Source organism: Hetaerina americana, unplaced genomic scaffold (genome assembly GCF_022747635.1).
Source record: "Hetaerina americana unplaced genomic scaffold, ioHetAmer1.1.p SCAF_4, whole genome shotgun sequence".
NCBI lineage: Eukaryota > Metazoa > Arthropoda > Insecta > Odonata > Calopterygidae > Hetaerina > Hetaerina americana.
The window spans coordinates 10,611,345-10,681,130 of NW_027286985.1; the positions used below are offsets into that span (position 1 = coordinate 10,611,345).

General features: G+C 36.3%; 3 protein-coding genes across 4 annotated transcripts; 1 reads left to right on the forward strand and 2 right to left on the reverse strand.

Annotated features, from left to right (window-relative positions):
• Positions 1 to 5,313: 5,313 nt before the first annotated feature.
• On the reverse strand, positions 5,314 to 20,125 carry Hsepi (D-glucuronyl C5-epimerase). 2 transcript variants are annotated; one of them, XM_071590127.1, is made up of 8 exons: positions 19,912 to 20,125; positions 19,623 to 19,787; positions 19,379 to 19,543; positions 19,109 to 19,280; positions 18,661 to 18,891; positions 10,491 to 10,666; positions 9,505 to 9,915; positions 5,314 to 6,777 (listed from the first exon to the last, which is right to left on the reverse strand). In XM_071590127.1, the coding sequence occupies exons 2-8, from the start codon at positions 19,773 to 19,775 to the stop codon at positions 6,322 to 6,324; spliced, it is 1,764 nt and encodes a 587-aa protein (XP_071446228.1). In that variant the 5' UTR covers positions 19,776 to 19,787; positions 19,912 to 20,125; the 3' UTR covers positions 5,314 to 6,321. The 2 variants fall into 2 exon arrangements, with proteins under 2 accessions (XP_071446228.1, XP_071446227.1); XM_071590126.1 differs by having other exon boundaries at positions 19,379 to 19,552.
• Positions 20,126 to 20,250: 125 nt separating this feature from the next.
• Positions 20,251 to 41,626, forward strand: Mcm2 (DNA replication licensing factor Mcm2). The gene is made up of 14 exons (XM_071590041.1): positions 20,251 to 20,311; positions 21,878 to 22,077; positions 23,370 to 23,539; positions 23,663 to 23,745; positions 26,601 to 26,775; positions 26,895 to 27,114; positions 29,055 to 29,247; positions 29,675 to 30,110; positions 34,054 to 34,304; positions 36,006 to 36,170; positions 38,882 to 39,256; positions 40,554 to 40,736; positions 40,928 to 41,083; positions 41,420 to 41,626. Exons 1-14 carry the CDS (start codon positions 20,306 to 20,308, stop codon positions 41,543 to 41,545), a joined length of 2,739 nt encoding a protein of 912 aa, XP_071446142.1. The 5' UTR covers positions 20,251 to 20,305; the 3' UTR covers positions 41,546 to 41,626.
• Positions 41,627 to 45,074: 3,448 nt separating this feature from the next.
• Positions 45,075 to 55,438, reverse strand: LOC139692066 (uncharacterized). Its single transcript, XM_071590095.1, has 4 exons — positions 55,360 to 55,438; positions 54,025 to 54,230; positions 53,418 to 53,559; positions 45,075 to 45,327 (listed from the first exon to the last, which is right to left on the reverse strand). Exons 1-4 carry the CDS (start codon positions 55,436 to 55,438, stop codon positions 45,311 to 45,313), a joined length of 444 nt encoding a protein of 147 aa, XP_071446196.1. The 3' UTR covers positions 45,075 to 45,310.
• Positions 55,439 to 69,786: the final 14,348 nt, after the last annotated feature.

A 69,786-nucleotide genomic window follows, 5' to 3' on the forward strand; every position in this document is an offset into this window, starting at 1 on the left:
ATGACAAAAAGAAACACAACATACCCAGGGAGGACAATTATTGAGATACTTGTACTCGGAGACAAGGAAAATCTCTATGAAACGGTCAATGAAAGCAACACAAATAGAAGGTTAACAAAGGTCGTTGGGAAGAGTGTAATGACTGCAAAAGGAAGAAAACGAGGACTAGGCATGAGGAATACTGCATAATGAATCTCATTTGGCACATCCATAATACTAACATGAATTAACAAAGCAGAACAGCCAAAGAAATGAGGGGAAAATTGGAGAGAATCTGCTAGAAAACCAATTCATATTCAGAAAGAACAAAAGGATAGAGTTAATAATCTGTTAAAGGATATTGAGAGCAATAATAATATATACTAACATGGCACTGAAGATGGCAATCATTCATTTGGCAAAAACCTGTGACAATACCATGCAAGGCGAGATGTTCAAATTGCTGGAAACACGGCATGGATTGCAACGATAACAGAATAACCTATCAACCACACAACAACTAAGTTAATGAAATATGGAATAATGTAGAGAAGTAAAAAAAAACAACAAAAAGAGTACTATGCCAAGGATGCAATCTTTCACCTTAACTATTCAAGACATACTTGGATGAAGCGATACAAGAAGCTAAATGGTTTGACATAAAAGGAAATGAGGTGAATGGGGTAGAAACTGAAATGCTTTGTTTAATAAGTGGCAATTCACTAATGGCGGAGAATCCAGAAATCCTGCAGCATGGCCCATACAGAAAGGTGGCCAGGCCTACAGTCAAGGCTAAACACAATGAACTTAGTGCTTCATAGAGATATAATGTTCAAGTGAACATAAAAAAGAAAACTAAAACTCTTTATGAGCAGAGGATAAATGATGCAGGCAGATGACGCATTAAGAGGAAAGACATTAGAGTCAGTTGATTCTTTCAACTAATTCCGAAGTAACCACTAAGAAGGCATTTACCACAAAAAAACAACAATTATGCCCCAAAAGACCGATGGTTTGCAAACAAGGAAGCTCATGTGAAATCATTCATGTGAAGCATGACACTTGATGACATGACTATCATGCGTACGTATCAAAGGGAACAACACACATTTCCTTTGCAGTGCATTTCTTTCCCCCTCACCCTTAGCTCATATAGACTTGCTATTACACTACCACCTGTGTGAGCTTAGCACCAAGGTTTCTGTAAGAGCTGAAGCACTTGCACTGATGTTGAGCAATGTTTACTATTGCTAATCAACTCATGTCCATCATCTATGCGTTAACCAATTACTGAAATTAGGATTCAACAATATTAGTCCCAGAAACTTAATGACTATTTCATTAATACTTCAAGCCCGTGTATCTGGAAATTAACCTGTAATGGAATTGGCAATTCAGTTGCACTTGCAAATGTTGAAGCATGTTTTTTAACCCTTTCACTCTGTCACTCTCCAGAATCCTACTTCTCACATGATGTGGAAGGTGGTGTGTCTCTGCGACCTTTATTACTCCCGAAATAACAAAAATAATCTAAATAATAAAATCGTGGAAATAATAAAAATAATCTAGATTCACTGTATATTCAATGGAATTTTTTTCTAACTTGACAAACATAATTTTATCAAAATTTCAAAGTATGATGCCGCACGACAAGATAAGGTTAAACGGTACATTCACAGCAGCCTACCATGCGAACATACTAGGTATGTTCACAGCAGGGAAAGGGTTAACTCATAGATTTGAATACTTTGAAAACACAGTGCTCTCATAGGCCCTTTCATGTAACATGATAGGCAAGGAGATTAATTTCAAAAGACCATAGAGAAACAAAATTTAAGATTAGATTGAAAAACTTCTCCATAACAAGGACAAAGAACAACACTTTGTTAATTCTTCAATAAACATTTTGTTTCCAAGACCCAAGTTCCAACAGATTTCATTATCTTCACGTGAATATACAATTTTTCATTCCACGCATAAATATACACTTGTAGGGAGGGGTTGGAGGAGGGGATGGTGGGTGCACCAGTGGGAATTAGACGGCCAAATTCCACTGGCAATGAGCACCTACCCTCTCCTCCATCAACTCACTCCTTTTCGCAAACATATATTTACACATGAAATCAAAAATATCTATAGTCACCTGAAAATGACAAAAATTGTTGAAACATCAGTCAGAGAAACATAAAGTTTATTGTTGAATCGAGCCACTGTGTTCCATGCCTTCATTTGAAAGCATGGGTCAATAAAACGTGAATCCAGAGTATGGATTGCAACAGCTTAATTGTCCAAACTTCTCGTAACTCAGTCTTACTCCAAAACTGACTTTTGAATGACCAACTCCAGTATTCAACAAGTCAGCGTTTCTGAGGATGCAAAGAATTTACTTAACAGTGTGAAGCAGTTACATATTTACTCATCAGTTAACATCTGCGTGGAAGCGTTAGATACTGATTAGTGAGAGCACAACTCAGTCAAATTGAGCGCATCAAAGAAAATGAAATTGTAGTTCTACATTACACAACAAGAGCCCAATCCAACGCAATTGGGTCACTTACGCACAACAACGATCACTGCATGTAAACCATTTAAGAGATGAGAGGCATATATGCCACACGGCACACGAATTTCGATGGATTACAATCCATCTTTCTGAAAAAACCTTGCTGCTTTATACTTCATTCCATCCGCATTTGAAGTCATAAACAAATTTTTAATGAGCATATAACCCTGGAAAGCACTGCTAAAAGATGCAGTGAGCACATTACCAGATTGATGACCCTCTATGTATCATTTATATAACACCATTTGTCTTAAATTGAATCTCTTTGTTTTTAATTAATTTTTCTCATGATCAATGCTAATTACAATTAACAGCATTTAAAGTTACACAGATGCCAATCAACCCACACTAGAATATCAAACCCTCAAAAAAAGACATTAATGTTCCTTTAAATTGCGTCGAGTTTTATGGTTGATCCTTGAATCAGTGTTTTTTCGGAACTAACAAGCTAATCCCAACTCCCTGAATTAACTCATTCAAAAATAAACCCTATGGATGCATTGTAATACAGCCTGACAATATATAGCAAACACTAATTAGTGGAACTGTAATGCATTGTTTTTATTGAAGAGTGAACCGTAAGAGAAATATTAAAGGAGGAACAGTTTGTATGCTCTGTGTACTTGCATTTAATCTTTCATTGAATATCTATTAATTAATTAGTAACCAAGACTAAATATTTTTTCTTTGCTTCAATTAGAGTTAATTTATCATGGCTAAGCATTTTAGGTATCTTGTATCAACCCAGAAAATTATACAAAAAGAAGTATCATCCAGATTTGAGCCCAGGAGAATCAAATCAGTAGCTGACATTCAACCCTTCAAGACTGTCCTTTGAATTTGCTCTTAATAGTTGTAGTTAAATAAAACGCCGTTAATTTGGTAATCAAAATGATTTTTTAATCTGAAAATAGCACAAAAAACTCCCTGCACTCCTTGATATTCCAGTATTTTATCTCAGATGCCCCTCAATCTTACATGAAGATGGCAATTTTTTTATTAGTATGCATGTATGTATGTTTTATCAGTATGCATTCACCAGAAAATTCATTAGTTTCACAGTGAATTTGAAATATTCAAATGTTAAAAATGCTATTTTATGGCTTTTAAGATAACATCACTCTGCATGATGAAATTTACACCCTATTAATCAATAATAATAATCAAAGTGGAAATTTTAATTTTTTTGAATTGAGTCTGGTTAAAACCGACATGTACGGCAGTCATTGAAAAATGCATTACAATCGGAACCTTCCAAAAATCAAACTTTGGCGGCCACCACCTTTTTTTTTCATTTTGCTTACCAGCACAACATTTAATGCTAATTAACAAAACCCAGTATGTCAACATTCAAGACCTACATGAACTTCATTAAATCTTGCAAAAGATGTCAGAGTAATTTATTTTACATGTGTCAACTCCAAATTTTAAAATTTTTGTTTGTACAATAGCTTTGAAGCTTAGAAGTCAGAAAAACGTCATATTACTCTCTGGAAAAGAATTCAGATCAATATAGTATATGCTGCCAACTTGTATAGTTCCCATCGCTATTAAAATAGATAACCTACAGCGTTCACATTTCAGCAATGAGAAGTTTACTTCCATACAACATCATTTAATAACACAGCTTTCTAATGAGCACATTTTAAATGTATGACGTGGCATCTAATGAATGAATCATTTGCATGAGTAAATAAAAAAAACATTCAATTATTTTTTTGAAAATAAATAGTACTCTCTAAATGCTGCCAGTTACAATAATAATGATAATAATAATAATATAATCATTTAGTATAAAAATATACGCCGTCAACCATAAGTATCACAAATGAACTTTTGGGCTTTCAACTTAACCACATTACTTCCCAAATCCAATTCATTTGTCAATACAAGCTTGCTGCTCAGAAATAATCTCAGTGAATAAAAAAAATCAACCACCGCAACAGGAAGACAATGACACAAACACATATTAATTAAGAACATTAATCAATATGATGATGAATGCCAAGGACAGTGACACCAGGAATCTTAAGCACCTTGCACAACGATACTCTCACCACCCTAATCCCTGTTCTACAATATAAGTAACTTTCACTAATAGAAGTGAAACAATCAGATTTTTTTTTTTTAATACTCAACACTTCCAAATATCCTTTCTCACAGCCATTTATTAATTTATTCTAACATGTGTATATGCTTCAAAGGATCCAGACACAAATGTTGAATACTGGAGAATGACTTCACGCAACAGCATACGGGTGTTATTATTCCTCTGTTAAATGCCACGCTTCTATAAGACTTAATAATACCTGCACAACCTGGTCATTCACATATTCTCTAATATAATCATCGAAAAACATCCGACTCCATTATTCTCCATGGACACAGTCCCTCTGCTTAGCTAATGGGAATTCCATTTTAGGCAACCCTGCCACTTCAAAAGCTAACCATCAAAGGAACATGGAAGGAACAGATAAGCCGCATAGTTATTGAGGCAAGATTCATTTTTTGGTCTCACTTACTAAAGGAAGCCACTAAGGCATTATATAAACATTCAATGCATAATTAAATAAGCTTTACATCCTTCATTTATACAGTGCAAGTATCGGACAGGGTTTTACAACAAGGAACTGCAGAGCTAAACTCTTAAGCAACCACACTCCTAAATTTCCATACAATAACTTTAGTCTACAACCATTATTGTCAAGTACAGGCATACCAGATGCCAGAAATTGGAAGTATTCGACTCCCCCCACCCCCCCCCCACTCATTTGAAATAAAATTGTTTCAGAATAAAACAACAGAAAAGCATCATCAGTCATAGCACACATTCTTCAGCATCAAACCAATTAAGTGACCTAAAACAATGCACTTGCCTACTAATTATCATTCATAATGCCCGTAGTGGAACTAAGCTAGGGCAATGCCCTGGAATCAAGCCCTTTCATAAGAGAGATCATCTTTCTCACTTGAAACTCCTTGCCACACTTATAATGTGTCAACCAAATTTGCACATCATACAAACTACTGAGTTAAATCATGCTGAATAAAAAACCAACCGCTGTAATTTTATAATGACATTTTACAGATAAAAAAAAGATGTTGGATCAAAATAGGGCTTCAAGTTTTTCTTATATCCAAGTAATAATTAATCACTTGAATACGAAATTCTCTTTTGAGTTCCAATTTCTATCACACTGACATCTCAAAATATCAACTGAAAAATCAAAACAACGCAAAGAAGATTGCTTGCTTAAGGCTATAAAACTCAGTGGCTATGATTAAGCCTATTTGGGGCTGAGGAAAACCCAGGGTCTGTTGCCCACTTGTTCCACCACTATATTAGGTACCAGAGTGGAAAAGTATACTCAATCATTACATTGCTTTGTATACTTCATATATACTGTTTGAGTGATGAAGAGCCTTGACAAAAATTTATGTATATATTATATATATACACGCACACACTCACACCCAAAATATTGACATTTAAAAGACGATTCAAAGAATCAGTAGCACGTATTTCTCAAAAATGCCAAATTAAAATATGCAATACATCCTGAATGAGGACTGTATTCTAAAAAAATAATTATTCTATTTACCAAACAAAACTAATGAAAATGTATGATCACTTAAGTACTCGATCAAAACAAAAAATATATATTTATAATGAAAGAAAAATACAGACAACAAGTCTTGGGCAAGAATAAATAGGAAGTCTTCATGTACAATATAATAGATATTTTTTTCAAGGAAAAAACAACGCAATGAACGGCAAATTAATTGTGCGACGCCCTCTTCCCACTCATATATCCCACCCAGCGTTCCGCAGTCTTTGAAAGAATTGGGTCCGGATCTATGGTGGCAAGCAACAGCAACTGGTTCACATGGGTCGCATGATAATCCCAACGAGCCAGATTAGGTGCCTGACCCACGGTGAAGTGACGCAAGTCATACACCGAACCGGAACCCGTGTCAAACAGCATAAGGAGGGCTTTAAGAGATGCCATACCCTGAGACCAAAGTTTCCCAGCCTCTTCCGCTCCTTGACTTCCGGGAGGGGCAACTGTCTTCAGGTCATAGAGACCCAAGAGTGCATATATGAAGCCATTTAGGACAAAAGATGGTGGCTGTGTGGGGTACTCTTCATACCAAGGATGAACACCCATAAACTTAGCCAAAACTCCACCTTGTTCACTCAGGGTGTGAAACGGTCCAAGGCCCCTCAGTGCAGCCTGGCAAGATAAAAAAAAGCAGATACGAAAATATTTAAATGAATCCAAAGTTCCAGAGAAACTGCAGGAAATGCGGCAACAGTAACTTTTAACGGAGTCATCCGCTAATGGGCATTACAATGCAACAATTTCAGAGTGTAACAACCCAGTCAAGGCGAATGATTTTCACACTCTGAAATTGTTGCATTGGAATCCAAAGTTATTTACTATATACAGCATTTTACTTTATCACTCATATAAACGACACCACAGACTATTTTACACACATTGAGAAAAAATGTAGTTAAAAGCCAAAAGGTAAATAAACTTGTGTATTTCATTAAAAGTGACAGGTGAAAATAGTCAACGTTCTACTTGCATAGATTAAAATGAAAGCCACGTGCCAATTTTCACCATACATACCATTACTTTTAACATTTTAACTCATTATCAAGGTTAATAAAATCACATACTGAGTCCCATATTCACCCAAAGGAATGATAACAGTAAAGAGAAAGAATGGGTAAGGAGATTGCTGTCCTTTGATTACATAAGACTCTAGAGAGAGCACTCATTGAGATAAACAAATGTATCATACAGGGTACGGCGATTAAATCCAGACAAATGAAACTTTTGTTTGATAGCAAATGTATTTAAAAAAAACAAATGAAAATGAAAATCCTTGTACATACCAGTGGTGGTATCTGTCAAGAGTAACATAACTCAATGTAACCCCCTTTATCTGCAATGACCGCCTTCAATCTTGTCCTGAATCGATCGCACACATTCTTTAAAATAGCACTGCCCATATTCGCGAATGCTGCTACGATAGAGGAGCGTAGAGATATGACATTATGCTGCCTTGTCGTATTGGTAACTCTTCTGACTAAGCTCCAAACATAATAGTCGAGGAGGTTCAAGTCCGGGCTAGTATTTGGGGGCCAGAACTCCTTTGACCAGAACATGTCAATGCTATCTGAGAGCCAGTTTTGTACTAAATGACTCGTATGAGCTGGTGCACCGTCCTGTTGAAGGACATATTGTCTCCCCGAGGCCACAGATACCATTCATGGTTTCACGACATTCTACAAAATTTGCAGATGAACTTCTTTTGTGATAGTTTGCCCCTTTTCAAAGAAATGTGGTGGCATGATATCACCCTCACTGGACACAACACCTAGGACATGAACACTAGCCCGAAATTTTGTTCGAGCAACAATCGGGACGTCCTCTGGGTCGTGGGCAAGCCAGTGATCATTTCTCCAGTTGATCTTCATCAACCAGAGAAATGATCAACTTTGGATCAACAGTGAAATTTTTTCATCAGAAAAGAATCTGATTTCCACAGCTTCATTTTTTAGAGAACACAATAGCAGGTTGCAGTGAGCAATCTGCTTTGTTCTGGCAGCCTCAGACAGCATGTGTTGCAATTTCATTTGGTACGACTTACATTGTAGGTCCTCCTCTGCCATCTGATGCATTTTCTGCTTGCTAACATTCAATTATGATGCCAATTTCCTCAGTGATCGCCCCGGGTCCTCTGAAATCAGCACCTGAGCCTTCTCGACGACTGCCACAGTTCATGACATGCGTTTCCTCGAATGAGATTTCCTCGCCAGGTTAGCAGAACTTTTCCCAGACTTCTCTGAAGCATTATACTTAGCCACAATATCGTACACAGTTGATCTGGGATACCCGAAGAATCGAACTATTTCACTGGGCGAACGCTCAGCAGGAACACTAGTTAATAGCAGCTTTTCGATTGTACTCCGCACTTGTATCTAACATCTCGGCCATTTTGAGGTAATTACTGTTTACTAGATGCCTATAGCTTTCAAGAATGCTGATTGCAACCTCCAGTGGAACTACGATATGGCAGGAAATTCAAATTGATAATTTTCCAGAGATAATCATCACACCCTGTACATACTTTACACTTTCAGCCTTCACTTTGTGGAATTGTTTGATGTGTCCACATTAAATGAGTTTGTAATTTTCCACACACTTGTCTGTGAAATATTACAAACTCATTTAATATGGACACATCAAAAAATTCTACGAATGTATACGATTTCTAAGTACCACAAAAGTACAAAGTACTATTCCACGTCAAAATTCTAACAATTTGCTTCATGTTAGGAAACAAATACAAAGATTTCCTGGAAAGCATACGTTGCATAACTAGACAAAATAAATGAAACTCCATGGAGGTAGAGGCAATTGAAGCTTTCCCTTTTAATTGAAAAACTGATTACCTCTTTAAAATATTAAATGTCAAGTCTACAGTGAAACTCAAACTTTTTTCACAAATCTCGGGATCCGGAAATACGGGTGGGAACTATACCCAGAGAGACACAATATTTCCAGGCTCAAGCTGCCCTAATCAACTGTGCTATTACTACATTTATCACCATGGTGACAGAAATAGGGGAAGGGGGTGAAGCTATGGTATTATCATTGTCAGAGCTTCAAACAAAAAATGCACAAAAACAAAATTACTAGGTAAATAATGACTCATTCTTTATGCGAAACAACTTATGACAGATCTTTACAGAACCAAGCTTACTGAAAATTTGATAATACAAATGGTTTAGGAATTGTTTTTTTTTGTATCTACGTGTTTCTGAACATCCATCAGTTATTCATATGAATGTTGACATTGTACGGGTGACGTATATTTACCAATTCCCATTCAGCGTCTGAATAAAATTAGAATTGCTGCCATTTCAATAACAAAAAAAAACCAACCTCTAGATAGCGTGGATCAGAAGCGCCAGAATGATGGTGAGCCCTCGCAAGTACTGAAGCTGCGTGACCCTGTGCCATGGCTGAATACCAATCAGGAACAAGATCGGCCGCCTTGGCTGTGGCGCCCCTCCTGCGAACCGGAACAGGCCACCCCCCACCAATGTCTTGCCTCGACACAAACCACCGGGCAGCATCATAAAATTGAGCCATGTGCTCACTTGACGAAAGCGTGAGGTTGTCTAGGTACCCAGAGCCCCTGATTGTGAACCCAGTCACTTTGATCTTTGATCTTGACAGGGGACGCCTCTTGCGGCCCATGTGCAAGAATCCCTTCTGGAGGTCCACCAACAAGTCCCGAGTAAGGTGCCGCCACTCACCCCGACAACCCATGCCGTGATACACATGCCGCTCCTGACGTTTTCAAATGAGAAAAAGTTTTATTTTACATTAAGAAGACAGATTGATGGAAACATTGCAGAGCATGGGTTCAAATAGCCCTCGCTAGAAAAACAATACCTGAATTGACAAAGTTCTGCCAGATAGCAACCTTGTACACGCAAATGGTATCTCAAGGTGGAGACATTACATGCATAAAAAAGTTAACTGAACCCTTTTTGAGTATGAAGGTATCGATAACCAAATGTGCACGGAATAATAACAGATTACACTAATGGATCGCGACCACTGAAATGTATATTAATCTTTTATCAAAGATTGTGGGATTTTAGTTAAATCTCAATTGGTAGACAAATTCTTTATTAAGCATTCTCCACAAAGCACACGAGAGAGAATTAAAATAGAAGTTTTTATACTCAACCAAAGTGGCAGCCTTAGCATATATCTAGTAAAGCACACAGTAAAAATTCCATCCTTGATCTTAAAATCTGTCGACTTTTACTTTAATACTTAAGTGAATATAAAAATGCAAATGTTTCTTGCACTGAAATCTATTTCAAAAATGTCTCTCTCATTCTTAAAATACAAACCTCTGCAGAAATGAGTAGGTCTGAGCAAATATAATGTAAGTGAAAAACTTCTCTCTTCTCTCTGCTTTGTAGAGTAACTGTGAAGCTGCCATTTCCTTTCATTTTTAGATCAAGGCTGAGCACAAAATCCAGCACATGGTCTAACTTTAGGTTCACGCCTGCTGGAGATACAGCCTCTGTAATGAGCACATGAAACAGTACATAAAGTTTTATGACATGGAAAGTGGGCTTTTATCTCTATTAGTACACAATGCACACCATCAGCAAATTTAAAAGCCAAGCTAAATTGAGTGAACATTTAAAAATATTCATAAACTTTGCATAAATTTGAAATAAATATTACATACATCATAATGGATTCAAATCAATACATTAATTTGGAATGTAATCTTGCATTTTTTCGATTAATTTTAATGGAACTACAATTATATTGCTCGTGGTGAATTTTGATATTAATAGAATATCATACAAAACATTATAGCTATTATTTTAGAACTCCAAAATGGGAGGGTCAATTATCAACACTTTGCGATCAAATTAAAAACATAGTTGGCAATGTGGAGATAAAATATTTCATTCGATGAAAAAACAGATTTACACATATATTATTTTGATCTTTTGTTTCCATGCAATAGTCTCAAAATTTATTTGGAATTATTGTTGAACCACTTTGCGTCTTTCAACATTACAATTTGAATTATACAGTTAGTTAATCTCTCTTTAAAATAACTAAACTGTGCTTAATAATTTTACCTATAGACATAGCAATATTGTTGCATTTATGTAGAGCTTGACCTTCATTATACATTTTAGAGATGGGAAGTACAACCAGTCGAATGCTATGAATAATGCTGCACATATCCATAATATTTTGAATTCAAAGAAAAAGAGAACTTTGTCTTGAACACAGAATAAAAATGCTATAAGTTTTGCTTCAAGTTTATGAGTCCGCACGAGATACAGATACATACAAGAGGTGTGCCCTAAAAGAATCTGACCTACGTTTTTAATTATTTTTTTTTATTGTAAGGTGTTTTGCACTATGACTTTGCTCCTAGTGGTCCGACGATCAACAAAGAATACAACGTTGAAGTTCTGAAAAGACTGCGAGATGCCATAAGAGGAAAACGATCGCATCTCTGTGACTGGCTTCTTCACCACGATAAGGCGCCAGTGCATTCATCAAACCTTGTGCAGCAATTTTTGGCAAAACACAAAATTGTACAGCTTTGCCAGCCTCGATACAGTCCCCAAACATAGCTCTCTGCAACTTTTGGATGTTCCCAAAATTGAAAATGGTGCTCAAAGGAAAGCGGTTCGAAAACATAGAATAATGCGACGGGCGATCTGAACGCCATTCCAAAATCTGCATTCGAGGACTGCTTTGAGATGTGGAAGCACAGCTGGGAGCATGTGGCTCAATTAAATTAGGGATTACTTCGAAGGACGCCACGGCCTGGATGACGAAGGTTAGCACCAATTTTGAAATATAAATGCAAGTTAGATAGTTTTCACATACACCTAGAATAATAAATAACCATTTGCAGTGTATAAATTATCAATTATGAAGCAAACGAGTCAAACTTCTAACTTATCAAATCACACTAAAAATATTCACCAAATTAAGCTGTAGTTCCCTACCCTTGCATCCTATCTTCCATGGAGACTTAGAACACAATAAGAAAAATGATTTATTTTGCTAGTGTTTGCACAAAATATCAAACAAAAGAGAGTGGAACCTAAGAAATGCACGATCCTTGTCCATGCTCAGGCATTTAGAAACACATCAAGGTCAGAGTAAGCTAGGAGGAATTATCGTTCAAGGAGTGAGCTCAAGGAGCCAAAAGAACAGTAATCATATGTATATAATTATTTTTTCTAAAAAGAACAGCTCTAATGATTTTCAAAAAACTTTCAATCATTAGGTTTTTGGGCGTGGAAAGTCCCAGGCAGAGCTAGCTCTCACATTTCATAAATTAATTCAGTCAAAATTGTCATTGAGTCAAAATTGCATCAAAACAAAATACACAAAATGTATCATACAGGCAAAATCTGTATCTTAGCTAATTTCACCATAAGCATCCTGTCGAATGTGTTGAAATTTTAATTTTTGAGTATTGTCATCATACGGTTCTGAAAAAGAGTTATTAAATTGAGTATAAATTGGGTTGACTTGAAACATTTCAATTCAGGTTAGGTTTGTTTACCTATTTAAGGAAACTTTTGAATGAAAAATGTTTGGCATTAAATAAAAATAAAAGGTTAGCTAGTAAAAATAAATTATGCCAGACTAGAATATATATTTGCTGTGATATTTCTAGAAGATTATATCGTGAATATGGACCTAAAGATTTTGATGTCATGGGGTGAATCTAATTACTATTTTCGGATGTGGTACATCAATTTAGTCAGGATAGACTTTTGGCAAACATATTAATTGATTATGTCAGAAAATCATTGCAAGATTAGTTACATTCTGTTTAAGCCAAGTAGATAAGAGGAATTTAATTGTGGTCTACAGTGATGAGCTGCAATGTGATAACTTGAGGAATAAAATTATTAAAAACATATTTGGTAACAAGCAATTATAAACATCTGAGGCAAATATAACATTATCCAATTTGAGAGATAAATTCAGAAAGTTTTTCACTTTTTGAAAATACAAAGAAAAATGCTATCAACTCACCAAGAGGCTCATTGGATGTTGTCTTTGATTCATAAATGAACTGAAAAATGTCATTATTGTGAAGTGTTGTGAAGGCTAATCATAATAACAAAAGGACTGGAAAGTGAGTACAATTCTGTCTCCAGCAAGAAAAATTTCTTGGCTCATCGAATAACTCGCGATTGAAGAAACTCACTTTCACCCAAAAAGGGCTTGTCAGAATTTTCACATCCTTTCCCACATGAAAAAACACACAGTGGCAGGAGCATACATCTTTCACATGATCTTGAGGTCTATATTTCCAGGGTTAACACCCTCAATCTTTCACTGGATATCATAAGGTAATACAATGAGGATATCCGTAGAGATTGAAGTTTGGATTGGACAAAAGTGCAACCAGTCACCTGATGAAAGGAAAACACATGAATATTTTGACATTGTCCAGCATTGAATGCAAGAAATGAAATGCAGCATGGCATATTGGTGTCACTTTTGAGCAAGGTCTTTTCCTAAGAACTCACTTATTTGGAGTTTTAGAGCATAAGCCTTCAGCAACAGAATGGAAGCGTCAATTATTTTTCCATGGGGAGAGAGGCCAAGTTAAAGCTTTGTTCATCCACTGCCCACTTCTGCCATCCTGGAATGGAAACACCCCTGGTGCCTACACTGTGTGGTTTTCCACTATGCTGTCTCTGCCATGTAATAGAGCTTAGTGCTGCTCTCTTGGGAATAAACTCTTAACTCACCAGCCCTACATCACCTAGACTTCTACAAAGACATACTCGGGCAATGGAGAAGATTTTGGGTGAAGACTATGGTTAATGGTCACTAATTGCCCTTGTGCCCCTTACGAGGTTTTCCAACTCATTGATGTCCCGCTTAAATCATGTGAAAATGTAGAGCAGTGCCAGAGCCCACAAGTACATTCATAGCAGAACCAAGCTGTTTGCAGACAGCTCATCAGAAGTAGATGGAAGGACAGAGCACATCTTCCAGGTGAGACGCAAATGTTCCATGTAGTACAAGATATCTTGGTGGACTTCCATCATCTTCAACTTGGCAACGAATAGGTCAAGTGAAGCAGTAAATATCTTTCTGTGTTTCACCCATGCTGTTGATAGGTTGTACGAGGGCGGTTCAATAAGTACCCGTGTTAGAAATTAAGAAACCATTTTTTCAAAAACATTTTTTTTATTTTTCAACATAGTCCCCTTTTAGAAAGATACACTTCTCCCAATGTTCCGGCCATTTTTTTAACCCCTTCAAAAAATAGGATTTGTCAAACTCTCCAAAATACGCCTCTGCCTTGGCAATAACTTCCTTGTTTGAGCTAAATTTTTTTCCCGCGAGCCATTTCTTCATGTTAGGGAATAAGAAAAAGTCACAGGGAGCCAGATCGGGTGAATACGGGGGGTGCGGCAGCAATTCATAATGTAGTTCATGCAGTTTGGTCGCAAAAACTCCGGATCAGTTTTTTGTCCACCAAGAGCAATCTTGGTACCCATCGGGCCGACAATTTTTTCATTGCCAACTTATTATGTAAAATATTAATTGCCGTTCCGGTCGACACACCCACGGCCTCTGCTACTTTGCGCACTTTTATTTGTTGATCAGCGAGAATCATGGCATGGACTTTTTGAATGATTTCCTTGGTAACTAAGTCTGCTGGGTCCTGGTCCCTCCTCATCAAAAACAGATGTTCACCCACGTTTTAATTTGTTGAACCAATATCTAGCTGTGGTCATAGATGGCAAATTGTCCCCATAAAAAGCATCCAACTTTGCTTTTCTCTCCTTGCATTTCTTTCCATCCAAAAACAAAAAGCGAATTACCGAACGATACTGCTCTTTTTTCATCTTAGCAAAAATCACGAAACACGACTTACTCGAATGGCTGCCAAATCCAAACTAACCTTTAAATCAGTCTGACATTTGTTTCACCGTTGTTTGATAGATGGCAGCATATGATGATAACATAAACTTCCCTCAGGAACACCCTTTGTTGTCAAACACGGGTACTTATTAAACCGCCCTCGTACTTAGGATATCATTGTGCAGCATTCTGGTAAATACACCTATCATTGAGCGAATTTCGTATGCATCATTTTACGAGGGTCATCCGGAAAGTAGTACCCGTTCGTGAAATAAAGACACAAAAGTAAATATTAACAAACATAAAAAATTTTATTTGAAAGAGGATACTTTAAACTACTTCTCAACATAATCTCCAAGCAAATTAAGGCATTTGTCATAACGTATGACAAGTTTCTGTATTCCTGCTGCATAGTCCTTCGCCGCCAGCTCATTGAGATACGCGAGGGACCCATCTTGCACAAATTTTTGCATAATGCAGATGGTGTTTAACAATTTCATGAACAATTGTTCGAGAAACATTGGGAAAATGCTCACAGATGTCATCAATTGTGACGCGCCGATCGTTCCTCACGAATTCGTCAACTGAGCTCACCAGTTGGTCTGTAATGACAGACGGTCTCCCCGAACGCTCATCGTCGTGTGTGTTCCCCCTCCCCATGTTGAAGTTGCGACACCACCGCCGAACAGACGACTCGTCCATTACATTGTCTCCATACACCTCCTTTAATTGGCGATGAATATCACATGGGCGAACGTTTCTTGCATTGAGGAATTTAATCACTGCCCTCACTTCACAACTGGCGGCGTTCTCAATTTTTTTAAACATTGTAAACAATCACAGAAACAACACAGGCAATGCTAGCGTCACGCAACTTGGCTCAGAGAAGGCAGACAAGCCACTGAAGCTATCTGACCTCGTCCAGCGGCTACTCGCGTCGTCAGCACTTCATGCGGCACGAACGGGTACTACTTTCCGGATGACCCTCGTATGTCTCACTTTTAGTCCTCTTTTTTGTAAATCTCCTCGCTCCACCCAGAGGGCCCGGGTTCAAATCCCGGCGGTGTTGAATATTTTTCAGGGGTATCCTGATCCCTACTTGAGGTGCTTCATAGAGGGCACTTTTGGTGAGTACGCTATCTGTCGGATGGGATGCTAAACTGTGTGACCCCTTGATGCCTTTCGTTAACGGTAGTCTAATGCCGAAGCCGGGTTTCTCTCCACCCTTCATCCTTTCCTGTCCATCCCTAATGGCGCAAATGACCTCAGCTGTCAGTCGCCTCCCATAAACCCTAATACTACTATCTCCTCACTCACTATTTGAACATATTAGAGGATATTCAAAGAATTGGCTATTATTCTCTGGGATTTTGCAGCTTAGCATTCACAAATACAATATTGGGAAAATATTTCTGAGGTTAAATAGTCACCAGTTATACTACCAGGTGTGGATCATTGCAAGTCCTCCATTAGTGACAAGAACAACAGTCAAAGTGGACTAATGTAAGATAGAACCACTGAAAAGGAAAATGAAAGCCTTACATGTAACCAAGAATCTGTAAATTTTTGAGATAAAGGAGGATATATTTGGAGACACTAAAATAAAATTAATGGAGCAAAATGAGCTCTGGACAGCAGCGAGTGAATGTGCTATCAGATTTCTTGTCTACACCTCCACTTAAAATTGCCTAAGAATGAATGAATACAGAGGATGGTGCATGATGGAGTTGATGAGAAGACTACACATGTTACTGACATACTGAATAATAAAGAAATGAGGAAGAGGAGTGAAGGCATGTTAGGGAGGGGACCCTAATGCTCAAGGTCTACATCTGAGCACATGGACATGCTACACAATAAGCTAAAAAGGACAGGGGAGTATGTCAGTACTTTTAAAGGTTGCAATGGGACAGATTGGGTCACAAGTTCTAAAACTTGATATAGCATCTCCTAAAATAAGGCATACGCTTCTCTAAATAACTTAAATTTGACACATGACCTGGGATTCCTCACACTCAGAAAGTGGGTGCCTAATGGTCACCACTGAGCTACATTCATTGTAATGGAGGGAGGGGCAGGAGATTTTTTCTTGTCCAAATATGAATGAGGGTCAAAGATGTGTTAACTATTCACATAAGGGTGAGAAGGCCAAATTGAACTTTGTGCCCAATAGCATGGAATGGAGAATAGCCAGAGTTTGTGTCCAACACACTCATCGAATCAAAATAAATAAGAATGGAGCTGTCACTAAACTCAATTCCCAGTACATCCAATTTAGTGGCAAGCGGTTCTGCTGCTAAGACACCACACATGGAATTTCGGATAGCTGCGATTGGGCCATGGTTGGTCGAATTACCGAACATGCACGGGCAGGCTTCTAATTTGACCTATCCATATACACTAGGATGAAGTCTGTATGGTGGCCTAAAAATTCCAGAAAAGGCACTGGTAATTACTGGGGAACTATGCACATTTGCAAGGCTATAAGGTAAGGTAACCTCAAGCTGTGGATACATCCATACACCAGCAAGATGTTTGATTCCCTCAAATACTTCCCTTGTATCCCAGGAGAGATATTATCATTCATGGGACTAACTTAAGGGCTGAAATGTGGACTGCAATCCAGGATGCAGATACTATGTTAACTCTCTCCATAGCCTTTGACATTTTGTGAGTGATAATTAAAACATGAAACCTTGATGGAGGAAGACATTTTTTCATTTTTCAGAATTTCCTAAGAACCTTTGCCCTCGGTCATCTGAAGGCAAAAACATTCGACGGAGTGAGATATTTGAAAAAAATATGCAAACCCTTTTTGCATGCCTAAATGGCATTAGCACATTCTTCAATCCATTGGGGAACTGATGAGTGATAGAACTTTCCACATGATTTTGGGAGATTAACAAATTCAAATCCGGATTTAAAAACACAGTGGCAACGGAATTAGCTTTATAAAATCAATTTTGAAATTATTAAAGCTCCTTATGTTGTTTGTTAGAGTTCACATAAGTATTCTCTCCTTTGATATTATTAACATAGATCTGAAAGCATTGTAGAAAAGCCTCAGTTTATAAAAACATTTTTTAACATATTAAAATATCCTATGTTGCACTATACCAACAACCATAAATGATTCCAGATATTACCTGATGCACACCAATTCTTAAATGACCTCTTAACAAGTGGTAGATAGAACCCTGAGCAAGCATGATAGGATAATCACGAGCGTTTGATATTATTTATTGAAGAAACAGCCTTTCACGCTTCTTTTGTATTAAAATGAAGAAATTTCTGAGATTAAAAATCATTCACCTCAACCAGGATTCGAAATCGAATCCCAGTCAAGAGAAATGATTTTTATGCTTTAAAATTTCAGCATTTTAATGCATATCAGCGGGTGACTCTGTTAAAAGTTACAACCAAGCATCTCCAGCAGTTCCAATGGTGTGCTGTGCATTTCAGTAAACATAATTTAATTTATTTTATCAGTGCATGACACAAAGGTTTTTACATGCACATATTGAAGAATCGAAATTCTCTAAGCCATGATAAATAATTAAACCAGGACACCAAATGTAAATAAAGATTTTGGGTTGAAACCCATAGGTTTTACAAACATGAAACGCAACATACCTGCAGAGTTGAATTTCAGTACATAGGTATCAAGTGACTGGTCCAAGACACGAGTGAAAGAGGAAGAATGTTGAGTCTGCCACTGAGCTAATACTCTATTACCATCCTCCAAAGTCATCCTCCTTGGTTCAGGTTCAGTCAAGTTCTTACTATAGTGAGCCAAACCAAATTGTGCTATTTGTGTTGGGTAGTAATAACCTTGACTCTCCCATTGCGTTGATACAGGGACACCTAATATGCAGTAAGACAAAGTAAGCATGCTAATTATATCTTAATGGTAAATTAAGACAGAAATGAGCAGAAAAATAATCACTTTAATCAGTATTGCAATTCACCACACTACTTTCATAGCATTAAATGGTGTGGTATTTCATTTATGTCTTCTTGGTTCAACAATAAATCAAAAATGCTAACATAATACAAGAATGTTATGCTATCCCTTACTTACCATCAATTGCACTAACACACTTCACACGATCACGTACTTCCACATTGTAGTTTTCAAAATACATAAAAACTCCTTTTGGATCATATTTTCCCTTAGGTATATACACTTTTGAGTAGCTGTGCGACCATTCAAACCTTTCATAACCATCGTATGTTGCAAGTTTTCCATAAACCTGTGCATAAACATTTTGAAAAATTTCAATCATTAACCAACGCAAAACTTAATGCTTACTTGGAATATGCCATGAAAATACGCATAAGGTGACAATACCTCGAAATATTTATGCAAAAAGGAGAAAGGGACATAAATCTCTTCCCCTTCTTTGCGGCAGTTGACGCTATATTCTCCATTAATGTGACAATCTATTTCTTCGTAGCCTTGCAAATCATTATTTCCTCTATCAGCGGCCTCACCCACATAGGAGTCATCTTGTTCCTGTAATCTCTACAAAGTTATCATTTAATAATCCTTCTGTGGTTACATTTTGAAAGATATTCAGTCTTACGAAAATTACCTGTAAATTATGACTCTTTTTTCCATTCCAGCCTTGTGAATACAAATGCTTTCCGATCAGAGGTTCACCACATTTTGCCCAGAGAGACAACGTTATTAAAATTACGATGGCACATATTACGAGCAAAATTACTTTTAAATTTAAACGCATCATGATTTTATGTTCCTAAAATATGGAAAAAGTAAATTAATATCCTTCTGAATTGCGGCTAAGCTATAAGGCACAAACAACGCCCATATCCCATATACTCAAGCATTTTTATATGAGACGTAATAGTTTGACAACTCACCAAATAATTCCAAATTTAAAGAACTGGGTGAGGCCCGAACGACTGCTGAGGCCGTACGCCGACGAATTGGGTAGCTTCATAACCTCCTAGAGGATTACCTTTTGCTCTCAAGCAATCCATTCAGAATTCATAGGTACGCACACAGTTTCCCTTGAGTTTTTCACTGACAGAATAACGTGGATAGCAAAAGTGAGAACACCGAAGAGCCTAAACATCACACACACACAAGTTTACATTGATCAACCACAAACAGCTTGAAATCGGCTCTCAGTTGTTTAAATTTTCGTGTTGACGTTGTGATGAAGCGCTTTCAAGCGCAACAAACGATACGGAAGTAGATTTTCCCGCGGTTTTTACTCCATCGCGGGTGTTAACTTGGGCAGAAGTTGTCGCAATGTCGGTATGTGAATATTTGATCGTATTTTGTTGCTCGTATTATTTCTAGAGTTTAACTCATTTCGAGATATGAGGTTAGCCTTAACTGCGCCAGTTTCAGTTTTGTGCAAACTAATTTATTTGTGTGGTTAGCGGTTCATTACAAACGGTTCGGTACAAATGTCAGCTCTCTCTACGATAAGCATGAAATACTTAAAAAGAATTTCAATACTACGTGTAGTCGACTCCTTTTTAATTTATGCAGCTAATAGAGGGTTTTTACTTCAAAAAAAATGTTAGTGATTTTCTATGCTTCAAATTTTTTTTGTGTTCACCATGTTAAAAATGTGACTCCTAAATTATGCGATGAGACTGGCATGGGGAGCGTAATTTACTCGGCATTCTTTATAAGATGAAAATGCGGAATGTCGTTACGTTACGTCGAGTGTTTTTTTCAATGAGTTGTGTGTTTTGGTGCTTGCCTATTAACGCAATTATAATTCCGTTTTAAATGCCACAGGTATTTATTTCACAGAACATATTTATATCGTATTAAGAAAACCCACTATCTCCCTTAAGTTGTCATTTATTCTTATGAGTTGCGTTGCTCGATTTAAGTAAGTTCAGAAGGGAATTTGATGTGACCCCCTCGCAAGAGTTTGGGTTTTTGAGTTCACCATAGTGGGCCAATAAGACTTCTTGGAGGATCCGCGGTGACCTATGACGAGCATTCGATCGGCATAGTTAACTTTTAGAGGGATTATTCCCTGGAGTATTTGCGCTGTAAGCGACTAGCTTCAGAGCCTGTGAAGATATTTGTTTTTGAGAGCTATATAAATGGCTACATAGACGGTGTTAATGACTTACTTGAGAGCTGTGTATACAATTAAATATTTGTTTGAAGAAATTTGTTGTCTCAGGCGTAACTTTGTGGAATTTGCATAACATATTGAAATGTAATGAAATAATTGACTTTGTAATTCCACACACTTTATTTAAAAACACGACCAGGTTTCGACGTTGAACGTCATCATCAGGCTGATGATGACGTTCAACGTCGAAACCTGGTCGTGTTTTTAAATAAAGTGTGTGGAATTACAAAGTCAATTATTTCATTACATTTCAATTTGTTTGAAGGACCGTTTTAATGTTTTTGTTTGTGATTTGTGTGCAACTCAAATACGCCGCTTATAGAAAAATGAAGCTCAGCAAAAATTAGCAATATTCACTGTTGCACTTGTTCGAGAATTTCCACCTGACTCCTAAACTAGCCAGTCTTTCAAATTGTCTTAGGAGATTCCGGGATTAACATTTGAATGTTCTCACAGCTATCAGTTATAAGACTGCCTCATGAAATTGCACTCGTATTTTTAATTATGTAACATTATATCAAGGCAAATTATTCATGAAAATAACAGGTGTGAGTTGGAGGGTTTTCTGAATTTCCATACATTTAATGCTAATTTCTCTTGCCAGAATTCCAATACTGCTTGAATAAAAATCTATGAAAAATTTAAAAATATATAAGAAATTTTTGTTTCATTCTATATTTAATGGATTTAATTGAATTTGGTCTTTTTAATATTACCAGCAGCAAAATGGAAATGCATCGTCCCCTGCAGCATCGGAGGGAAACGAAATATATGCTGCCACATCACCCCCACGAGAAGACCTGGAGCCGTTTGAGGATGAAAGTGAATTAATTGGTGGAGGAGGAGGTGATGAGGACAGAGCCTTGCAGGAGGAAGAGGAGGAGGATGGCGAGGAGCTGTTTGGTGACAACATGGAAGCGTACGTTTCGATTGAAATTGCTTGAATGTGTTGAAAGCACTTTTGCCTTGGACAATGCATATACATTATTGGATTCATGAATGTATGGCAATGGAAGTATTATATGTAGATAGGTGCTAATTCAATGAAAATATATTTATTGTACTCCAGAACGAGCACATCCTCACTCTGAAGGCAGTCGAAAAAAACGACTATGTGCAATTGTGCAGAAAACAAAATTAGAATGAAAGTGGAATGATAGGTATCAATAATGGGATTGATCAAATAAACTGAAAACAATTTAAATCTTCAGTTCATAAAAAGAAAGTTGCCATGTGTAGGAAGGTTGGAGAATGTATTAGGATTTACATTATGTGCTTTCTTTTGAAAAGTTCACTTGCTGATTGGGCTGCTATTAATGATAATGCATTTATTTGTCATGAGATTTGTTGCATATTCACTCATACACAAATATAGGACACGTCAGATGGGAACTTCATAATTTTAGAAAAAATATTATGTAGTGATTATGATAATCGTGGTTGGACCTGTACTGAGGAATATTACCCTTTGCATGCAAGATGACAATACATATATATGTGCAAGGTACTGGTAATAAACCCAAGTCTTTTGAGGATAGGTTTACATGGTGCATCACAAGGAGCATTGCTCATAATACATATAATCCTCTTTTGAATATTGAAGATTATGCCTGCATGTAATGCAAAGCTTATGGTGGGTATTGGAGTGTAGATTTTTTGATTAGGTGTGCCATTACATCGTTTTTGAGACTGATATGAATTGGTAGTTTCCTTTTAAAGAGGAGATTCTTTTGAAGCCAAAGCTTGATGCTATTAACTTGCACTATTAAGCTATCGCCTTCATCATAGAACCAAAATAGTCCCTCAGTGTATTTTGTGTGCACATCCACTATAAATCATAGTTGTCTTGAGCGGAATTACATGGTTGAATAACTTTTGGGGCTTCATCATGCTTAAACTTTCCTCTTTATTTGGGGGATTAAAGCAATGGAACAAGTCATCCCAAAAGCTACCAACATAATCCTTTGAATGTTGGTCGTGGTTTATAGACTCTCTGCAATGAGCTTTTGCTGTTTGCAGTATTTGCAGATATTTATCAGTCTCTATTTGGGATCATAAAACCTTCTAATTGAATTATATATTTTGATAACATCATTGAAGTTACATTCATGATAGATTGCTTGTGTTCAAGTGCTGATTCCTTATGCAATAATGTGATCTATTTCAATTCTCTTTTTTTTAAACTGACTTGTGCTACAACCCTATTTCCAGTGATTATGCTGCGAGGCCATCCCTGGATCGTTATGAAGCAAGTGTGGTAGATGATGAGGATTATGATGTAATATCTCAAACAGATCGTGCTGCCGCTGAAATGGCTATGAGGAGGCGTGACCGTGATGCGGGTTTACTCATGAGGAGGGGAGACCGTGAGTTAATATATGGTAAGTACTGTTTGCAGAAGGCAACATCAGGTCTTGTTTAAGTTTAGAGTAATGTTTACGTTGTTTGCCATGGCTGGAAATTTCTCTGTCTAATGTATGATCTCTGTTTAATTGAATGTTTAGAGGATAGTGATGATGAGGATGCACCCCGCAGAAAGCGTCGTTTGCAGGATAAGACTGCTGCTGGGGAAGAGGATGAAGCTGAAGTAAGTACTATATCAAGGGAACTCCATCATTCCGTTCTCTAATTTATTTTGTAGATTATTTTCTTTTGATAATATTGAAATGAAAGGTGCAAGAATTACAGTTGTTTCAGGAAAAAAATAAGAAATTGGATGGGAGTAAGAAATTATGAAATCCAAAATTAATTTTCTGCAGTTTATCAGAAGTAATCCATTTATCACATTAAATCTCTTAATGCGTGCTCTCAGTCAGCTCCATTAAGTCCAGTTCATAAACATTCACTTAAAACTATTCTTATCTTTATTTTTATCTTTGGATTAACTTAAATTGTTTTTAACTAGATAGATGTCATATCTCTTTTAATGGCCTTAAAAGAATTAATGAATGAAGTGTGCTAAATGCATTTGTAAGTTTGATATTGAAGTAATTGTGTTCCTGGAATAACCTTGTAATGTGATTTGTGAGTTGCTGAAGCAGGTAAGCCATTAAAGAATTATTTAGTTCATTCTTAACACCAGTTGTCTCTATCATAGAATTTAATGAGTTATTCATCTTACATTTTAAGTAATTTGATGTCAGTTTTCGGTGTTCCCATAATACACCCAACTAAATTGATGCGTGTTTAATCAGAACATGATGTATCGCAAACGTTAGCCCTCTATCAATAGGGAATTAGATGTTGCAACCCCTCACTAATCCTGATTATATGGGGCTTTTGATTGTTTGGATGAAGTGAAATTAGGGCTGTATGGGGTTTGTACATTTTGACCCTATCAAAATTTCTCCCTCCAATCTTGTAAATCCTTGATCGCTGATAACTTCCAATGACTTATTTCAAGTGTAAGATGATTCTATTTAAGTATGAAATAAACTTATTTGAATAAAAAATGTGATAGATTTTCTCCAAAGAGTGTTGATGGTAATTCACAAGTACCGTTGATCAAAGCAATGTAATGCATACTCCATATTGTATTATGCCATTTATATTATCTATTTTCTTTCCTGGGATAACTCATAATTGATCACATTTTTATTTGTACAGATTAGAGTTCAACTTAAGAAGAATACCACTAATATTATTTTGTAATTTTCAGTCGTAATGACCAAACGCTTGTTTTCTACTGTTCTTTGGTGTACATAACGGTACCATCTGCCATAAAATGTGTTCACGCATAATTTGTTGATTTTGCTAAAATATTTAAGATTATTGCAGCTAATATTTTTGATTTTGCTACACAAAATGGTGTTTGGCCCTTTATTTCTATCGAATTTCAATGAAACTTGTTCAGGTGGTAGTAGTTAATGGAGTTAATCAGCTGTTGTTCCATAATTATCGTCATCGGAGAATTTGTTTGCATCTTTTGTAATTGATCATTTTTACAGAAATTAATAATTTGAGATATTTGTGTCTCTAGTGTTGGCTTATGAAAAAGCACTTTAATTTCCTCCTTAAGAATTCCAGGAACTTTTGTCACTTAGTGAAAAGGGGTTATGGAACTAGTCCATTGTGATAACTCCGACAAATCATAAATTTGCTGAGTTCTCTTAAGGTCTAGAGAGGGCATTCATTATCTTCCTCTTTGTATAGAGTTCTAGGTTGTCAATGTTATCCCATGGCAAAACTTGAGCTTGTGGCTATGATTAGCATTAGCACACAGAAGTATATGTATAGTCATTTTCTTTATAGATTTTTAATCAAGATAACTTCTATGAAATTCGTAAAGCTTACCTATTTTATTTCTAAGCTCTTTGGTACAGTCCCATTTGATATGCTTTATAAATCCTTAATTACTATGAATCATACACACTCAGCAGTGCTTGCAATTTTGCTCTATATTGTTCAATGGCATTACTCTCGGTACTCGTGAATCACTTTCATATAATTTAATAGATGCGATAATAAATATTATATCTCCTCCTAAAATACCATAGACAACCAATGCTAGCAGTAAAGTTCTCCATGTACAAGTATTTGGCAAGCATTTAATGCTGTATCATGTATGCAAGTGCCACGAATTTCTGCTCCCTGTGATTGTTTGCATACATCCTCTGGATGTATGCAAACAATCGCAAGGCCTCATCCAATGGCCTCTTGACCATTTTTCATCTTCCAATGGCTTGATTCTCATGATGTCCATTTCCATGTTTTGGAAATTTAATGTAAGAACAGACATGGGTATAGATGGGTCTTAGTCTTATTCATTTTCAGATTAAATAGTGTGCCAAGTGATACCAAACTCCGCACAGAAACTTTCCAATTTCTCAAGAAGCATCTGCTTGTTTGATCTTTACGGATGCATGATTTGTTTTAATGTATTCCTTTTTTGGTGCTGTTGTCAAAAGTAACTTCAGTTTTCATGTTAGAAGAGCCCATAATCATTTAGTACCTTGGTACATTTATGGAGGATCACAAAATTCTATGGTAGGAATTAGTCACTTGTGCCATTAAATAAATACATCTGTCAACCATATACCATTTATTGTACTCAATTGAGTTTGGTTTAGCAGTAACTGAAGGAAAGACATAGACAAACAGCAACTTAAACCTTGAGTAAAGGTTGTTGAAGCCATCATAAATATTTTGAGCATGGAGAATATCATTCCAGTCAATAGTCGTGTTGGTGTAAGTTTGCAGAGATATAGGAAAAATCTGTTAACTTGACTATAGGAACTTTTTTTCTTGGGCATGAGTGTAATAATGAAACAGTCAAAATACAATACTGAAGTTACAGGGGTCAGCAACTTTTATGAGGATGTATCGCCTTCAGAAGCAATAGCAACATTTCGTGGTGTGTGTTTACTTATTTCCAATTCAAAAGTTTATTCGTGAGGGTAAATTAATGTGGAATGTGACAATGATTATCATTTCTCTCAACAGATGATTGAATCCATTGAAAATCTGGAGGACACCAAAGGTTATTCAACCAAAGAGTGGGTTTCAATGTTGGGACCAAGAACTGAAATTGCTAATCGTTTCAAAAGTTTTCTGCGGACTTTTGTCAACCCAAAAGGCCATTATATTTACAAGGATCGAATCAGGCGAATGTGTGAAAGTAAGTGAAATCTGAGATGTATTATTTTAACAATTAATTGAGTTTGAGCGTTAATATTTGTTTTACTTTTTTCAAACAATTATCTGGCAATTTTTAGCATTTCTGATTCAATTTTACAGGTAACCAGTCCAGCTTTGTGGTTGAATTTCCAATTCTTGCATGCAAAGAGCAGATTCTAGCATATTTTTTGCCAGAGGCACCCTTAGAAATGCTGGCTATATTTGATGAAGTTGCCAAAGAACTTGTCTTAAACATATATCCCCAGTATGAGCGAGTGTCATCCGAAATACATGTACGGATATCTGAACTACCGCTTATTGAAGAACTAAGGACATTCAGGTAAATCAATAATCTTATAAAAATTATTTCACCTTTGGGTGAGTGATATTGTTCAGTCAGGCCATAATATTTTCATGTCAGCAAAATAGTGGCCTCAAGTTGAATAATTCTCTCGGAATTTTACGATGTTCAAGGAACACAAATGAGGGGATCGAGATGGTGCGGTGGCTAACGTACTGGCTTCCCACCCTGAGGGTGCGGGTTCAAATCCCGGCGGTGTTGAATATTTTTCAGAGGTATCTCGATCCCTACTTGAGGTGCTTCATAGAGGGCACTTTTGGTGAGTACACCGTCCATCGGATGGGACGTTAAACTGCGGACCCCTTGGCGCCTTTCGTAAAGAGTAGGCTAATGCCGACGCCGGGTTTCTCTCCACCCTTCATCCTTTCCTGTCCATCCCCTATGGCACAAATGACCTTAGCTGTCGGTTGCCTCCCCTCAAAACTACTACTACTACTAGGAACACAAATGAAAGAAAGTTAACTCTACTCCTGTAATTAATATCAATTTTGCATAAGAGCAAATAATCTTCTTAACAGTAGTAATCTATTAGTGTTGACAGGTATTTATTCTGAAAAAGTTGAATCTGATGCATAGAAATATTTTCATGAATCTATTTACAATATAATTTAATTAAGATGTTCTATTTCAATGCAATGTTATTGTTATCATACATGCCCATCTCTTTTTAACCTAATGACAAGGAAAGCCCAATGTTTGTCTAGTAGTTATGCTGTCTATTTCCATTCAGTGATGTTTGTATTTGTTTAGTGTTTTAATTTTCTATTACTTATTATTTGGATTCAGTGAAGAACTATATTCACAAAAATATAGAGCCATTATTGGGTATTTGTGAGTACCAGGAATATCAGGTCCCTAGTTACGGTGCATAATCTTTACGAATGAAATGATGAATGAAAGCTCCTCAAGGTTTAAATAAAATAAAGCCCAAGACAAAGTTTTAATGCAAAAATTCCTTGTATCATAAAATAATGTGGTATTGCTCCTTGGAACTATCTTGGTCATTTTCATTGAGCATGCCATAGATATATTTTTTTAAAGCCATATTCACATGTTATTTTAATTTGGTTATTTTTTTGGTCCTTTCCAATGATCCAATCAGCCATGATCTTTGTAAATGTAATAATAATACATTTATTTGTCCGAAGATTTGTTGCATATTCATACATACACAAATTCCAGGTATTCATTTACAGAATAGAACATATTATTTTTTAAAAGGTTGAACAGCTTTTTCTTGAAAACGGGTAGTTTTGTTTCATATTTGATTTCATGGGGAAGTTTATTGAATAACCTTAAGCCCATTGCTTTGGGTCCATGAGCAGTATTGTGTGTTCTGACAAATGGCTGGTGCTGGTCATTGCAGGTCCTTGCTGGACTTCTTTATATTGGGTTTTAGGAAGTTATGAAGACACCATTCATTGAAAATCTGAGCTACTTTAGCTGCTCTTTCTGTCAAACTGTCTACTGAGGAGGCTGACACTATGATATTTGTATCTTCAGCATACAGTAATGGGTCTATTCCCTTAATGAACTTAAGCTTATCTGGGAGATCATTGATATAAATTAAAAATAAAATAGGACCAAGTACAGAACCCTGGGGAACACCCAGTGTTACTTCTCTACGGGGGAAACAAATTTGAAGCCATTTCTTGAGAGCTCAACATACTGATGCCTTTCATTTAGATAAGATTCAATCGATTTGTAGGGTGTGCCTCTTATACCATATACCACTTATATAATATGGTCACTGTTCAGTTTTCAATCAACACGGATATTCCTCCCAAAGAATGAAGTGGAAATCCAAGAAAATGGATAGCTTTTTTTGCGTTCAAGCGTGCATTTCTAATTTATATCTGCTATTATCACATGGTAATTTATTTTTAAGTTAATTATGTGTCAATTCTTACTCTCCCCAGGAAAATTCACCTTAATCAGTTGGTGAGAACAGTGGGAGTTGTAACTGCCAGTACGGGAATTCTTCCCCAGCTCTCCATTGTCAAGTATGATTGTAACAAATGTGGTTATGTTCTTGGGCCATTTTCCCAAAGCCAAAGTAATGAAGTTAAGCCAGGATCTTGTCCAGAATGTCAGAGTACTGGTCCATTCATGGTAATTATTTTGTCCTACTTAAGTGAATGTTTGATATTGTAACAGCAAAACTAGGTCATGGGAATTTTTGGAAATGTGTATTAAGTTATTTTTGGAAGAGAATGTTGAAATAAATATTTGAGTAAATACCATCCATGCAACATGTGCTGTTATTATTTTTTTAATCTTGCTTAATGTGGCGAGTGAAAACATGTTCATCAGTTAAGTGAAATGTTTAAGGATTTAAATTGCATGGCAGACATGGATGTTTAATCATCTTGGAATTAATTGTATGTGGACATTACTTCTGGATTCCCTGAGTTTATCCTAAGAGTTTAATTATTTCTATGCATTAACTTACATTGTTATTGTAATATTTTGAGGTATTTTTAGTTCTTTTGATTGAACAATCTTCATGTACATTATTTTCGATTGGCAAAACTTTCAGGTCAATATGGAGCAAACATTGTATCGTAACTACCAGAAGATAACCCTCCAGGAGTGTCCTGGTCGCGTTCCAGCGGGTCGCATCCCAAGGTCTAAGGAATGTGTTCTCTTGGGTGACCTCTGTGACCGGTGCAAACCAGGGGATGAGGTGGACGTGACTGGCATTTACACTCACTCATATGATGGCTCCCTCAACACCGAGCATGGCTTCCCAGTATTCTCCACTGTCATTCTCGCGAATCACGTCGAAGCTCGCGATGCACGTGCTGCAGCCCAGGCCCTGACCGATGAAGATGTCGCTGCGGTCACGCGTTTGGCAAAGGATCGTAATGTTGGCGAAAGGATTGCTGCCAGCATTGCCCCATCGATTTATGGCCATGCATACATCAAGAAAGCCCTATCATTGTCATTATTTGGTGGAGAACCCAAGAATCCAGGTTTGTTTTTGTTTTCACTCTTTTGGGTGCCATTCAGGGATATGTAATCCTTAAGGAGATGGGTCATTTATGATTGCCCTTCTTTTAACCTAAGATAATGATAGGAGTATTTACAGGGTGCAGTGCCTAAAGCCAGACAAATTTCAATTTGAATTTCCCACCATATCCTATGTCACTGCAGGTCGTGATTGGTGGACTTGAAAGTTAGAGGCATCTAGTAAACAGTTATAACCTCAAAATGGCCGAGATGTTAGGTATGCGTTCAGAGTGCAATCGAAGAGCCGCTATTATCGAAAGTGTTCACCCAGTGATATAGTTAGATTCTTCTCGTTACCAGATCAACTGTTTACTATTATTGTGGCTAAGTATTATGCTTTGGAGAAGTCTGGTGAAGGTTTTGCTAACCTAGTGAGGAAACCTCATTTGTGGAAATGGATGCTTGTCCAGATTTAAGTGCTGCACCCTATATTCTCCTTAAGATGTAATCATGTGTCTGGTATAAGTGTCATATATTTTCACCTGGCAGTACTTGAACAATAAAATTGAGTAAATTGAGTTTTCATTCTAACAATTCATTTAGAGTTGCTGCTTGATTTAGAAGCCAAAGATCTTTCATACAAATCAACATATTTTGCTTGAGTTATCAATAATGTACAAAAACAGCAGAAAAAAATATAGAACATATCTACAGTAAAGTAGTAGTAGTATTTAGGGGAGGTCATTTGCACCATAGGGGATGGACAGGAAAGGATTAAGGGTGGAGAGAAACCTGGCGTCAGCATTAGCCTACTCTTTATGAAAGGCGCCAAGGGGTCCGCAGCTCAATGTCCCATGCGACAGACGGCATACTCACTCAAAGTGCCCTCCACAAAGCACCTCAAGTTGGGATCGAGATAACTCTGAAAAATATTCTACACCGCCAGGATATGAACCCGGGCTCTCTGGGTGGGAAGCCAGTACATTAGCCCCCGCACCATCGCTATCCCCTCTCTACAGTAAAGCCTTGTCATTTGAAAATTTAAGGGACCAAAAAAAAATGGAATGAGGTTACTTGAGGAAAAATTTATTACAGTTCTGTATTTTGTAAAGTACTGTAGTGGGCCAAGTGGATCATTTTGCTTCTTCAATTGCTGCAAGATACTCTTCCATTATCATTATCACTGGAGGAGACCCTTCAATTGCTCCTTTGATGCTTAGTTTCATTTTCTCTAAGTCCAAAGAGTGGCCAGTTCTTACCAAACATGTTCTGAGAGGGCAGAGAGACTGAGCTACTTATTCCCTTTGGCTCCGTAATTTTACCATAATCGGCATTGGATTGACCTTCCTGTCAGCCCAATGCATGATTTCCCCAGGGGCACCTTATCTGGTACATTCTCTCATGAAATGTGTGAGGAACTCTATCTTAGGGTTAAAGGAGACAGTTGTTTGTTTTTCTGTTGCAGGTGAATCATGACAATGTTGTGCTATTGCTACGTTTTGAATGGTTTACACTGCATATGACAAGTTCAACTAAGCATCAGGTTCTTCATCGTCTTGCTTAAAAAATCTCAATCTGGAATTGCCACTGCCTGATGTCAGGGTTTTCAGCAATCTAGTCTTGCATGGTGTTGGAAAGAAGCTTGCAGATAGGGCTGTCCAAGTGCATTTTCTTCCTATAGACAGAGTCCCCTGTAGCTGGCTAAGATGTCCATGAAAGGAAGTTGGCCATTCTTAGATATCTGTGGTGAATCTTGTGCGAAGTTGGATGTTATGAATTCATATAGATCTCTCAACCAGCCAGGGGTGCGAGGGGAAAAATTTCCCTGCGGAGTGGATGAGTGCTTTGTGTACAAACTCCTCCGTTTAAATGTAATAAGGAACACACGGTATTCGTCCACTGAATTTTATTAAGGTACAACTAGTTCTAGTGCTTCAGCATCTTCATCAGGTACAAGTTTAGCATGAGTAGGTATAGGTATAGTATGTACTCATTGTTGAGGGAAAGGGACGGTGGCGAAGGGGAAGGGTGAATTTGAAATTTTAGTGGTTTGGAATGGAGGGGAAAGATTTTCCTGGTAAGGAAACGATGGGAGGTACATAGCATGAAGTTACGTGTTTTCCATGAAAGAAAGGGAGGCTTATAGGTTTGTAGAGAGTTGTTCAAACAATATATTGTTGATTAAATATCCCTTTTAAAAATTTCTTCATATGTACCACAAATACTCATGTTAAAATTGTGCCGCATGATGACACTGAAGTGTTGAGACTAGTCGTATCTTGATAAAAATCCAGTGAACGAGGACAATATGTTCCTCATTTTTATGAAGGTGAACTTCCTCATAATTTAGCCTGAAATCATCAAATTCCTTCATGTAGATATTCGGGATGTATGATATTGGTGAGAGCAGAGATCCCAATACTTCTCATCTCAATGAAAAGGCAAAAAAAAGAATTGAAATTAGGTACAATGGCTGTTTATGATGAAATACATTTTCCTTCATTCTTAGTTATGTTCCATGAAATTTGGCAGTTGCAAATTATATCATGATTGCAATGGCTTGTTGGAAGAATAAGATTCTCATGGAATGAGCATCAATATTTGTACCAAAAATGAATGTTTAACTTTAACATTTAAACAGACAATAATAATTAGTTCATTCAAGACAAGCCACTTCATGGCTTTTGGTGGTTTAGTCAGTTATGTTCTTTGGTGACAACTTCAGTGTTTACATGTATTTCACCAAACGTGACATCTGAAGTCTCGCCTGGGATATAGATTTTTCTTGAATAAATATATTTTGTGACATGGCTTTGTTAGTCTTTGTGGTATAATGCAAATCAATAGGCAACTACTGGAATTCAAATTACTTACATTATGTATATTGCTTTCTGAAATATCTATGTTGTATCCCTCTGTAGCTCTTCTGGCAAGGGGACTCATGTTTTAACTTTCATTGACAAACATCAAAGAAGAGTAGTCATTGAGGTTTGGACAAATGTTATTGTGCTCCCGTAAATTTAGAAGAGAGCACAAGGGGAATCCTAATAAAAATATTGTTAACATATTCTGTTGGTATACTTGAAGCTTTCTGATTGGTATTTCAAAAGGGCTTCCAGTGGAGAGTGAGCACTTGACAATATGAACAGTATTCATTGTTTACTCCTGTTCCTTGAATTATTATAACTTTCATCTCTGACAACCATGGGAGGCCATAATTTCTGCCCCCAATATCCATGCTTTGCCTAAGTCCCAAATTTCAGCAGCATAGTACCATTGATTCCTCTTTCACCTGCGTAATTGATTGAATAAACAAAGCATTTTGGAAGAGAATAAATTCTTCGCACCCTCTCTCCGTAATCTCACTTCTTGAGGGATTAGCATTAAAGACCTGAAGTATAAATAAATTCATAATAGGTCTAGCAATTCATGGTTAAGGTGTTGCTCCCATTGGAATCACAACCGATATTTTTTTGCACTGTCTATTGGCTTATCAAAAGAAGTGCATTTTGGGGGTGGTGAATTATTTTGTGAGAAATTAATAACAGAAACATAGTTTTACACAAAACTCAGCAATGCACAAACTTTTTTTCAAGGATGTGCTATTTCATGAGGAAAATTTGTAAATAAATGGAATCTTGGAAGTCACAGCATCAGAACATGTCTCCTAATTCCATTATTTATGTATTTTGCTTTTTATTATAAAGTCAAAGTCCATAATTTTTTATTGGAACTGCTCTTAGCTTAAACTTGCCCATTTCATATTTTGAATTTAGTAGGATGAAAATAAAAAGGTTTTAGTGTAGCTAACTATTAAGGTGGTGATTGCTATTTCGAATTATTTCAATTACTGAGACATAATCTGTCATTTATTAAATCATTCTAATATAATTAATTTTAGAAATTGTATTTTTTTTAGACCTGGCAACGTGAATTTTGAAATTTAAACTTTATTAAATTTTGCAGGAATGAAGCATAAAGTCCGAGGTGATATAAATGTGCTCATTTGTGGAGATCCTGGTACTGCAAAATCTCAGTTTTTAAAATACGTGGAAGGAGTTGCACCAAGGGCAATTTTTGCGACTGGCCAAGGTGCTTCAGCTGTTGGTTTGACTGCGCATGTCCACCGTAATGTTGCCTCTCGAGAATGGACCCTGGAAGCTGGAGCTCTTGTGTTGGCTGACAGAGGTGTCTGCCTGATTGATGAGTTTGACAAGGTGCAGTATCATTATTATTCCATTGTCATCTCTCCGAAATTTTGTTTTATCCATCCATGTATGCCATTAGCAAGATACATGATTTTGGCAACTTACTATTTCACAACAATTTTCAATTAATACTAATAACAGTATAAAACATGTTGTTACACCATTGTCACATGAATTAAAACTAAACTTGAGTAACCACAGTTTACATGGTAAAAAAATAATTAATGCAACTAGTTTAGTCCATTAAAGCAATTGGAGATGGGTATAAATGACCTTTTCAAAGAAACTGCGGGAGATGCCGCAACAGTAACTTTTAACGGAGTCATCCGCTAATGTGCATTTCAATGCAACAATTTCAGAGTGTAAAAATCATTCGCCTTGACTGGGATTCGATCCCAGATCCCTCAATATCCGGTCGAGTGCTTTAGCCACTTAAGCTACCGAGGCATCCTCTTAAACTCTGAAATTTTTGGGGCTTTTAAAGGAACTAGATGTTGTGACGAAATACCGTACATTCAATGTCACAGGCATTCGTAGTCGTGCGCGAAGCACCACAGTCCACGAGGTTAAAGCCAACTTTAAACACTTATGGTGGCTAAAGCACTCCACTGGATATTGAGGGATCTGGGTTCGAATCGCAGTCAAGGCGAATGATTTTTACACTCTGAAATTGTTGCAAATAAATGACCTTGTTTGACAGAACATCATAAAATATCTCTTAAGCTTACTCAGATATAACAAGGTTCATTAGCTTTTATATTAAGAATATCCTAGAAAACCTTTTAATGCAAGGATAGGGAAGAGTGTGATCCATAGTAAAATGTGTTATTAATAAACATGAGTGCAATGGCTGTGACTTCATTTGCATTGGGCAAACAAAGAATAATTTGTAAGTGATAGCAAAAGAACATATTGACTGCCTTATTTGCACAAGCAGCCAGAATAATCCCATTTTATTCATCATTTAATTGGCCATGTTCAATGGAGTAAATGGTCTTTCATGCCTGCGTATGGGGGAAAACTTGCTCATCTTAGTGTAGATTAGAGTGACTGGAGAATGTCATGCATGGAAAGAAGCACCAAAATTTGACAAATGATTTCCTTTTCTCATCTCCATTTCTCCTCTCCTGAATTGCCTCTCCTGAATTGCCTCTCCTTCAGCTCCTACCACACCAACTCCTCCCCTCATCCTCCCTCCCATCCACCCTCCCATCCACCCCTACCATTATATAGTTGCTCAAAACTTTTTTTGTCTGATGCGGGGTAACTTGCAGACCCCATCAAGTTTATTTTTAATTTCGTAATGTCCCATATCTAAGAGGTTGCTGGAATAAATTTTAGTTTGTTGTATAATTTTAATTACTTTCTTAGCGAAATAAAATGATTAATCGTTCAAAAATTTGCTGCATTTGCCTTCATTTGTGAATTTATTGACTGGAACAGTTAATGGAAAATTTATTCGCACATGCTTACTTGCAACCAATCTCTTGAGAGGCTAATTATTGCCTTAAAATATGTGGAAATTAGGAGTTTCAAAGCATTCAGTTATTTTCTGAATTATCATTTTCACCTCTGTTATTTGCTGCTGATTGTTCAGGTTTATTTGTAGCTGCTATGCATGTATTATTGAATGTTTTGATGGAATTCATATTTGATGCTAAAAATTCTTTCAGCCAATATTTTTTATTACATTAAATGTTTCTTTGACAGATGAATGACCAAGATAGAACATCTATTCATGAAGCCATGGAACAGCAATCAATATCGATATCCAAGGCTGGAATTGTCACTTCCCTCCAAGCAAGGTGTTCTGTTATTGCTGCTGCTAATCCAATAGGAGGCAGATATGATGCATCGATGACCTTCTCTGAAAATGTAATTATTTCTCTACATTATGACTAAACTTAATATTGGGGAACTTCAGGGAAGTCTTCATGGGTTATTTTAACTGCTATTAATGCTTCTTATAGTCGTGTATTTAGAAAACAAATACAGTGGAACTTCGCTTAATACGCTCCTCGAGTAGCAAGTAATTTGCATAAGGAGTGATGAGGAGAGGGAGACTTCCCAGATTGGCTCGGAAGATAAGTCCTTAAGAAGAAAGTCATAGGAGAATTATTTATATACATGTATAAAAATAACGGAAATTAAAATAAAATCATTGAAAATCGGGAACAAGGTGTGAGCGTGGCTAATCTAGTATGCACATCAATTGGTTGGCATCAATGATTGGCCTTTTCTTCAAGAGCACGGACAAGACTAAGGAGATAAATGCTTCAAATAGAGTAACAAGAGTATCTAAACAATGTTAACGTATTCTCAACCATGTTGAAAGGTTGCTTCTCATATGCATAAATTTAAAGCAATAACATTGCTACACCAGTAACAAGAATATAATTTTTGAGAAGGAACAAGTGACTATGGCTGACCTCATTAATAAGATGTCAGGGTCATCTACTGCAGAGCGAGTATTTAAGGAGAGTCGTGCATAGTTCGAGAAGTTAATGAGAAGAACAGATGACATCTGCGGCATTGTAAGGCATGGTGAAGCAGCAAGCTCTGAGTCAAAGGCAGCAGAGAGCTTCATCAGTGACTCCAAGAATCTTGTAGATTTCACCTGCTGCAATAAGTTTATTACTATAATAATAGTGGCAAGACAGGTCTCTTCTGGAAAAATATTCTGAAGCAAACCTATATGGCAGCAGAGGAGAATGCATTGTCCGGCCATAAGCCATTGAAAGACCATCTCACCCTGTTATTTTGTGGCAATTTAAAAATTAAACCCATGCTTGTTTACCATTCAGAAACTCTACGAGCATTCAATAAGTGCTAAGTCCAGAAGAGCAGACTAAATTTGATGAGGATGTCCAACAACAAGGCTTGGGTGATACATGACCATTTTACTGACTGGATCAATGAAGTGTTTGGTCCTTCTGAGAAAAAGTATTTGCTTGAGATGAATCTGGCCACTCCATATCTTGCTTGTTATGGGCAATGCTCCTGCTCATCCACCTGGCCTGCAATATGACTTCCTTGAGGTATTTAAATTCATCAAGATCCAGTTTCTTCCTCCCAATACCACTCCATTACTCCAGCCTATGGACCTGCAGGTTATTTCTAACTTTGAGCTCTACAGTAAAGCACTTGTCGAGCATTGCTATGAGTTGACTGAAAGAACCAATCTCAATCTGAGAGAGTTTTGGAAAAATCATTTCAACATCATTGACTGCCTTAAGATGATCGCAAAGGCGTGGGAAGGGATTACCAAGAGAACTCTAACTTCTGCTTGGAAGAAGCTTTGGCCAGAGAGCATTGACGAAATTGACTTTAAGGTATTTGAGATGGCAGGTATAGGGACTGTAGTCAATGAGATTTTGTCTTTTACTAAGTTCCTGGAACTGGAGGTGGATAACAGTAATATTGACGAACTTGTAGAGGAGCACAGCCTGGATCTAACTACTGATGAGCTTAAGGAGTTGCATACTATTTCAGAGGAAGAAGTTGTTAAGGAGAGTTTGCCTGAGGAGGAGGAGGCAAACAGCAAAGCAACAATCATCTAGCGCAAAAGAGAAATGCTGAAAACATGGGAAACTGTTGCATCGTACATTAAGAGGCATCACCCTAATATGGCAGTAGTATGGTAGTTGGAGCGGAGTGGGAAATTCATTTGCATTTCTTTTGGAACGCACCTTGTATGATGATAACGCTGTGTTGCATTTTCACGACATTTTGAAGTCTGCAAGACCCAATGTATCTTAACAGTTTACTAGTAAAAAAGAATTAGGTATGTATCATAAATAATGGACTAATTAATTTATTTTTTTTCCACAAATCTAATTCCTTTTCCAATTTGGTTCATTTCACAATAGATAGATGGATAGAGGTCTTTATTTGGGCGAAATTGTGACCTAATGGTCCCTTCTTCCATTTAACCCATTGTCGTATGCAAATAGAGGAAGAGATAAAGACTCTAATTCTTGTTGCATTGTATATTGAGAAGCATCACCTTAATAAGACTGGCTATGCCTGCTAAAAATTAACTTAATGATAATACTATGTTGCATGTTCAAAAATATTGGAAGAGTTTGTAAAAACAAATGTCTCTCGATGGGTTTCTTGTAAAAATGAATTATGAATGTATTATAAATAGTAAATTGATGAAATTTAACCTCCATGATTATATTATTTTATGTGTAATTACCAACTAATAATAATTGAAAGTTTGAAGTCCATTGAGGTAATTTTTCATACCATTATGTCCATATACCTCAGAAGATGTCAAAATTTAATAATACAATTAACTCATTCTCAGAACTTTCTTTTCATTTCTTGTCCTCTTAAGTTAAACCTGCCTGAGAAACCCAGTTCACCAGCTTTCCATTCTACCCAAATGACTTGGGTTCAAATCTCACTTCTAAATGAACAACGTGTTAATATACATGTTGTTTAAGTTGTTGAGTTTGTTGCAACATAACCATATCTGTTGGAAAACCTTAAAAACCCATACAAATAGATCTAATCTATGGCATCTTGTTGAATTCTTGTTTTTGTCTCATTGCGCTCATCTTGGTGTAATTTCATTGCAGGTGAATTTGTCAGATCCAATTCTCTCTCGATTTGACATACTTTGTGTTGTTAGAGATGAGGTGGATCCAATGAGGGACCAGAGGTTGGCGCGTTTTGTGGTGAGATCTCACATTAAGCACCACCCTACTAAAAGCTCGGCGAATCCGACCTCCGCACCAACAACACCTGCTCCTCACAGAGATGGAGATGGTGAGACTTTGGAGGATGAAGCTCTGGCTGAAGATGCTGAAGTTCCTGTCAAACTGGAGGCCATTCCTCAAGAGCTTCTTAAAAAGTACCTGATTTACGCTCGTGAAAATGTGCACCCCAAGCTACAGAACATGGATCAAGACAAGGTTGCCCGAATGTACAGTGATCTACGACAAGAATCTTTGGTAATATTTGTTTTCATGTACAACTAGAATTGTAATATGTATAGTTTACTAAAATAAATGTCTCCACTCATTCAGAGAAATTTGGCAAAACTCTGGGAATTATGTGACTTGAGGGGAAAACTGGAGACATGGACATAAGGTGGTAATTTCCCTTCTGTGTTCAACACACTTTTAAGGATTTAAAGAGGGTGAACGCATCTTGCTTTGTATTTGCCCTCCCCTCCCCCATGGATATGTATTTGACACGGTGCTTGATTCCTTCTTTTCACATATTTGAGATTTCATTCATCACCTATCTATCCACCTACCTTACTGGCCAGATTATCCCTTTGTATCATTTACTGTCACTTGTGTGTCATATAAAATCACCAAATCACCCTAAATGCACGAGTTAGATAGGTATTGCCTCTATGTCATACAACAAAAATTTTGAAACTACACTAGTGGTGCTGGTTGGTTTTGTCCCGAGAACATTCTACTTTCATGAAGGGATAAAATGGGATTTTCCTGTCATATACATTTTTTTATTTCCATAAGAATCTGTGGAACTATATTATGCATGAATTGTTGATAATAGCCCTGAAACATATAAATAATAATGATGATTCGTCATTTAAAAGTTTTGCATAGTATGTGTTCTAATAAGATTTCAATTTACTCTGTCTGCTGGTGCAAATTTTTTAAGGTGATGAGGTGTAGGCACTTGCGTAGGATGGAAAAGCCAAGGGAAAAAAAGAGGACTCCGTGAAAAAGAGAATGGAAGATTAATTAAACAGGCAATAACCACACCCTGAAGCACTGACACCATGACCTAAAAATGGCACTACTTTACTCTTTTAAGTTTTAATGTTGATTTAGGTGATAAATAAACCCTACCATTGCAACCATTTATGGTGTTATCTTGTCTGTTAAATCTAAATTTGACTAGATGTTCTTTGAACCTGGTGATAAGTGGGTGTTTAATATGTTGGGCATGTTTACCTTATAATTTATCATGTAATATCATGATTGACCAAGAGGTCTCTCTTTGTATGTGGAAACTGAACTAAAATTTTGGTAATCAGAAACTTAAGTCACTGCAGGAACGTTTCATTCCATATAAGTCATGACTTCTTGGGGCTTTCTTTGAATACTTGATAAATATCATAGTGCTAAGTCATTGAACAGTCCAGTAAATCCTAACCTGACATTGTGAAAATATAATGCCTCACCTTAGTATGATTTGGTCTCTTAATTTAGAATAAAAATTTTTTGCCATATTTTTTTTTAATTAATTGGATTTCCTTTAAATTTTCAGATCACAGGAAGTTTGCCCATCACAGTCCGTCATATTGAGAGCATGATAAGAATGGCTGAAGCAAATGCTCGCATGCACCTTAGGGATTATGTGCAGGAAGATGATGTCAACATGGCCATACGAATGGTATTGGAGAGCTTTGTGGAAACACAGAAATACAGTGTCATGAGATCAATGAGAAACGTATGTAATTTTATTTATTTCTCTATTTTTCTCTAAAATGTTTTTAAAATGGAAACTCCATACTGCAATTACAATGCCTTATATGGTGGTTATCAATTTACCCACCTATTATTCATATTTCTAAGAAATTCGTTGGTCATATATTCCTGAGGAATAAAATTCAAGTCTCGTACATCATTTTGCAATTGCAGGCATTCCAGAAATATTTGTCATTTAAGAAAGATCACAGTGAGCTTCTATATTATATACTTCGTCAACTTACTCTGGATCAGATATCCTATTTAAGATGCTTCCAAGGCACAAATGCTACAGTAATTGAAGTTGGCGAAAAAGATCTGATTGATCGGGTAAGTAAAAGTTTCAAATCTATTGTTGTTGACCTGTTATTTTTGGGGCAAAATTGAGACTATGGTTGAGGAGAATTATGAAAAATCACAGTAATTTTTCATTCATTGAACAGTCTCTGACCAGCAAACCCATTGTCACTATTTTTCACGAGTTAATTTCATAATTTATGAAAATTATGAAAATTCAATTTATAATCCACTATTAAATAGCATGCATATTATAATAGTGGATTTATAGCTAACAGCTTGAAGCAGCTAGAGCTAATAGTCTAGAAGCTTTGATATCATATTTATTGCCATAATCTTGTATAATATATTTATTTTTTTGTCTTCTAGGCTCGTTTGATTAATATCTATGATGTCAAGCAGTTTTACGAGAGTAGAATCTTTAAGATGAACAATTTTTCATATGATGCCAAGAGAAAAGTTATTTTACAAGCAGTTCCAGAGGCTGCTGCATAATGCAGTACACCACAGAAGACTTGTATTCCATATGTATTGTGTAATAAGTTTTGTATTTTCTTACTTTCCTGTATTTTTATATTAAGTGATAATTATAAAGATGACTTTTAGTAATACTCCGTGGTTTTATTATGGCTTTTAGTAATACTCCGTGGTTTTATTATATATTTTATTATTAATCAAAATCCAACTATTAGAATAGAATTGTAGATATTGGTCATTATTCTGAAAATGGTGATGGAAACATGGCGATGGTGACCAGTAAACACTATTAGGAAAAATTTGTTGTGTCAGGCGTAAATTTGTGGAATTTGCATAACATTTCAACTATTAGGAAACATTGAGTGTATTTTTCAATATGAAACTAAATAGGTTTAGTGTAAACATCAATGAAACATGGTTTCAGATAGATTGTGACCAAGTCTATTCAGCCTGAGATACAGTGGACATTTTGAGAAATCATTTCCCTGACACTTTATGTTTTGCTATAGTGATATTCATTGGCTATTGATCTTAGATCACTAAGCTCTCAATTCTTTTTCTCTAGGTTTAAAAAAATGCACCATTAGTTAGCTGATTATGCTACACTCTAGAGAAATGTATTGTGCCACTACTATAAAATTGTGAATGTACTAATGCGGAAGAATATGTGGAAGGTCCACTTGCATTAGCTCCTATTGAATGAGTTTCTCATACAAAGGTATCAGCTGATATTTTATGCAGGTTTGCAGCAAAATTTCACTGCAGCATATTTATTGCTCATCATAAGCATACATCCATAGTTGCCATGGGTGAACTGAACATGGTTCAACTTACAAACAGCTACCGTTGATGCAATACTGGATTCAAGTCAATGAAACTTGTACCAAAAATTACTCTTAGATTAGTGTAACAATATATCGAAGATAGCTTTTGCATATTTTTTGTAGATAAAAATATATGGTCACTCTTTAATGAAGTCCTTCTTATACTCTCCTAGTGTGATGTTTAAATGTTCTGTTTTTTTTTAAATTGAGAATTCCGGTTTTTTATTCAAATTTTAGACTGAGATGTACTGAAAGATGAATATAATAAGTTTAATTTTTAGTCACATGTTGATTCATGGCCATAGGGCTGTTATTTCATATATTAATGGGTAAAAGAAAATGGTCATATATGGAAAAATTTTGTTATCCCCATTATTTTCCATTGAAAATTATAATCATTTCTGAGTTGAACCTGGGTCACCTTTTTGGAATTTTCAATATGATTCCATAGGAGGAATGTTTCCTGAAAATTTTTAGTCTTCAGCTCGAGCATAAGTTCTGTAGGCATGCAGTATATTTTTATGAAGGAAGCAAGAATCTCCCTAAGATTAAAAAAAAAAGTATCCCTACAGCAAAACAAACTGACATCCAGTTGACAGAAATGCAGATGAGGATTTATTGAGTCAATTCCCATAACTTGAGAATCCACATTGAGAAAATGAATTCTAAAAAAATAAGCATCCTTTAGATTGATAATTAGAGGAATATAATATCTCTATATCTGCATTGAACTTAACAAAACTTGAAAATTCGTAACAGTAACATTAGATCATTGCTAGAAAGTATTCAATACTTAATGAACGTAAACAGGATTCTCGATTATTTTTTACCGTATGAATGGGTATAATCTTTGCAGAGTTCTTAATAGTACAGATCAACTATTGTGCATGGCCAAAAAAACTACACTATGACTTTGCTTTATTGGTCTTCTTTTTGGCATTTCCTTTTTTTCCTTCTGTCTCTTCCTCTAATTTGATGATTTCATCCTTAGGTGCGCCTGTCAAAGCTCTTTCTTTCACTTTTTGTGGCTTCCCTTTCTTGTCCTTCATTCCTTTTTTTGCATTTTTACCTTTTAGTACCCTAATTATTTTCATATCCTCTTCTATTCTCTGTTTTCGAATAATTTCCATCTTCTTTTTGGCCCTCCTATATGCATCAAGTGGCTTCTCAGCTCCATTACATGCTTCTTCAGATGATCTCTGGAAAAAATTGGGCTGATCTACTTAATAATTGAGGGTAATAGCATCTAATTCTTTTGCCTGGTATTCTTAATGTAAGTGATTCAAGAGGACTTTCAGGAATGCAGAAATTGTTGAATGAAAACCTATTAGGTAACGAAAAACTGATTGTAGCACTTTTCCCCTTGATAAAATTTATTTACGACCGGGTTTTGATGTATTACATCATCATCAGGTGACAAAATGAAGTTGAGTGCCCTCTTATATACATTTAACATTTTGGAAGGAGGAGGGTCAATGTTTCGTTTGTAAATATTGACCACGTGTGACACACAACCGCCCCCTTCTCTTGTGTGTGTCCCCCCCAGTGCGAGAGTTAAGTGTGAGGTATTCAGCCGCCACCCTTCCAGAAGGGCCTAATCTCCTGGCCTGGCCTCAAACCCTCGACCTGCCTGCTGGCATTGGCTGCCGATGGGTTATTGTTGACTGCCACCATTCACCCAAGGGAACCACTTCACACTTAAAGACAATGTGTACTGTTTTTAACAAGGTCGAAGTGCTGTTTTTCCACTATCCTTCATAAATGTCTCCCTTCTCTTTCCTCCCCACTTTTCCCCCCTCCCTTCTTTCCCCCCTCTATCTCCCTCCCTCCCCTTGTTTCCTATCACATCCACTCCCCTCCTTCCGTAATGTTAAATATATATAAGACGGCACACTACTTCATTTTGTTACCTCAAGATAATGTAATGCATCAAAACCCGGTCATAAATGAATTTTATCAAGCGGAAAAGTGCTACAATCAGTGATTCATTATGTTCGACTTCCATCACATCACAACTGAAGCTGCTCTATTTGTACATTAGGTAACCTTCCAATTTTTTTAAGTGTAGCTGTGGAAGTGGCAATAAAACTTAACAATAATCAAATACATTTGACCAAAAAATGGTTTTAAACTGACATTTGTTTAATATATCAAGTAAACGTCTGTATGGTTGCACTGTTTGTAGCAATATGTTCTTTGTCTATGGTAATGATTACATTGAGGTGAGTCTACATATGCTATCTTAATAAACTTGATGATATCAAGCATGACCATGTGGACATTTATCTGGAAGAATGAAGACGACAAAATACTTCTCCACTCACTTTTATTTGAGGCACTACTAGTTTTAATGCATAGGCATCATTTTTAGGTACTCTGGTGTCATCTTTACTTGGAGATGAGGCCTATGCATCAAAACAAGTATTTGATTAAAGTATGGATAAATGCCTTGAAATCCTCATTCCTCTGCATATGCTTCTTTAAATCATAAAAATGTTTATAGCAAGGGGCTCTTTAACTAAGCATTCTTTGTAATAGCATAACACACTTTCCTTTATTTCAGTTTGTCCTTCACTGCATCAATAATACAATGGTTTTAGCAGAGTCGTGGTGGCAGATAGAATTAAAAGTTTTGTCATTGAATGAGGCATTGGATTAAAAAAGTGCATGAACACTACATATGTATGAATGAAAGTTCTCAATTGTAATTGTTTACCTTCCAAATTACTATAAAGTGTTGCGCAATTCATCTTTGGGTGTGCTTTTTGTAGGAACCGTTATGTCATTAGTTCCTCACAAGAAGTACCTTTGAATAATGCCCTTTTTTCTTACCCACACATTAGCCAAATACATGTTCCATTTTTCAAAATGATCTTCAAACGGTGCCCTCACCAGAGATTCCACTTCCTTGAATATCTTAAATAATTTCTTCTTGAAGCGTTCCTGTTTATGCACCAGTTTAGTCTGAATTTCCACCTGAAAAGGGTAATCATTCATTTAAATCTGTAAATAATAAGTATTTGATAACTACATTATTACATCAAAATCATTTGTCATAATATAATGCATTGGATAATTTATGGTTTAAGAAGATGTTATCCATTGAAAGTGCATATTCTAGCATTTCACAATCCTTAGCATATAATGTACTCAATGTTTTTTACTTCAGGTGCCACCTACAGTATGGCATTGTGAACCTTAAAAAATATTATTTTAGGTAGCCTTCGCATTGTTTATGGTTTGTTTGTCCTTGCTCAAAGAAAGTTATTCAGGGTCTATTTTGGGTGTTTTCCAGATTCTCATGATGTATTTCCAGTTCCGTTCAACATATTTAATGTGGAGTACAGTGATGTAGGTGGAAGGGGAAGTTTCCCCTCTCTGATAATCTTCGTCTCAGTCTGTTGCCTGGGAGTTGTTCAGCATCATTGGATGCCTTTCATTTATTGTTCCTGTTACCCTTGACTTTTTGGGAAATAGTTTAACTTTTTCAAAGTTTTCAACACATTTATTTCCCTCCTGTTTTTTTATGCATTTTAAATGCATTCTAATATAATTACATTGAAACTTTTGCATTCAGTGTAGGTATTTGGAAAAATGCCAAAGGAAGTACAGACCAAGTTGCGAGAGAGTATTTGTGAATCTTCATGTTATTTTAATCAAATGCATTTTATTGTATTATTCATTTTTGAGTAGTCGCAGTCCCTGCTGAATGCTTTCATGATGTTATCTCGATGTATTGGGATAGCATCATCTTACTCCTCACATTATGAATAAAGAATTCAAAGAGAATTGAAGGAATGCCCATTATCAGGAACTAGGAAGTAGATGATTATTTATTTCCCTGAAAACCCACCACTATGTCTAGGATGTTTGATCAATGATTTCAAACAGGCAGTCCTTACTTAACAAATGAGATATCTTCCTACAATCAACTTGAAGCAGAATTTGTTCATTACTAAGATCCCTGATGAACAGTGAGTAGGTGGTAGTGATCTTTGAGTGTCAAAGGAATGTGTGATGTCCAAAGAGATAAGATTACATTGTTTGAATGCAAAAGCTTGGGGACCATATTAGAATATTGCCATCAGGTTTACATAATATTAAAATTGAACCTTTTACTTGCATAAAAATGGTAAGGTATTTCCTCCTTGTTCGAAAATTAAAAAAAAGTATTCTTTTAATTGCAGCTTGTGAACAGGAATGAAGGTTTGTTTTGGTGAATTTCTTTGGTGAAAAACAATCTCATACTATATGCCATATATTTATATTGGTTACTATTTTCCTTCCAGTTTTCATTTGAATGGTTGTTGTCTGATTTTTATAGAGGTGATAGATTTTTCTTCTTCCATTTTCATCCATTTCAAGCACTTCTAGTATCTTGTATATGGCGTTCCATGTAAAATCATACAAGTTTTCAAATAAAATTTACATAATGGCTTGTTTATGTGTACCATTTTTTAGGCCAGTATCCTCAAGGCGAGGCTTGCCTATCTTACTCCTCAGATTTCCCTGAATTCAAATTGGTTTTCCCTGAGGTATTCTTTTTTCCTTTCCTTCTATCATTCAGCTAATTATGAGGGTATTTTCTTTGTGTGAGGCATCAGGCTCAATGTTCAGTGTTCTTCTCATTTATCTATTCTTGGTTTCTTTGGTCCTGCACACTCTTTGGTTCTTCACACTATCACACTCTTCTCAAAGGCCTTTTGTTGTTTTCCAATGTTGTATAAATCTTTGATTATCCCACAGAGTATCCTTCACTTTGACCCCCAAGTGTCTTCATTATATCTACATTTATTTTGTCAGCTCCAGGTTTCTTTTGCTTGTTCAGGTCTTTCATAGCTATGTTGAATTCAATTCTCAGAATCTCAGGACAGCTTTCATCTTCTTCTATCACAATTCCTTCTTTAATCAGGTCATCTTTAAGTGGTTTGAGCCCTTGGTAGATTTCTTCAATGTGTTCCTTCCAACTCTTCCCAATATCTTCATCTTCTATTAATATCTTTGCGAGAGCATCTTGGATGTTGTGGGATTTTGTTTTATTCTATGAATTGTCTGCACAAGTTCATTAGCCATTTCACTATTTCCCTTCTTTATGTTGTCATTAATTTTCTTATAGCAGCCTCATATCGACTCTTCCTTGACCCTCTTGAACTCTTGTATGAATAGGCTTCATTTCTTGGATTCTTGTCTTTTCATTTTACCTCCATAGTTCACTTCTTCGACCTGTTTTCCTTGGACAGGTAGGTTTTGCTGCCATACTCACAAGTTATTCATCTGCTGGTTTGGCTATCTTTATTGCCTTCTATTCTCCTTCTATACTAGTCTCATTTATTGTGTTATATATTATCTCATTTTATGTATTTTCATATATAACTTGAATAGTTCATATGGCCTTGTATTTCAATACTTAAGTAATATTTTTATAAACACATAAATTCATATTGCAAGTGTTGCCCAAGTGGGTGTGTCAAAAATTTTCATTAATTTTTGAGTGGACTGTTTGGAAACCTTGGTGTAAGTTCAAAATATTCCAGAATTGTATGCTTATTTGATAAGTATTATATTTTTAAAGGATGCTCTGCCAAAAAATTTAGTCTTTAGAATTACAATAAAAGGAAATGTTGGGTGGCAGATGAGTTAGGAGCAGCCAGCATTAAGTTCAGGGGCTTGCATGCATTGAAAATATAGCAGAACGATCCAGATTTCATGGATTTATTTCAACTTACAAGTATCTTCTTCTCGCAGCAAGGAAATCATTCTTGAGAGACTAAACCTTCAATCTGGCAATGTAACCAAAATATCATGGAATGTAGTGAATAGTGTGAACTTGGAAAATGTGAAAAATGGAGAAAATTGAATTTTAATAATTAAAGATAGGATTATTACATTTGATCCTGAGCGAATTGCAGATTTTGCAAGCAAGTAGGTAGCACATAGCTCGACCCTAGGCAAGTAGTTATCATTGTGTGTGTGGATTTAGAAAAAAAAATAGTAAGTAATTACAGATTTATCAAACAGCACTATCAGCATCTACACTCATATAAGGTCCTTTTTCCTGTAACAGAGGACAGTGTCTTAGTGTTTAGGATCACTGAAATGCTAAATATCATCAAGAATGCATAAATTCAAAACAGTAAGAATGCACATATTATATGCCCATTGTGATTTCAATCCAATTAATAAACCCTTTACATCCATTTTAAAGGAGTTCTTTTAAAACGATGAGTTTCTATCTGAAAATTGCTAACCAAAAAAAGGGGATGTGAACAATATAAAAAATTACTGCCCATTTATTGGTTTACATCGGTAAAAATCATATATAAGTGAAATGAGGCAGATGATGGCCATCAATGGTATAGGAAAAATCACAGGTACATCATGACTAGCTAGCTACATTATGGCATAAATTTGATAATTAAGTCTTGTTATTAATTGCCAGTTTACTTACCCAGTCATTGATGGTCATCACTTTCATTTTACAATGGCTTAGATGATCCGATTCATCACTGGAAGTGGAAGAAGTGATATCAGCACAGTTGATGTAGTAACTTCTGTAGTAGTCCTCTTGACTCTCCTCGTCCTTATTTTCATTCATCTGGAAAATGGTTTCAACTACTTCTTTACCTTCAGTTGTCTCTCCTATATTGAGGGATAGCTGGTGAATTTCACTTGATGTACTTGGTCTCTCCATCAATTTCCTCTCGTTACCACCAACATCATTAACAAAGGAATCATTCTTATTTGTTAAATACCCTTGTATCAAATCATATTCACTTTCATCCTGATAGACTTCATCATACAGTGATAATTCTGAAGAATTTTTCTTGGACTCCTTTTCTTGGAATTCATTTTCAAATCTTGGATGAATGAAATCAAAATTTAGGGCCTTTGTATCATCCAATATTGCATGATATCCAGCAATATCATTTGTGCTAATGTCACAGTGATGGCCAATAAAATGTTCTAGTTGCAAATCCATTTGATTTTTACTGTCAGAACTTTCTGATGACTCTTCCTGACCATTTTCTTCTGCATCTTCATCAGTTGTATTTTCTTTTTCAGGGAGGGTGGCATTTGCAGTAACTGTAGAAAAAGTTTTGTCATCCTCTGGCATACCATCAGTTTCCTTGCCTTTCTTTCTTGACCTTGCAGATTTCTTTTGTCCTGGGCTTACTTTCGTCTCTTGTGTACTTGGTTTTATTTCATGATCGTTCTCATCTTCACTTTCTTTCTCTTGAAATTCTTCAAAATATGGCAGTTCACCCTTAAACTTTGTGGGCAGTTTCTTGGAGAATTCTACACAAAATTAATGACCTGTTATTTTTTTCAATATTGGTATCAATGAATTCATCAAACATGAATGAAAACTGTATTACCCTCAACTTTAGAACCAAAATACAATTGTTATGTTCCATGTGGGAATTACATTGGATTAGGTACTAATTGCCGTATGTATCCCTAGTCCAAATGGAATTACTTCAATTTCCATTCATGTGTGGCCATTGCATTTCCATGAAAACCTGATATTTCCCTGTTGTGAAGCTGTACTTATCCGACTGGAGTTTGAGCATATACTATAATGAATTGAAAAACAAATACTCTCTTTTTGAGTATTTATAGGGGTATTCAGATGCACTTTCAACTATGCGACCATGTGAGTTGCTGGCCTCTGTGGCAGCAGGGTAACGTCCTCGCCTACCAACCCAGAGGTCAAGGGTTCCATTCCCGCCTAGGTGGATTTTCATCCATCTAGGGCTTGGTTGTATGTAATTGTCTTCAAAGTAATGTAAGGGATAGGTGGAAGTTATTACCATTATAATGCCAGTTATAAATTGCATTGGTTTTTATCAAAATAGTATCCCAGAAAATGTCTCTGTACATTTATTCAGACCATAAATAAAACTAGGCTTAGATAATCTCAACTCCCTCCATATCACAGAGGTAACTGGGCTGAATTTTTAAGTGTAACCCCTTGTCCAGTTATAATTTGAGTATAATTATTCCCAGCGGTACACTTTGGAAATGTATGCATAATAATGAAGGGTATACCACTATGTCTACCACTATGACTACATATACAGTAAAACCTCCATGTTCTAATTTAGCTGCTAGCAAATAAAGAGGTGTTCTTTGTTCAGAGGTTCTCAGTAAGGAGTTTTTTTGTGGATTGGGTCCCCTCAAAGGCAGCCCAGCCATACACAAGAAATTCATATTTATCAGGCTCATGTTTAAACACACTCAGGAAAGCAATTCAATTTTCATTGTGCAAATTACCTTTCACTCCCAGGCAAATCTCGCTGCTGCTATGCATCCCAAGGTCAACCAAAATGGACAAAAGGACGAATATTCCTATGGCCACGCCGAGTTTAAGTCAAAGTTAGAAACAATAAATAAAACCATGGTGAGTTTCCAAGAAGAGCTTGGAATTGCAAGAAAGGACGGCTCTGATGAAAAGAAGTTGAAAATTACATCGCTCGAAGAAGATTCGTCAAATTCCAAAATGAAATCAACAGAGACCTGCAGCATCTTTCTTAAAGGTTGAAGGACATTGAGGAGCATGCCTCAAAGTTTGATTACCACCTCAATGATCTTGAACAGTACTCGAGAGGAAATCGTCTCCTTCTGCATGGGGTCAAAGAAGAAAAATGTGAGAACTGCTTGCATGTAGCTGCAGATATCTCCGTTGGTAAATTAAAGGTAAGCATGAACTCCATGTCCCTTGACCAAGACCACAGAATAAGTCCATTCAAGGAATCGAACAAATATCCTCAACCCATCATGGTCAAGTTCATTTCATATCACGTCAGAGATCAAATTTGTAGGGCAAAAAGCAACCTAAAGGCAAGCGGATTTATCAAAATGGATTCACTCATAGCTACCAGGAAGCATCTACTACTAAGCCAAAGATCTCGCCAGGCCAAATAATGTTTGGACCCAAGATGGGAAGATAACTATCTTAAAACCAAATGGCTCTAGGATTTTTGTTTCAAATGAAGGAGACTTGCAGCAAACGAGTACTGATTATAACTCTCACAATATTTGATCACGGAGCAGACATTGCTAACCTATTGGGTAAATTGCCTTCCTTGCCGACCACAAGCATTTTTGACCAACTGCTTGTATATAGCATTAAATAATTAAATACCATGATTTGTGACTGCCTGTGCCCTATTTACTGTAGCAAAAACATCACTCTCTCATAGTACCTTACCGTGCTGCACTCTTACCTATCTGTGCCTCTTGCTGCTAGAAATTCCTAGTTTCCATGCTTTGTACCCCTACTTTTTCTATGTACTACTCCTATAGTGTAATTTAACCTTTCAATATTCCTTTTTTTGAGATGTTCCCACCTTTGTTCTTTATGTACCTCCCTATCTTCCCTCATACATTTTTAGACTGCCTCCAAATATTCCTTTCTTATTTCAAGTTAAGCTTCTACATTCTATTGCTTCATCAATCTTTCCGGTTTTATCTTTATGGAACTAACATTACACTTGTTAGCACAAAATTATGATATGAATCTGCATCAGCTTCCAGAAAACTATGCAAATTTGTCACTGTTCCAAAATCTGAACCTAACCATAGTATAGTCTATTATATTTTTGAAGCCCTAGGAATGTTCCATGCATGCCTACATCTGTTTTAGCATTCAAACCAAGTGCTTGTAATGGTTAGACCATCCCTCTTTTAGTTAGAACTCTTCTTCTTTCTACCCATAGTAAATTTATTCCTAAACTGGATACCCCTTCTCCCCCACCATCTCTCTCTCTCTTTTTTCACCCATTACTAGGTTCCAATCACTCATTATTATTTAATGTTTAACGGCATAATAAAAGGGAAAGAATGTCATGGCCAGGGATTAATCCTGAAAAAAGATCAACTTGAATTAACCACTACGGCCAAATGCACTACTCACTCAACCTCCAAGAAGGCCGAGTAATAATCATTCACCATAAATAATAATAAGTCATTGTCATCCATAAAACCTGAGAGATATATAAACTGCCATAGTTCACTGCATATATTTTACTTCACAATGGAACCTTTTAAGGAATAATTAGAAGCATACAGTCAGTTCTTTTCCCATTTGGCTGTTTCCAAAAGGATTCCACCGATCAATTACACTGAAAAAGCCAAATAAGGCAGTTTGCCATCTCATTGCATGTATGGGCCAAAATCAACTGGAATTTGAAAACTCACAGGTCTGTTGATTTGGAGGAAGAGGGAAAAAGCAGTTTTAAATTTACTCTGGTCTGTGTTAAAACGAAAACAATATTATGGCATTGTGGTCCAAGAGAAGTGAATGTTTCTGATTTATTTTTGAGGAAATGTCACCGAGAAAAAGCCATTTTCATGTCACAATCCACATTTAGATTCCAATGCAACAATTTCAGAGTGTAAAAATCATTCGCCTTGACTGGGATTCGAACCCAGATCCCTCAATATCCGGTCGAGTGCTTTAGCCACTTAAGCTACCGAGGCGTCCTCTTAAACTCTGAAATTTTGGGGCTTTTTTGGGGGAACCCCATGCTTTTTTGGGGAAATTTTGGGGCTCCGTTAAAAGTTACTGTTGCGGCATCTCCCTCAGTTTTCTTTGGAATTTGTCACATTTAGATTTCCTATTTTAAAGTTAAATATATTCACTGCATGGAAGTTTTTTAAATGTGATGTGGTCAGGATCAGAACAAGTTCATTCTATTGAGGTCCTTATCGCACAGAAGTTCAATAAATAGAGGTTTAATGAAATTAAGAATACAAAGTAACTTTCCACTGTCCTTTATTAGCGTACAACCGGTTTCAACGCTCAAGCGTCATCATCAGGTACAAAATAAATCAGTCGCAGTTGCTGAGCGTTGAGCTTGATGACGCTTGAGCGTTGAAACCGGTTGTACGCTAATAAAGGACAGTGGAAAGTTACTTTGTATTCTTAATTTCATTCAAATGAATTTCCTCAAGGTTGAGCCAGGAACAATTGAACATTTAAATAGAGGTTTCACTGTATACTCATATAGTAATGCTAGTTCACTCAATAGTTCATTTGCAATGGAGTCAAATTTGTTACCTACGTAAGCATTCTGTAAAGCCATTGCTCTTACACATATTGTAAAGTTTGGCATTTTTCTCTAATACCCCAGGATCTGCCTCTTCCCACTCTTTCTTCATATTTCGTAAGTTTTCTCCTTGCTTCATTTCTTCTAGCAAAACTTCCTAGAAGAAAGCAAAATACCCTCAGGTTCAACAGTTCACTTCCCAACTTGGACAACAAATCACATCATGTGTGTATTTCATTTATCAATATTGTTTTTAGACTTCTTTTCCTCATGCCATTTCCTTTGAAAATGTTACAATGAGCTTGATTATTTTCCATACATACTTGTTGCACACTAATGTTCACATTTCCACACAAAATAATCTTAGCTGAAATATAGACTGATTGTCGCAGCAAAGTAAACAGAGCATTAAAGGAAGTCTTTTTTACAAAATTTCATTCAGAGAAGATTTTAATTGCGTGAGGGCACTTATTAGTAATACACAGCAGCATTTTAATAATTACTTAATAGCTGACGCTTCCTTGCCAAACAATCAGTTCAGTTAATACCCGGTTACCATACCCATGAATTATACACCACAGGTGCACAACCTAATCTGGAATCGGACGTGGGAATCACTTACCTGTGGTGAATCAAGAAGGACTTCCAGCCTCCATGTTGCAGGTTGAGATTCAGTGGGAACTACTGGTTCAATAAAGGGGTCGCCTAACTTAAGTTTTGACTCCATCAATGATTTCCTGGGTGATTTAATTTGCATTACCCCACTCACTGAACCTGATTGTCTCCCAGAAATCCTGGGTGTGACAGGCAAAAGTGATGGAGCTGAATCTGAAAGTTGAAAAAAAATCTATGGTCATTTGTCCCTGCTGTCTCTTTACTAAGCCCATTCAAAAGATGCTGATGTTCAAATAAAAGTAATACAATAATGGATGGTTAATATAAGTGAATAAAAGTTTAATTCCTCTAAGTTTGCATATTTCCAGTAGGTGTATTGCATTAATTTTACTGTGATTTACTGCAGAGTTTTTGAGCGATGAAGGTTTCACAGACCCAAATAAATACATACATATATCGGCATTGGCTTATCTATTTTAATAATCCAAAAAATTTCAAACAAACACACCCACCAAATTCTTTTAGATCAAATTTCTTTCAAGTTAGAGTTTTGGAATACTGAATATAGAACTTTCGGTTTTTGTGAAATCATGGGATTTAGGACTCCTGACTCTCAAAGGTTCATTCATTCATCATTGCCGATAGCCATTTCCAACTAAAATAATGTCTCTTATCATGTTTTCAATCACATATAAATGAAATTCATATTTTTTTAATATTCCATTTTTTCCTCAAAAAGCAAACCCATAAGAGACTGAGTATGACTGACCTCCTATTTTACATTACACATGACAATTTCCAGTTATATTACATGCCGACCAGGGAGAGCTTGGACAGCAAGACTTCTGACTCCAGACATCAAGGTCAAGGTGGTGAATAATGCCAAATAAATAAACTAGTGGAGATGGACAATTAGTCTTTGCACCTAGGTTCCAGAAAGGATCACTCCTTAACTGGAATCTCTAAATGTTTATTGATATTATGAAGGCCATGCCTAAAAGAAGAAAGGCTTTTCAGCTACATTAAAGGTGATGGGTAACTTGGTGTGGAAGGAAGATAGGCCAACTGCTACACTCAATTTCACTGACTCTCAACTAGCCTTTGCAAATTTTCATAATTACTTAACTTAAATAATCTTCATTGAGATAAGCTAATGACTTATAATGTTCTTACTGTACCATTATATAATATTTTCCAAATCACAGCCTACCTACATTTCATGTTGTACCATAAAGAAAAGTGAGGTTTGTTTGAGAATTCATTGTTTCTCTGTTTGCTTCCAAGGCCATATTGCAAGAAATACAATTAGTTGAGACAAGAAGAAACAATTAGTAATATTTACCTTGAAAGTATGCAACATCTTTAATCCAATGACTTTCAGCAAACTTCTTTTGGTAATCAGAAAGTGGCCATGAGTTCATTAAAGTCACTTCTCCAGTGTAAATTTTATAATCTGCATTTTCTTCTTCATGTTTAATTATTGGAAAAATTAATAATTATTTGTGACAAATTGGAAATTAACACTTTCATATTATATTTATTGTTTTTCAAAAACATTTTACCTATGAAAAAATTATTTGCTGAAAATTCATGGCAATACTTATATACAACACATTCAGCATATGACTCCATCAAAAGTTACTGTCACCACATCCCCCGCAGTTTCTTGGAATTTTTAAACATATATATACACAAAAACATATATACAGGGTGCGGAGCTTAAATCCGAACAAGCATGCGTTTCCTTGAATAAGATTTCCTCAACAGGTTAGCGAAACCCTCCTCAGACTTAGCCAAAGCATTATACTTAGCCACAATATCGTTAAGTTGATCTGGGGTACAAGAAGAATCAAACTATTTCTAAATATAACGCCCAGCACAAACACTTTCAATAACAGCGGCTCTTCGATTGTACTCCCCACTTGTATGTAATATCTCGGCCATTTTGAGGTTATGACTGTTTACTAGATGCCTATAGCTTTCAAGACCATCAATCGCGACCTCCAGTGGAAGTACGATATGGCGGGAAATTCAAACTGAAGTTTGTCCAGCATCCCACCCGGTATATACACACACACACACAAATATATGAATATATATTCCATGTTGCAGGTATTATAGTAGCTATATTGCATATTTTTACGTTGAATTATCAAGGTAGTATATTAACAGTCAATAAATTACCTGGTCCATCAAGAAACATGATTGGGATCACTAAAAATCCTTCTTTTTCCCTTTCAATTATTGTTTCCATTTTTTCATCTATTAGCATAAATTTAAATTCCACATTTGAGTTTGACGTGTTGAAGTAGAGAGATATTGGGCAGCGCTCCTTGACTTTCAAAAGAAAGCTGAAAATACAGTTCACAAAGGAGAATTAAAAATGACAGCTATTTGCTATGTAGTTGATTAAGTACATTCTTAAGTAAAATCAAGCTCAAATGTTTTCATGCCCAATTCAAATGGTTTTATATATTTTTAGCTTACTTTTCAAGATTATGCTTGGTCATTGGCTCATGTCAACCAGGATAGCCATGGAAGAATTTTACCTAACTACCCCCACTACAAGTTAACACCTTTGAAGATGGAGTAGGTGGGGGTTTGAAAATAATAACATTGTAAACAAACCCATGTTAATGTCATTTAGAAGCACAACAATAATAATCAGCCGTGCAATGGGATATCACTTTAGCTTCACACAGCTCTCAACAAATCACTTCCCATTTAGAAAAGCTGGAGAAGTGGACCTCATTTGAGAAGTTTTCACTTCAAAAACCGCTACTGGATTCATTGGGAATATTACCTTGTCCCATTGACCCTTTTTTTCCGGGTTAATAGCACTCAGGAACATAAACCAAAGATTACCAGCCCTTATCAATGATATCAGGTTTCCAGGATTTTTAAATATATTACAAGTGTCTAATAGCATGAGTATTTGGTTTGGTTTCACACTATGATTTCAATGCATGTAATTCCAAAATAAGTACTTCCAAAATGACTCATTAATGATTCAATTTCACACTTTATCGTTTAAATCATTAGAAAAACTCTTACATTTAATAATCATAGGCTGATTTAAATCTAACATTAAAGTAAATTCTGTCACTTATTTTGGGCAACCATATCAAGGAAGAAAGTTCCATAGGCAACAATTTCATAGTAAAGCATGCCAATGATTTACTCTGATAATGTTTATCCCTTTAGGGAAATATTTTCAAGAAGACAATGCTCATATCTATTTCTATCAGCAGTGTGTGATGGTAGTGAAGTTATCACTTGAATAAATACACTGAATTTGCAAGTTGTACTTGTACGTGTGTAATGTGTCTGGTTTTTCATCAAATCAAGGCTTCAATTTATTTGTTAGACATTATTACTTCTTACAAGTAGTTTTGGGATTCATTTTATTTCTTATGAAGTTGGCTTGGCCAGAAGATATCATGGATTGAGAAAAATAACAGCCATTGTACTTTCATGTAATACTGGACTGAAAAAACTTCTTTTTTTTTAACTTTCTCTTCCTGACTTAGAACTCAATGTGACCACCCTGAGATTGCTGGCAGGGCCATCAAGTTCCCTTTTAAACAACAAACCTGTGTGAGCCAGGGTTATCTGTACTTATTTTCATAAAGAATAATACAGGAGCACGTTTTACGATATATGGAGGTCAACCCAAGACTAACACTGAGATATAACCAACCAGATAACAAAGAACTATGATCAAAAATACAAACTCATGCATTCCATTAATACAGGGTCGCACCCAAAAGTGGTAGGACTGATTTTCTCTGGTGCGAACGGAGCGGTGGAGGGGGGTCTGTCTGGCAGGGTAAGGTGGAGGGGGCTCTTAGCAACAGACCGACACCAACCTCAGTCACCTGCGGGCTGTCGTTGAGTGAGGACACCGTTTTTAGTGAAGCAAGTTTTTTGTCCGCGTCGAAAAACAAAATGAATCTGAATTTAGAGCAACGTCATTCCGTGAAGTTTTGTGCGAAACTCGGGAAGACGGCAACTGAGACCCTCGATATGATCAAGCTGGCTTATGGGGACACTGCCTTGAGCCGTTTCACAGTAATAGAGTGGCACAAGTTGTTTAAAGAGGGTAGGGAGCTCGTTGAAGACGACCATCGCTCCGGACGGCTGTCGACAGCAAGAACCGACACGAATGTGGACAGATTGAGGACACTGCTGAACACAGACCGACACTTAACCAGTGAAGAAATTGCAGACCAGTTGGGTCTGTCTGCATCCAACGTCCAACGCATTATTTCACAGGATTTGGCCATGCGCAAAGTGTGTGCCAAGATGGTGCCGAAAATTCTGCCATGGCACGCTCGTCGTCAGACAGCTCCTGGCCAAATACGGCGTTGCCACGTTGCCACACCCGCCCTATTCTCCCGATCTGGCACCACCGGACTTCTTCTTCTTCCCCCTGATGAAAAGACAGTTCAAGGGACGACGTTTTGACTTGATAAAGGCCGTTCAAGAGGCTTCGACGAGGGTCATCAACGGCATCCCCAAAGAAAATTTCCAGCGGGCACACGGGGAATGGGAGCAACGTTATACTAAGTGTGTAGCAGCTCAAGGAGCATACTTTGAAGATTAATAAGTCGATGTAAGTATAGCGTCAATAAAATTCTTGTAAAAAAATCAGTCCAACCACTTTTGGGTGCAACCCTGTAATATAGTTCATCCTTTATCCATGTTGGCATTTCATCTAAATGCATTGACATATTTTCATATGTAACTATGATTTAGGAAAGTTTTCCTTACTCACAATGTGCTTCATAATTGTAACTACTCATTGTTCTTGAAATTGTTACAGCATATGAAGAGGTATTTCATGAAACAATGGGTGGAAAACAATGCGTCACACTCTTTTACTTTGTGGCAATCGTACTCAAATAGTAGTAAGCACAGAAACTGAGATCAGGAAACAAGGTGGAGGGAACAGCCATTCTCTTCGCTGCAGTCAGCTTAGGAAATGGCTGATTATACTCTAACATTAGGCAGCAGATACCTCCTGGTTATTAGGTCTAGACGCATTTAGTACTGCTGTTTTAATTCAAATTTCATTCATTTCTGCACTTATGCTAGTGGCGCTGTGCTTCACTTTCTTCATTGGAGTGCACAACACTGGATTTCTTAACGTTCTTACTCAAGCCATCGCTATAATACTGAACTGTACACCATCTTGAAATTATATCACCTTGCAACTTAAGCAATAGGCATTCCTAACCAGTTAAGAAGCATGTTAAAACTATACTTCTAAGTGTTGCAAACACCAAGATCAGAAATTCCTATTAAAGCTTTGTGTCTCCTACTCTACAAAGTTGTTGCCATATTGCGCATTTTTTGGCTACGCATTCAATGAGTGTCCCAGCTCAAGGATTTTCTATTGATGTCAGTGCACCAAATGGTATTTAAATATTTTCCCCAATTTTGAATTTTTAAATGGAACTCATGCTTATTTGTGTGCTTCATAATTTCATCATATTTATGAGTTTTAAATATTTTATGAAAACCACCTGCAAATTCTTCTTTTTAAATTTGGTACGTAATAGCCAATCAGTGTATCAGCCCTCAGCTTAGGAATTTTTTCAACCTCAGAAGACATCATCCCATTGTGGTATATTTGAAGAGGTGAACTTGATTTAGGCACAACTTGACTAACTTTCCAAGGTACAGTTGACCACCACTGCAGACCATCCAAGCCATAAGCAAACACAGTATATCCATTCTGTAAAGAAATAATCATTAAAATTGTCACTGCTAGTAACTTATTATAAGCCAGTAGTGACCATTTGGTGGAAGATTGCACAAAGAGGCCAACAGTCCTAGAATTCCCAACAGCTGAGACAAGCAAATTTCTTGACAAAAATAAGAAAAAACCTTAATGAGCTACAAAACCTATAGTTACTGAGAGGTAATGTATTGTACTGGAAAAATAATCTACTGTAGAGGAAAAACAATATTTATTTAGTTTTTCCTCAGGAAATCCTGCATAACAATGTCACTCTCAGGATAAACTTAGCCATTGAAAAGTTAACTTTGTGAAATTCCATCTTAGTCATCAATCACCATTCCTTCCAGGAGAAAGCAATGTTTTACATCCAGATTCACCATCTTTTATTCCTCCTACTCTTATCTCTATCCTTCAATACAGAACTGAACATCTTTGAACAGAGCAGCAGCTATCAATGGTTGTATAGCACTTTCATTATTAATCGTAAACTGGGAAAGAAACACATTATCCCAGTAATCAAGCATCAGGTTAGTCTAATAGGTGAGGGTAGAGCTCAGCCAATACAAGGGTAAGTCAATAAATAACTCACAAACCTGAATAGAGGCTGAGACAATAATGATCAAAGTAGCTTCCGAAACATTAAATGGAGAACACATTGTATTTTTCCTTTGTTCTTAATTTTGGTACTACTAGTTTCAATGCCTAGGCATCATCATCAGGTATAAATTAGTCAAGTTGCAGTCCATTTACATACCATTCATTGTGGATGAAGTGGTGGGTGAGAGAAGGGGAAGGAGGGGGGGGGAAGGAGGGGGGGGGAAGCAGAGGGATTGTGATTGGCATTGATGGGAAGGAGGAGAGGGGTGTCATCTGTCAGGTAAGGCGACACTACATAGAAAATGTTCCTTTAGAGCAAACAATCTTTTCTTTAAACCAGTTAATATGGATGTAAAAGATTACAAATGGTGGAGACTCCCTCATTATGGATTGATTTCATATAAGATAGCCAACCTCTTCCCTAGAGAAAAATTTCAGATAGCTTTTTGCCATGCGAACAACTTAAAATCATTCATGAATTCTATGAAAGACAAAGTGGAAAAACAGAATAAAAGTGGCATTTATAAGTTAACTTGTAAGGAATGTAGTGCTATCTACATAGGCCAAATGGGGAAATCATTGAAAATGCACGCAGAGGAACATAAACGCTGTTTTAGGAAATTGTGACGTCGCGAAATCTCACTACGCCAAGAATCTGTGGGAAGAAAATCAAGGGAGCGATTACAACCTGGAACTGATACACCGAATGGACAAAGGAGGGAGGATGGACAAATAGGAAGAGCTGGAAATCAGAAAGAATTTTAAAAAGAATCATTTGGCAAACGAATTCATTGTTTGAATACCTCTTCCCAATCCTGAAAGAATCCCTTTCCTTCACAGAAAGACCCAACAACCCCCAGCCTCCCCCCTCCCCCATGTGAACCCACCAATCACCTCTCCTGACACTAAACATCCCTCTCCCCCTTCCCATCTACACCAATCATAACCCCCACCTCTTTCCCTTCCCTTCCCCCCTCTCTCTCCAACATGAATGGTTTATAAATAGACTGCAACTTGTACCTTGCACTTTAATTTGTAGCCGATGATGACGGCTAAGCGTTGAAACTAATAGTACCAAAATAAAGAACAGTTGAAAAATAAATTTGCTCTTCATTCAATGAACATGAACTTCCACAAAGTTGAGCCGGGAACAATTGAATAGCTACCTGAAATTTAATTCACTTTTCTACATATTGACCCTGTACATGTCGACACTTATCCTATTTCTTTATGGGTCCTTGACAACTGGCAGTAAAGAAGTCTTTTATTTTCTGTCACAGCTAACGAGTAACGTCTTTGACTAAAGCCCCCCAAATGATTATTAAGGGGCCCAAATAAATGAAAATCACAGGGGGAGAAGTTGGAAATGTATGATGGATGTTCTAAGCATTCCCAATTAAATGTTCATAACAGATTTTCTTCTCGAGTACACTCATGCAACACACCCACTGCATCTGGCACTGGCTGCCAATGACTGACCACAAGATGTCACACAGCCTCTATGACAAGCAGATATCCACTAGCAAAATATGCACGCGTAATTTGAACATGGTCTAATGTAATCTAATGTTTGCGACTTACTTATTGACTTAACCTCCTAAGGGTACCCTTACTCCTCCTGCTATGACCTACATAGTGAGTAGAATTCATTCATCAGGATTATATAAGCCAGTTCCTTTCTCTGTGTCACCTGTTATTTCCCAGGAGTTGGTGCCCAAAAAATCACACAGCTTGAGTAAAGCTATGGATGCCCAGAGGCATCACTCTGAATTGAACCTGGGTAGTCTGTTGAGTAGCCCAGTGCTGCACTCCCTGGACCACCATACTCCTGGAAACAGCTGACAAGGAGAAAACAAATGGCATATCTTACACACTGAGAGACATAGAGGATACCACACACTGGTACAAGTATTAGGTCAAAAATAATGAACCGCTGAACCATTTTGAGTTAATGCCACTCTTTTTCCTGCAAAATAGCCTATACACGACCATTATTCTTAGACAAGAAAGAGTGGTATACAATGCTTAGAGGCTCATTGCTTGGTAAGAACTCTGAAGATATTTTCATGAAGTAAAAATATTAGTTATAAATCCAGAGTCCAGGACTAAATGAAAGGTAGAAGTGGAAAATGCATAGTAAGCAGTCATAGTATGCTTCGTTAGTTCATGTTAATTTGGGGTCTAGACAAAACCCACTGCAATAATGTAAAAATGCACCTCCTAAATTTTACCTTATTAGCCTTATAGGTATATGGAATACAGAAATTATTAATCCGTTGAATTTCCTTTCCACTATCATTGTCCATTATTGTCATAACCCAATGCTCTAAGGGACAGGTGAGGACTATTGATGACATCACTTCCTGTAGAAGTCAAAATAAAAATAACTGTCATGAATTGTCATCTTCATAAAAATATTCTCTTTATTTGGTAGATAAATTTATTCTTTAATAATTGACTGTAAATATTTTCCTTACCTCTTCTGATTCCCATCCAAATACATATCTTACTAGAGGTATCCAGCAGTTTCTGTTAATTTCTAATGATAATCCTTTCCATTCATATACATTTATTTCATTTCCAAGGTCTTGCAATAGGTTGTAAGTTTTTTTTAAAAGAGGAACTTCATTTAGCATAGTTCTATAATTAAAAATTCCGTGAATTAGTGAATATCTGAGATATAAACATATTCTAACAAGTACATTAATTAGTTCAATCATGTGTATGCTTTTTTTATTCTGATTACTGGCATTTTATTGGTTAAGGTAGGTTTTGGATGGACACAGTCTACACAGGTGTAAAATGATATATTTCCTAGCTCCACCAAACATTACACAATATGACATCCAACAGTTCGAAAGCCTCTCGTAAATTCTGCACACTTTCTTTACACCCTCCTTATAAACTCACAAAGCATGAAGGCAGGTAGGAGTTTATCCATCTTGGAAGTGTTTTAGACTTAAAAGGTCAAATCAGCAGGGTCATAAAACAAAGAATTATGTGAGGCAATTAGTTTCCACAAGTAGAAGGAAATTGATGATAGACATTGAGTAAGGATGCCAAGAAAAAGTTCATCAAAACTGTGATGTGGAGCATGAGTTTGTTCAGTACCAAAACATGGTCATTTAAGCAGGATGATATGTGTGGATTGGAGGCTTTATAAATGTGGGTGTGGATAAGGTTGGAAAAGAATAAGTGGACCAAACAGCATACAAACAAGGAAGTGGTGGTGGTGGAGGGGAGGGGATTTTGTGAGAAATCCAAAGGAGGCAGGAAAGGTGGATGAAGAGCATTTGATTGACAATGGAATGTTAAAGAGTATGATAGAGGGGAGATGTTAGGCAAACACAGAAGGGGTAGGAATAGGATAGGATTGTTTGATGGAATGAAGGGAGGAAGGATGTATTCAGAATTTAAGGACCTATTGTAATGGCAGATGTCAGTTTGTGTTTTGGAGAGACAAGAAACTGTTACTGTACAATTTGGTAGCTTTTGTCCATCCTAAATCTACCTTAACCGGTAGATTTATCTTTAATAGTAATAATCAGCTTTATCACAATTTGTAGAAGAAAATAGTCACCATAAGCCATACAACAATCTATTTTTAATAGCTAGAATACCTCGAGTGAAAAACTCATGAATAATTCAATATAACAAATTTAATTTTAAGCAACTAAACAGGTACATTAATTCTCTGCATTAACTCTGAATGTAGTTGCTATAACTGTCACACAAATACTAATGAAAAATATATTATTGTAGTTCAATACTCATGTAACATTAATGTTATGCGACATAAGTATCATTTTTCGTATATTTGTGATTCTCTATAATACTTTAAATACTTACTTCACTATATTTATATTTTTTTTTGATTTTAACAAAATGTTTAAATGATCCAATTTTTTGGAAAGCATTTCTTTATCTTTTAGCAGGCAGAGGAATAGTTTTCTCTTCAAAATTCCTTTGAAAAACTTTTGAATTTTTAGGGCAGCATCCTGCTCTTTTCTACGGATATAAAAATATGTTTTAAACAAAACATCATGCCAATATATATTTAAAACTATCACACACTACACACACACACATACATATACATATATATATATACATATATATATATATATATATATATATATATATATATATATATATATATATATATATATATATATATATATATATATTTTTTTTTTTCTAAACCATAGGCCCAGTAATCAACCCGAAGGCCGGTTTGATAGGTGATGGTGGAGTTCACCCAGTACTAAGCCCGATGGCGTGTGAAATTCACACATCAGGGTAGGGGGGCCAGTTCCTTTCTCTGTGCTGGTTATGGTTTCCCAGGAAGACCTGGTACCCGAAAAATCACATAGCTTGGGGGGAGCTGCAGGTGCCCAGAGTGCCTTGCCAGGGAATCGAACCCCTCCAGCAGCAGTCCAACGCTTTACCCCCGGGACTACCGCGACCCATTATATGTGGGTTACTGTAGTCCACAGTATATATATATATATATATATATATATATATATATATATATAAAAGAGTCATAAATCGTGTTAGTTACACCATTTATAACTCGAGAACGGCTGAACCGATTTTAATGATGTTTGGCTTTATCGATACAACTCATTCCAGAATAGCAGAACAACAATGAAAATGTCGCAAAAGTATCGTATCGTTCCATCGTATCGTAAAATACCGTATCGTATCGCTTCATCGCAAAATTCTGAACAATTGACATGTAGCATTTCGAAACAGTCCGCAATGGCCAAAATTTATTAACATCTAATATCATCATATGAGACGAACGCACGATGGCGCACAAACGCGCATTGTAAGCACTTGATCGAACATTGACAGATCTGCGCAATGACTCGAGATGCTTCGTTGGCGCAATAATGTTACTGTCTGGCGATTTCCGCTAAGCACTGCCAGTGATTCTAAGATTGATTGCTGCCGATGAAATCTGCCTCAAATCATCAAAACTGGCGATATGTGAAGAAACTTCAACTGACAACAAATATGAGAGTTGCATTGCTGAATGATGCATCTGCCAATGTCAACTATCGTTACTGGCCGTGTTCCTGTCGACGAATCGAGCGGATTGATTTCATTTCCTCTGAATTTTAGCAATTTCGTTTCATCGAAAGATAAGCTCATCAACAAAGTGTTCCCGAATATCATTGATAGCCACAAATACCAGAAATGGTTAAGTGAGCGAGCAACCTTGGCGGCCAAGAACAAAGATGTGGATGACTTAACTTCGGAATTCAGCATCAAACTATTATAATAAGTCAAATATGATTAAAATCGGTGCAGCCGTTCTTGATTTATACATGGTGTAACTAAACTGTTCATTGATTGTTAGGCGGTACAAACTTCGCCGGGTCAGCTATTATATATAGATACACACACAAACCCAACCATCCAAAACACCCTTCACATTAGATATCTTATTCAAAGACAAAGCCACCAAAATACACATAGGTAAAGCCCATACTATCAGTAGTATGACAAGTCATCTCCTTCATGTCAGCTTTTGAAAATTGTTTCATACAATCAAAGGCTTAGCTTCTATTCTGTGAATTATAAAATACTGTGACTAAATACAGAGCCTTCCTTTGAAATTCATTATTTGCTAATCAGTTGAGTCCCATTTGCCTACCGCAAGGACAAAATAGGATTGATTCTTTGAAACAACAATTTTATTCAATTGGCAATTCAAATATGCACGCCAAAAAATTCAGAGATAGGACTTCTAATGCTGTACCAAATATGTTACAAAATAAACATCTCATTCTTAAGCTTTAGTTATCATTCAATGTACATTATTTAAAAAAAATAGTTCCATCTTACTCATTCATTTTTCTTTCCAATGTTGATTCTTTCATGTGCATATTAATTTCAGCGCTATTATCATCATAGGAAAATTTTGCTCCAAGGATATCTTGTTTAAAGTCTGCGTCAGTAAATACAACCTTCAAAGTCCACAAAACTTCTTCAATATGTGACAGAGGAATGTTTTCCATCACTATCTTCTTCATACTTTCTCTGAATACCTAAATGATAAATTTATATTTAGCAAGTTTAGTGAATATTGAGTTTTCCAAATTTAAGAGAAATGATTGGGCATTTAACTTAACCCAATCATTCAGCCAATATCCGATAAGTTATAGTGAGAAATATTTTAGTGAAAGATTGAATTGTAGGCTAAAGACAAGATGTTATTGTAACATGGATAAGTGCATAAAAGGAATGTGTACAACATTTAATCATATGGCTAATTTAAATACTGATAAATACATGCATCAACACTGAGACACTCTCATTATATTGCAAGGTATTCTCATTACAGACAATAATAAGACACTTAGAATGACATCAAAATTTAAAGAGACCACTTGATATATCTGCATTGCATTATAAAAATTACCTTTGTAAATATACATAAATGACAAGATACGTTATTCTTAAATTATTAGTCTAATGATTTATACCTTCATCATACCAGTTTATGCATCATTTATACACTTAAATAGGTTAATAATAGAAGCTGATAGATCCTTCATGCCTTAATTTTCTAAAAATAGTAAAATCTATGGTGACTATATCAAGATCTTGTGTCTACATCAAGATCTTTCACAACGTCAGTAATAAAGGTAAATAAGATTTATCATTGCTTTTTGAAGATTAGCTTTTATATTAGTCAATGCTTTTATGTGCATCTAGTATTTTTTAGTAGGTACTCCTTGTATTACGAGAACAATTTTATGTCATTACAGGCTTCCTCATTACAAGGAAATGCAAAAAACTGCTTGTTTCCCTCTTCTCAACTCAGCAAAAGGTAAATTGTAGAATTCCTCTGCCACAGTAATGAAAAACAAATTCTGCTTGGACTGCAAGAAGAGCAATTAAAAGATAAAAAATAAGATCGATAAGATAAGAAAATAAAAATAGATAAGATCAGAAAAATGCATTTTTACATTCAGAGACCAGTATTCTATTAATATTTCTGCATGCTGAACCATTGTCTCATTAGTCTCTTTCAGATACTCTTGTACACTGTTAAGTCCTGCTAAGTTTGGCACGATGGAAATGTCAGACGATTTTACAACTCATAGTATGCATTAACACTTGCTTAAATAAATACTCAGCAAATAATGAGATTCAGATAAAGACATTAAATGGAACAAAAATATAAATTATGTGAATTGAAAGTATTCCCCAACTAGCACTTGGGTTGGAATAACTACCCTTATTCAGGGATATCCTCTACTTTGTGGCAATCTGCACTCAATTCCTTCTGAGGAAATAAACATAGTTTGCCTTGGATTTAGAAGTTTTTCCTGCTAGCAATATTACAATTCAGATTAAACTCTTAAAAGGAAACTGTTTCCAGCTTCACATTGTGAAATTCTTTCATGATAGAGGCTGAAAGAGGAAAGTGGGTCCATATTACCCTGTGTGTTCCTCTTACAATCTCCATTAATTTTAAAGCCATAGTTTGCCATGAATAAAAACGAAGTCCACTTCTCAGGAATATATTTAGTTGTAGCCATGTTCAGTTGAAAATATATGAGGCCTTCTGGACAAAAATCGTAATTGGCCCATTGAAAAGGTGGGGTACAAGAAATCACCGAGTAGTTTTATTCAGTTCATGAAGCAGTAGGAAAATTGTTCACCTGGCAAAGAATGCTTGTTTTGGGTCCCTCATACCTATTGCATTCATATGGTCTTCCTTCAAAGATGTAACCCCCAAATATCACACATTACACCAGAGGACCAGTTGAAATATGGGTTATGATATTTATGTATATATATATATATATATATATATATATATATATATATATATATATATATATATATATATATATATATATATATATATATATATCACGATTGTACGGAAAAACTCACACGAGCGGCACAATAATGGGCTGACACAATATAACACAAATAGAATAGAATAGCAACATTTAAAAGGACACTCACACGGATAATTGCTCGAGCTTTCGGCCCTCTCAGAAGGCCTCATGATATGAAGGCCTTGAAGAAGGCCTCTGAGAGGGCTCGAAAGCTTGAACAATTATCTGTGTGAGTGTCCTTTTAAATGTTGCTATTCTATTTGTGTTATATTGTGTCAGCCCATTATATATATATATATATATATATATATATATATATATATATATATATATATATATATATATATATATATAAAATAACCGCTTTTCCATTTAAAAAATAATGGGTTCTTTTTACAGGAATTATATATAGTGTTGGCAAATTAACAGTTTCGGTTTAAGTATCCGTGGTATAATGCAACCTGCACTTACATCCATGTCCTTCTGGTTGCGTTGCATTACAATGCATTCATCACGGCGCAGGTGGAACCAAGATAAATCCCATATTTGAACAAATTTCACTTAGTTATTTTTGTGCGATTTCTGCCGAAATAAAATGAAATTTCATTCGAAAAATAGTATGCTTCGTCCACACAAAAATAAAGGGGAAGCATAATTCTGCAATATTTCATTGTTCCCTTCAAAGGCCAAACCAAGAATATGCAATGCATGTTCTCTTTTCGGCCATTAGTTTTAATTCAAGGGAGTCTGTTGCATAAAAATATGTTATCCCATCCATAACATGGAAGACAATTATAACAATGCAAGTAAAATGTTGCAACTTTTATCCTACTGGCACACTGAAATCTTGACCATTGAATATTACAAGAAAAGAGCATTGCACTACACTTATTAGAAATTTATAATCTTGTCAGTTTACCTCTCATTGTCACATAGCCTAACTATACAAATATTTTATGTCAGTGAAATTTGATAATATGTAATACTTTCAAATCCATTGATTCCAGGAAAGGGATGCAGATTTTGCAATAATTATCAGTTGCTATTAGCCAAAATGTGCATTGTTCATTAAGTGACAACAAACCTCAGTCTATGTATATTCATTATGCATTAGCTCTCAGGTGGAATAAGTTTTAAGTAGGCATGGGCAGTATGTTTGACATCACACATAAAAGCCTCATTGAATAAAAATGAAAGTTAAATTTCGTAAAATCACATTTGGTCGTTAAGTATGGCAGATTCAAACGAAAATAAATGAAATGAACAGAAATATGCCATGTATTCAAATTATTCAAATACATCCATATTTTTAAGGTCCATACACTCATTCCTTCAGTTTGGACCATAACCTTGATGTTTTGAAAGGGCTTCCATGTTCCTATGACTCATAGAGCTGTAGTTGTGCTGGTTGGGGCAACGATAATTGCTCCTAGTAGGGTTACTCATGCCATATGGGTTGAAGGGTAAACATAAGATGAAAGGCAGTCCGCCTGCAGCAGCTCAGTGAGGTGACTGCTAAGGCGTCTGACCCCAGTGGGATGACCATGCAGTGATGGTG

Coding starts and splice junctions, on each gene's coding strand:
- Hsepi (XM_071590126.1), bottom strand. CDS start 19,775: ATGATGCGTTTAAATTTAAAAGTAATTTTGCTCGTAATATGTGCCATC. Junction 18,892..19,108: donor GTGTGTTAGTGCAATTGATG/GTAAGTAAGGGA, acceptor ACTGCATATTAG/GTGTCCCTGTATCAACGCAA. Junction 6,778..9,504: donor CTGATCCACGCTATCTAGAG/GTTGGTTTTTTT, acceptor TTATCTTGCCAG/GCTGCACTGAGGGGCCTTGG.
- Mcm2 (XM_071590041.1), top strand. Junction 22,078..23,369: donor TTTGGTGACAACATGGAAGC/GTACGTTTCGAT, acceptor CCCTATTTCCAG/TGATTATGCTGCGAGGCCAT. Junction 39,257..40,553: donor ATCTACGACAAGAATCTTTG/GTAATATTTGTT, acceptor TTAAATTTTCAG/ATCACAGGAAGTTTGCCCAT.
- LOC139692066 (XM_071590095.1), bottom strand. CDS start 55,438: ATGAACTCATGGCCACTTTCTGATTACCAAAAGAAGTTTGCTGAAAGT. Junction 54,231..55,359: donor AGATGTTGCATACTTTCAAG/GTAAATATTACT, acceptor TTCAACTTTCAG/ATTCAGCTCCATCACTTTTG. Junction 53,560..54,024: donor TCCTTCTTGATTCACCACAG/GTAAGTGATTCC, acceptor GCTTTCTTCTAG/GAAGTTTTGCTAGAAGAAAT.